General features: G+C 37.0%; 1 protein-coding gene across 1 annotated transcript; it reads right to left on the reverse strand.

Moving 5' to 3' along the window:
• Positions 1-5,278: 5,278 nt before the first annotated feature.
• Positions 5,279-48,245, reverse strand: npffr1l2 (neuropeptide FF receptor 1 like 2). Its single transcript, XM_056456858.1, has 3 exons — positions 47,897-48,245; positions 14,653-14,752; positions 5,279-6,525 (listed from the first exon to the last, which is right to left on the reverse strand). Exons 1-3 carry the CDS (start codon positions 48,243-48,245, stop codon positions 5,520-5,522), a joined length of 1,455 nt encoding a protein of 484 aa, XP_056312833.1. The 3' UTR covers positions 5,279-5,519.
• Positions 48,246-72,089: the final 23,844 nt, after the last annotated feature.

The following is a 72,089-nucleotide window of genomic DNA, read 5'->3' on the forward strand; positions in this document are numbered from 1 at the left end:
AAAGACAACAAGTCTCTTTTTTTTAATTTCCTGATGTTAAAGTAGGATCCAAATCCCTCCCATTTTGAGGCCCACCTCAACGTGACGTAGGAGTGCAGTTTCCGCGTCCACCGGATGGATTGACAGCCTTGTAATAACATGTCTCTGTAGTAATGCATATAACCACATCAACAAGACAGGACGTGCGCAAAGCATTCGGGATTAAAAGATCTGTTCAGCTCTCTGTGATCATCAATCATCATCAAATGTGATCAAGAATGAGTTTTACGAGTTTAAAATGTTTTTAAAACAGTGCATGTTTGTAATAAATTATGGCGATTTGCTTTAGCTTTACTTATCAACACAGCCATATGTCAGTACAAGTATGAAAGAAGATGCTTCAATCCTGGTTTGTGAACGTCAAATCAGGTTTATTTTGTACATTAACATAACAGATATCCATACAGCAGTGTATATTAATGTGTATCCTGTCACATTTGCCATGCAAAAATAGTGCAAAGTTAAACGCGTGCGCTATGTGTGTGTGTCTCTGCTGTGTCTGTGTGCGTGTGTGAACTTTGTAACAACATTGTGTGTGACTCATTGTTGCAACTCCACAACAAATACATCAAACAATCATTGGGAAAGTTCTTACTGTAGTATTTCTTACAAACATTACGTGAGATCTACTTTCCTTTACATCTGTCACTGTGCTGTTTATCTGACGCAGCCTAGGCGGAGATTGAGGACACTTTGACACGCACGTGTGAACGGTGGGCAGGGAGAACAAGCATAAAGGCACAGGCAACAAAAACAGCTAGATTGTGTTCAGAGCTGAAAGGTCTAATAAATAATCTGATGGGTTTTTTTGAGCTGAAGCTTTACAGACACATTCTGGACACACAAAAGACTTACCTTATATCTTGAAAAATGGGTAAAATCGGTTCCCTTTAAAGATTTGAAGGCAACAAGTTTACTCATTGATTTGGAGTAAAGTCAACCAATCACTTTTTACAGTGCTGTTTTTTGAATACTATGAATTCGGACATAGTAGTTTGCTCAAATACTGTTTTTCACATACTATATAATACAGAAATATGTGAGTTTGGACACAGCCAAATAGTTAGAATGCATTTAATCACATGAGGTACAAAAACATTTCCTTGGAAATGGTTAAAAGTGAACAAACTCAAAATATTTGAAACTCCATTTACACCTTTATTTAGCTTTGAGCACTTGAGAGTAACAAAATATGCATTTTACTACCAAGGATATGAGCAGTTGGGTTCGCATTCTCAAAGGGTTGCTTTTAATTATAACTCCTTATTTAGCTTTGTCCACTTGTGATCGGATCAACAAAATAGCCTTTACCTCAAGGGGTTGTTTATAAGAAATCTTTATAGCCATGACATGACACATATCATGGATATGAATGAGATTTTATGCATGCTTGCTTATGGCAACTGTATTTAAGTGTCGTTCACAAAGTTTTGTCATTTTAACTCCAATAACATCTTGACATAGGCAAATACATCACTTTGTCGTGACAACTTGACATTACCAATCATGTTTATGGTACGCTATTCAAGCTGTCATAAATCGGTCATAAACATGATTGTCATGAGGCCATTATAAATGTTTATAACAGCAATATTATTAATATTCTTGACCTCAACTATACTGGTACAATTTGTCATTAAGATGTCATTAAACGTTATTAAATAATAATGATACTGTCTTAAATTAAGTTTAAGTTAAACTTAAGTTTGATATATCATGGCTATAGGGTGACACGGTGGTGCAGTGGGTAGCACGTTCGCCTCACAGCAAAAAGGTTGCTGGTTCGAGCCTCATCTGGGTCAGTTGGCATTTCTGTTAGAGTTTGCATGTTCTCTCGTGGGTTTCCTCTGAGTGCCCCGGTATCCGGTATCTGCTGCGTAAAAAACATGTGCTGGATAAGTTGGCGGTTCATTCCGCTGTGGTGACCCCAGATTAATAAAGGGACTAAGCAGTAAAGAAAAAAAATGCTTGCTTAAGGCAACAAAAATTAAGTGCAATTTACTAAGTTTTGTTATTTTAACTCCAAAGGTGACATTGTTTGTGATGTCTTTGCTATGACAACTACACTGGTACAAATCAAATTTGTCATTAAATATTAATAAATATTAATAATGCTGTTTTAAAATTATTTGACAAAGTATCGACAATTTTCATGAAAAAAAAAATTCTTCTGGAAAAATATTCATGACTTAATTATAATGGCCTCATGAAAATCATGCTTATGACAGATTTATGACAAGTTTTTTTTTGTCTTGGTAATGTCAAGGTGTCATGACAAAGACAGGTTATGATGTATCTGCATATGTCAAGGTGTCATGACAAAGACATCTCAAACAATGGCATCCTCTCATTTTAAATGCCACTTAATGACAGTTGTCATTAGCATCCCTAATGTCATGATTATAAAGGTGTCACAACAGTCTTAGGAACACCCCCGTCAAGTAAAGTGTTTCCAAAACATCTTACAACCAGGTCTAAGAGAAACTGTGTTTGACCATTCTCAAAGAACTGCTTTACATTATGACACCTCAGCCCAAAAACCCGGACAGAAATAATGGCTCTTCATTTCATTTCACTTCACTTCTTAAATAATGCTTTCCTGAAAGAAGAAAAGAGAGGAAACGATACCTCCTTAGAGAGATATTGGAATGAATTGACCATATTCATTCTCATTACAATCCATTTACATTCATCTTGCTTTTACAGCATTAGAATAAGAATAAGACACAGATGCACACCAAAGCAAAAAGCCAGGTCTTACATAAGCCACTTAGAGCCACAGTCAGACCAATTAAGACGCACAGAACACACAGTAAACACTAAAATATAAACATCTGAGTCATAGTCACAGATTGTGCTTTTTTCTCACATCTTTGACGCACTGCTGCTCGCTTAGTGGACTAGAGTAGGTATATCAAATATGACAGCATCTTTCTCCTTTGGTATACCACACCAGTGCTAATTTACAAAATGACTGACACACACAAATACAGTGTACTCAATACAAAAGCTCATTCCAGAAAAGAAAAGCAGAAAAAAATAGACAAAAATAAACACTTCTCATTGATGAATACAGTCTGGATCTGAGAACAGACTAGTATTCAAATAATAAATGTTTAATACAAGATTAAAATCAGTCTTTGAAATGTAGCTGGTCACCTGTTAGCATGCACATTTTTCCACAACCCAGGCTCATTCTGAAAACGTACTGATATATACATTTCTGGAGAGCACCAAATACATTCCAGGAGCTACGTTTTTATTTTTATTTTTTGCAGTTTTTGTTTTTCATGAATCCACCAGAGGCCGCTGTGTACACTTTTTAAGATCTCAAATTTTTCTCGCGAATGCCATTCGCGCCTGCTGTTCTCAAGTAAATCCACCAGAGGCAGCGACTGACTGACTGACTGACTGATCGACTGACCCACCTTCCTCCTTCCTTTAAACCCAACCAAGAGTGTTTTCAAAAGCACAGATTAACCCGCCCACACTTCCCTAAACCCAACCGATAGTGGCCCTCACCTGATTTTTATCTCGTTTTCAGATTTTACCACATTCTCACCCTGTTATTTACTTGTTTATTTTATTTTTTGGCTTCTATTTTTGTCTTACCCGCTTTCTGGAACCGTTCTTCACCAGACTCGAACACCGTACTCGTGGTCAGCTTCTCTCTGTGTCTCAAGTCCACCACTGGACAAACTGGTAACAGTGGAAAAGCCGTCCATATGGAGGTAAGCATGAAAAGGAATCACGTCATGCCACCCCTGTAGCATTTATTTAAAGCCAAAAGGCAGCCATACCTACTTCTGGCTAGGCATGGCTGATGTGAAACTGAAGTTTCGACACAGTGGCGAGATCCTGATGCGCAAGTGTTTAGATACACGGCTCTGAAGCTTGATCCGAAACACTCAGGTCTTGTGACTAAGGTGATCCAAAACACAGAGTGATTCGAAACACCAGGTCATGTGACGAAAGGTGATTCAAAACATCAGGTCACGTGACTAAGATGATTTAAAACACTATGTCAGATGACTAATGTGATTCAAAACACCAAGTTACGTGACTAAGGTGATTCGAAACACCAGGCCACGGGACTAAGGTGATTCGAAAAACTAGACCACATGACTAAGGTGATTTGAAACCCCAGGTCACGTGCCTAAGGTGATTCAAAACACTTGGTCAGGTGACTAAGGTGATTCGAAGCACCAAATTACGGGATTAAGGTGATTCGAAACACCAGGCCACGTGACTAAAGACATATTTAGTCATATTTATTAAAAGACATATTTATTCACAAAGTGTTCATTCCGATGTCAGACCAATATTAAAACAAAACACGTTGCAAAAACAGAGCATTTAAAAACTACATAATGCGCAATCTCCAGAATTGTATATAGGGCTACATTTTAAGAATGAGCCTTTCTTGTTTTTCTGATAGACGTTAAGGCTACATATTTTAATGATATGCCTTTTTTCTGAGCACTTGCTCAAAATGATATTGTTGAAAGACAAAAATGTGCATATAATTGCACTGTATTAATTTCATTCATATATAATGTTAGCCCTAAATTAATTAATATGTTTATAAATAGTGTGCCAGTGCTTTAAATTTAATAGCATTTAAATCCGAAAAATGAATGAAAATTTTTTGTATAAATTTTTTTTAACATTAAACATTTATTATAAATGTCAAACCTAAAACATATAGATATAAATTAGAGGCATGTGTGAATTGCCCTTTTCAAATCTTCACATCTCTTCCAAGGTATACATTAAAACCTTTTAAAGCACATGTAGTTCCAGTGTTTAATTGCCTTTTCATATTGATGCGTTGCTTTCATTGACACACGTGCACATCACCAACAGAGACTGCACTGAGGACACAGAAACTGATCATTTATATAAAAAGGCTTGATACTGAATCGCTAAAATATATTTATATTATATTATATCTTTCTTTCATTATGTGTCTGTGTGTGTTTCATTTGTAAATGCTGGCAAATGAGCATGATATAAGTGGGATCATCCATGACTAGCTGTTCATTAAATGCTTTAAATGCACTCATTTGCCTCCATGTTGCATTAAAATCTACTGACGTCAGACTTAAATATGATAATGTATCCATTTGACATTTTTACCTTGAATTTAAGTAATTAAAATCTTTGCACATTAAATTCTGATGAAAAGCTAATCATTTTAATTAAAATTTATGCGGGCGATATCAGTGGCGCAGAAAAATGTCTGCAAACAAATGATTTAATGTGCCGTATTTTGAATTCATCCCTTTTAGGATTATACTTGTTTGCACTTTCCAGGGAACAAAGCAGAGCTTGTGGCTTTTGAGCCCAAAATGTAGAAAAAGTAGTTCATTCAGATTGTGAAGAGCGAATCGTTCTCTTTTTGTCTGAAAAGCTTAAGACATTTGAACTCGATCTGATTTAAGATTCACAGATTCACAAACGTCTCAACTGTAATCCATCTACTGATCCCAGGCTTGGTTTTTACTTCCTCTGATGGGACTTTTTTTCTCTGCCTCCTCCATCTGAAAGGCTTTTTGGTTTGTGACCCCTTTAATCCCAGATCCCACGCTGGATCCAGTTTCATTGGAGCACACCGAGTTATTACAAAGTCTTCCAGTTCTCCTGTGCTCCAGCTCCATACACGTGCCAGAGTTCTTCAGGTCGCCGTCAGTGTAAACCCTGTTCCTTGCACCGAAATTCAAAGGATTGGAGTTAATGGCAGGATCCCTCGATTCTCCTCTTGATTTCCGTCGCATTCCTCTTCTTGCTGTCATTCCCTCGAAGCAGCACGAATGTGCCCTGCAGACCGCCTGAAAACCCCTCTTGAAGTTCTCGTTGTAGTAACCATAGATGATCGGATTGACGCTGGAATTGGAAAAGGCCAACCAGTGAGCAAACGGGAACACATAGCCGCTCAGCAGTTCCAGCTCATCTTCATTTAGACCTCCATAATCCGTGAGGAGCATCAGAGTCCACAGAGGCAGCCAGGAAAGTGTGAATAACAGGGCCACGATGCTTAGCATCTTAATAACTTTGATCTTCTTCTGAGAAATGAGGGGCCGACCTTCCTGGTGGCCTCCAGGGGCCTGAGGGGACGTGTGCGGCTGTCCTCCATCATGCTGATCATTCCCTGAGATCACAGACGTGGTGTAGAGTTTGATCCCGATTCGCCCATACATTAGCGTGATTAAGGTGAGGGGGATGAGGTAAATGTGTGCAAACAGGACAGTGGTGTAGACCTTCCTCATCTGTGGATTGGCCCAGTTCTCAAAGCAGGAGAAAAGCGGGTACGTGTGGTTGTAGTCTTCGCCGTGGACCATGTAGTGATGCTCCACTCTCTCCACGGTTAACGTCACAGCCGATGGGCACATGATCACCACAGCAAGCACCCAGATCATCACTATGGTCACCTTGGCAACCAGCAGGGTGAGTTTGGGTTGGAACGGGTACACAATGCAACGGAACCTGGAGGAGATTGAACAGAGCTCTTCAGAGCTGAAATAACTCCATCAGCCATCATCTCTAGACCAGTGTGGCATAATCCTCTGCCTTATTCATATTATAATTATGCTCCTTCTCTTACTTCTATTTTTATTTCTCTATCATACAAACATAATCTCTTTGTATTAAAACATACATAGATACAAGCACACACATATATACAAAAAATGTATAATATATTTAATTATTAGGTCTTGTGAAATTTGAACTCGTGAAATATTTGTTGTTTATCAGGTTCTCAACAAATTTTAAACGTTATAGTTTTTATACATCATTTATAACAACTCATTTCTTTTGACCTTGCCATAATATTCTGATGGATCGTACTTGGCTTAAAGGGCATTTTAAAGGGTTATCTATGTTAATGATGTTAGGAACGTTAAATTAATTAGGCAAGTCGCTCGACAATATTGGATTGTTCTGTAGCCAATATAAAAAACTAACATTTCTTAAGGGAGCTAATAATATTGACCTTAAGATTAGCTTTAAAATGTAAAAACTAAATTAAAAGAATAGTTTAAAAGCCAAATAAAAATAGACTTTCTTCAGAAGAAAAAATATCACCCTGTCAAACATCAGTATTTGAAAAGGAATACAAATTTCACAGCAGGGCTAATATTTTTGCCTTCCAAAAAACAAAAAAAAAAACAAAAAAGAATAAAATATTTATTTATTACTTATTGTATGAAACTACTATTGCTTTTATTACTATTACATTAATAATAATAAATAATATCAGAGTGATTTCTGAAGGATCATGTGACTCTGAAGACTGAAATTCAGCTGAAAATTCATCTTTAAAATCATTGGAATAAATTATTAAATTAAATTATAAACTACTTTTGAACAATTCTTTTATAGTGCAATAACACTTCACAATTTAACAATTTGTACTGTATTTTTGATGATATAAATGCAGCCTTGGTGAGTAGGAGAAGTTTATTTTAAAACATTTTTAAAATCTTACTGACCCCAAACTTTTGACCGATAGTGTATATACAACAGTTCTGTCTGGTTCTCGAATCTGATTGGCTGATAGCCGTGAGATATTCTGCAATAACAGCACTCTTACAGCCTCTTCACCCTTGTGTATTACTCCAGCAACATAGAGTGACAGCAGATCAATAGACTCACTACAGTTTGACAAATATTGCAGCTGTTGGGCAACATAATGTACTTTTGAGGCTTTTTTTTTGTCGAGAATGTAGTTGTTTAGATTGCAACTATGCAGTTTATTTATAAGGATAGTGCCTATTTTAAATATTTATAATTTCGAAATTCAGCATGTCATATTGAGCACAGCAAAGACGGTCGATGTTCCACCACAAGATGGCAACAGACAATAAGTTCTTAGGGTATTAAGGACTGTATTTTTTTTTAATTATAAAATAGGCAAATGACATTCTTAGTCGATCTCTCTCTTTTGTATGTTGTAGTGCTGTATTTACACCATAGTAATCTGCTAGTGTTTGTTTTGCTTTGGCTTTTTCGGGGTTATTTATTGTGATCTCCCGATTGCAACAGAGAAATACTGGGAAATCTCTGTAGACTGATGGCATTTCATGCCTTATAATCTCAAAATGTCAGCAAAATCACCTGTTTTGTCATGACATTAGACATTACGCTAGTGAATCATTCAAATACTAGCTCTAAAGTGACTGTTGAATCAGCAACAGATTCTGCTGTTCTGACGGTTAGATTCAGATGTGAATGAATGGCGGAAGAAAGTAGTTCCTCATACAAAAGGATTTTAGGACTCTCTGTGTTGGATTTTCTATTTATATACACGATTATGCCGTCAAACTGTTGTAAAAACACAATATCACACTCGTAGCAGTGCAATATGGCTGTATATCATAACTAGTGGGACACTAAGGCACTCAGCCTAGGGCCTCAAGGCTTATCGCACTCCTACTTGTGTGATCATGCTCATATATATGTGTGTGTCTTGTGTGTTTGTGTGTGGTATGTATCTATGTATGTATGTATATATAATTATTCTGCCAAGCCAATATTCTGATCCTATTTTTCCACAAGCACATTTAACCAATATCAATGAACATCAATCTTTCTAACCATTAATTTGCCATGTAATCATTTATAAATAAGGAACATTGATAATAAACTCCATACTAGCTCATATTCCCAATCATTAGGCAGGTTTCCTTTTATAAGTGAAATGGCCCTAAAAGGCAAAACGTATAGCAAGGCCACAAGAGGAATGCAAGACTATAAAAACCGCCACCTGCGGCTTACTGGAATCTCAAGAAATACAATGTGTCAAGCCTTACAAAGGTAAAGAATCCTGATTTGAAGAATTTATCAGTAAGTCTGGCAGTAATTTAATCCTGTAGTAAGTAAGTCTCCTACCATGAAAGGTCTGTTGTGCTCATTGTGAGTTTCAGCTCACACCATGATTTCTTCCTTTTGTCGAACTTGTGCTGTTACCTCAAGAGTCATTCACACTCTGTTCATAAAACTGTCTATGAAATCAGCCTCTATCTATTTTATGACACTTCGGAGTGTTTTTTATTACGTGGGAGTTAAGTTTTAAGATTCTTAACCTTAAGTCTCTGACATCTTGTACTTATGAGGACTCATAGTCTGCAGTTCTGGAAAATGGTAGATTTTTTTTTCTTAGTATTTTTCCCAATTATTGAATCAATTGGTGCCATCAACCAGCAATTTTAAAAACAACTTCTTTTGTGTTCAACAGAAGAAAGAATCTCACAAAGTTTTATTGTTATTAAAATATTTTCTGTATTTTTGTCTCCCTTCTGCCCTATTAAGCATTTCTGGTCCAGTGGTTACATCTTAATTTTGCAGTTTCTATTATCCTTCTCATTTGCATCATTGACTTTCCAGTCTAATAACTTTTTTTGAGAAATTTTACCTTAAAATGAAAAGCTGCTTGATAATTATCAATATCTGGAAATGATGTTTGCTTAACTTCAATACAGCAATAATGGTTAACAATAAAACATCACTACTCAAAACTGACAGTTCTGTCATCATTTACTTTCTTATATTAAACACAAATAAATATATTTTGGGCAAATCTGTAAATCTCTAACTATTGACTTCTATAGTATTTGTTTTTTCTGAGTAACACCACATATTAATGGTCCATTAGTTAATGCGACACTCAAAAAATAGATTTTTTTGCTTGTTCAAACTACTTAATTACATTATTTAAATTAGTAGATGGATTATTTAATAACTCTTATTTTTTATGTTCAATCCACATAAATTTGTTAAAAGTGTTAAGTTAACTTAATCAATTTGTGTTGGGACAACATGAATAAATTGTGTGGAACCCTGAATTTTTTAGAGTGAAGTTAATGTATTTACTAAGATTTACTAACTAAGTATGAATAATCTTGTAAAGCATTAGTTAATCATACAGTAGTTCAACATTAACCAACGCATTATTAAAATCTAAAGTTGTGCTTGTTAACGTTAGTTAATGCACTGTGAGTTAACATGAACTAAAGTTATTTTAATTAAATAACATTAATGTCAACAAAGCTGAATAAATACCTAATACATGTATTACTAATTGTTTGTTCATGTTAGTAAATACATTGACTAATGGACCATTATATTAAATTGTTACCAAAAGATACTCATAAAGGTTTATTGTAATTAAAATATTTTAGTCTCAACCTGTATTTTTGTCTCCCTGCTGCCCCATTAAGCATTTTTTGTCCAACGGTTACATCTTAATTTTGCAGTTTCTATTATCCTTCTCATAATATCTTTGTAATATCTTTTATTGGAGAAATTTCCCTTAAAATGAAAAGCTGCTTAATAATTATCAATATCTAAAAGGGGTGTTTGCCTAACTTCCAGCCCTCTTTAACAATAATACGTTACCTATTAAAGTGATGGTTCACCCAAAACTGACAGTTCTGTCATCATTTATTCAGCCTGTACTTGTTCCAAACCTGTTTGACTTTCTTTCTTATATTAAACACAAATAAATATATTTTGGAGAAAGCTGTAAATCTCTAACAATTGACTTCCATAGTACTTGTTTTATTTACTTACAATAACTACACTGTAAAAAATTTAAGTCAGTACAACAAAAAACATAATCATTATTTCCTTTCACTTTTTCTTATTCATTCAACTTTTGAAAACATCAGCTGCACTGACCTAAAATAATTTATTTGGCTTAACATAAGAGTATTTATTAGTTTTCTGAGAGGTGAACTACTCTGTAACTTTTTAAGTTGTGCCAACTGAACATTTTTTTTGCTGCAGAACAAAAAAAAAAAACATAATCCTTATTTCCTTTCACTTTTTCTCATGTACTCTCAACATTTTTTATTATTATTTTTTTCACCTTTAATTGATATGACAGTAGAGAGTATAGACAGGAAAGGACGGGAGAGGGGAAGTATCAGCATAGGACCTCAAGGCAGCAATCAAACTCAAGTCGCCGTGAACACTGGAGTGCCGTGTGTCAACACACTAACTACTACACCATTGGCGTCGATGTGTACGATGAAAACATAAGTTGCACTGACCTAAAATGTCTGAAGTTGAGTGACCAAAAACAAAACTCTTGTGGAAAATGGTACTAAGAAATAATTCATTATCAGAACAAACAAGTGTAGTTCAATAAAAAATAAATAAATAAATAAAATAGAGACAAATGTTAACAAAACATTTATTTGACACAGAATTAGAAACAGGATCAAGGATCAAACAGGGAAAATTTTTTCATAATGCTTCACATGTGTTTGTTTTTTTGTTTGTTTTTGTTTTTTCAATTGAACTATGCTTGTTTGTTCTGATAATGTTTTTCTGTAATTATGTTCTTAGTACCAATTTCCACAAGAGCTTTTTGTTCACTCAACTTCAGTCATTTTAGGTCAGTGCAGCTGATGTTTTCAAAAGTTGAGTACACGTTGATGGCAATGGTGCAGTGGTTAGTGTGTCGACACATGGCACTACGGTGTTCACGGAGACCCAAGTTTGATTCCCGCCATGAGGTCCTATGCCAATCCTACCCCTCTCTGCACGCTTTCCTGTCTATACTCTCCTATCAATTAAAGGTGAAAAAACTTTGAGCACATGGGAAAGGAATAAGGATTAGGTTTCTTTTTTTTGTTCACTCAACTTCAGACATTCCAGTTCTGCAGACAAAAAATGTTCAGTTGGCACAACTTAAAAAGTTTTGTTACAGAGTAGTTCACTTATCCAGAAAACTAACAAATAATCTTATGTTAACCCAATGTTTTCCTATTATTGACAAATAATTTTAGGCCAGTGCAGCTGATGTTTTCAAAAGTTGAGTGACCAAGAAAAAAGCAAGAGAAAATAAGGATTATATTGTTGTTGTTGTTGTTGTTGTTGTACTGATGTAAAATATTTACAATGTAAGTATGAATAATCTTGTAAAGCTTTTATTAATCATACCTCAACATAAACTAATGCAGTGTTTGTCAACCATGTTCCTGCACTGCAAATAAAATTTGTTGCCTTAATTTTTTTTAAGCTGAATCAAATTAACCTTTATGAGTCCATTTATTACTTATATCATGTTAAACTGTTTTAAAATGGCTTGCTTAACTTATAAAATTAAGTTAGAACATAATTAATTTATATGACTGTTTTTTTACAGTGTGGAGGACCACCAGCCCTGTAAATTTTCCATGTCTCCTTAAACAAACACACCTGATTCAGATCATCAGCTCATTAGCAGAAACTGGATAACTGAGTGTGATAAGTGTGACATACAAAAAAGATATCCAAAACATGCAGTGTTGGTGGTCCTACAGGAACTAATGCAATATTAAAATCCAAAGCTGTGCTTGTTTACATCCGTTAATGCACTGTGAGTTAACAAGGACTAACATAATTTAATCTAAAAAACGTTAAATAATCTTAAAAAAGTTTATCGTTGTTCATGTTAGTAAATACATGAACTAATAGACCATTATTATATTAAAGTGTTACCTATTTCCTGCTATAGAAGTTCATGATTACAGGTTTCTAACATTCTTCAAAATACTTATTTTGTGTCCAATAGAGAAAAATAAATTAATAAAGGTTGCCATAGTGAGTAAACTTGCAACCCAGGCTCATTCTGAAATTGTACCTCTATATACATTTCTTGAGAGTGCCAAATATGCCCCAGGAGCTGAGGCCACTGTGTATGCTTTTTGACATCTCAAATTTCTCTCGTGGGTGCCATTCGCGCCTGCTCTTTTCATGTAAATCCACCAGAGGGCATTGTCGACTGACTGAATTACTGACTGACTGACCCACCCTCCTCCTTCCCTAAATCCAACCAATAGTGTTTTCAAAAGCACAGATTAACCAGCGCCCACCCACTTCCCTTAACCCAACAGACAGTTTTAAAAAGCAACCCAGAAAAAGAAAAGCCCTCGCCTAATTTTTTACCACATTTTCAAATTTTACCACATTCTCACCCTGTTATTTACTTGTTTATTTTATTTTTTGGCGTTTGTTTTTGTCTTATCAGCTTTCTGGATCCGTTCTTCACAAGACTTGAACCCCATCATCATGATCAACTCCTCTCTACGTCTCAAGTCCGCCGACGTGCATGGTAATCTAACTAGACAAACTGGTAACAGCGGAAAAGCTATCCATACAGAGTTGAGTGGTCAGCTAGTACACTCTCAGAAATAAAGGTACGCGAGCCGTCACTGGGGTGGTACCTTTCCAAAAGGTACACATTTGTACTTAAAGGGTCCATATTGGTACCTCAAAAGTATATATTAGTACCTAAAAATTTAAGAGGAACACTTTTGTACTTTTTAGGTACTAATATGTACCCTTGAGGTATTAATATGGACCTTTTAGGTACAAATTTGTACCTTTTGAAAGGGACCACTCCACACAGGTTATGCATCTTGTTGATATACACTGTGAACATCAGCTACGCTAATTATTTTCTTTATTCTCCATTTCCACCTGGGGATACTCTTCCCGAGGCCCTCAGACTATGCAGAGTCACTGATTCGATCCAAGACCAACGACGAGATGATCCCAAGGTTTCCATATCCTGGACCAGGCCGAATACTGAGCAGCTACTGTGGTGATCATGGAAGAGTGGAGAACATGAGACTGATTCCTGTGACGCTCCAGAGACAGACGAGTCTTCGCTGAGGCCAGCTTCCAGCCTCCGCCACTGAGACTGCAGCTCTGCACAAGACGTTTGGCCAGCGGAGAAATTAAAATGATCGTGCCCAACTGAGCCTGGTTTCTCTCAAGGTTTTTTTTCTTCACTTCCGCCATTAGTGAAGTTTTTTTTCCCTCTCCGCTGTTGCCACTGGCTTGCATGGTTCGGGATCTGTAGAGCTGCGCATTGTTGGATTTGCTCTTCAGTGTTTGGACTCTCAGTAGTGATTATTAAACCACACTGAACTGAGCTAAACTGAACTGAACTTAAACACTACAAACTGAACTACACTGTTCCTATTTACTGTGACCTTTTATTTGAAGCTGCTTTGACACAATCTACATTGTATAAGCGCTATACAAATAAAGGTGAATTGAATTGAATTGAATTGACAGCTCGCGTACCTTTATTTCTGAGTGTAGTGCGAAAAGGAACATCCTCATACCGCCCCTTTGCATTCGTTTTAAAAACTAATTGCAGCTATACATACTCCTGGCTACATAATTTGCGATCTCTAGAAATGTATAAAGGGCTACATTTTCAGAATGAAATGAAATGTTGCAAACTTTCACTTTTGGGTTTATACATAAAAACAGTAGTTAATGTCAGTGCTTGGGGAAAAATATGATCGGTATTTTGACTTTCATCATGATTGTGAATGCATAGTATATTTGCATAGTATACATAGTATATAGCATAGTATACACGCCTGAAACTTGTCTATAGCGCTTGTTCACTGCTGCTCGTATAGTTGTGTAAATTGCTTCCTTGTCCTCATTTGTAAGTCGCTTTGGATAAAAGCGTCTGCTAAATGACTAAATGTAAATGACTAAATGTAAATGTAAATGTAAATATTTGAAACTAATGATAGATTTGTGAATGTAAATGTTCTTAACAGGTTATGTGAGATTCATCTATGTAATGGCACCACTGACCTGTCCACTGCGATGGCCACCAGTGTGAACACAGAGGCAGACACAGACATGCCTTGCACCAGACCACTCATCTTACAGACAATGTTAGTGAACGGCCAGCCTTGGGGAAAAGGGAAAAAACATATAATGACTGACAAGGTAAATTGTGCTCTACACAACCCCCTTAAAACAAACACACATCCACCCCCACACACACGAACAGCTTCTATGTGAGAGACAGCAAGCTATAGAGAAATTCTGAATGCTGTGGATGACAGAGAAAATGAGAGAAGAGAGTTTTCTTGTTTTATCAGCTGGTTGTTAGAACTGAACGCTTTAACTGGATTATACAGGAGGGTAAAAAAAAAAAAAAGATTATATTTTCTCCTTGATATTTTCATAAGATGCCTCCAAAGGGTGCCTGACAGAAAAATGTAGGGCTTTTTTTTTTAACCTCACAGCAGGGTCTTCTCAAGCCCCAAAGAAACGCTTCAGCTTCACCCCTCTTTTTAGAGGCTCTGCTTCACAGCACTGATTTTCCTCTGACATTAAAAGATCTGTTCACTTAGTGCTAATGACTCATCGGACATGACTCATTTCATTCAGCATATTTATACCCTGTAAAACACACTCGAAAGTGAACCATTGTGCTATTTTAAAGGTTCCTATTTTTGTTTTGAAGAATTTCCTTACTATAGCTTTACAGGAATCAAAGGTTAAAAGCATTTTCCTATGAACTGCAGCATCACCTTTTGCGCACAGTGTCTGGAATGGTGGATTAAAGGTAGGGGTGGGCACATTGATAACATGGTATCATAATTAGCTTGTTTAGTGTGGACACTTTGGTTACACTTTACTTGAAGGTGTGTTTATAAACCTTTAAAATCACAGTGTAATACATTTCAGGAATATGAATGAGATTTTATACATGCTTATGACAACTATAATTAAGTGTCATTTGCTCAGTTATGACATTTTATGTCATTTCATGGTGGCGCAGTGGGTAGCACAGTCGCCTCACAGCAAGAAGGTCGCTGGTTCGAGCCCGGGCTGGGTCAGTTGGCATTTCTGTGTGGAAATTCTCTTTGTGTTTGTGTGGGTTTTCTCTGGGTGCTCCGGTTTCCCCCACAGTCCAAAAACATGAGCTATAGGTGAATTGAATAAGCTAAATTGGCCGCAGTGTATGAGTGTGTATGAATGCAAGAGGGTTGCGGCTGGAAGGGCATCCGCTCGGTAAAACATATGCTGGATAAGTTGGTGGTTTACTTCGCTGTGGCAACCCCTGATTAATAAAGGGACTAAGCAGAAGGAGTCTTTATCTTTGACATGACAACTTGATATTACCAAGACAACAAAACCTGCCATAGATGTCATAAACATGATTGTCATGAATATTTTTCTGATCACATTTTCAGTGGAACAAACTGTATTTGTCATTAAAATGTCTACTTAAAAGTGTCAATACTCTGTCAAATCATTTTTAACAGCGGCATTAATATTGATCATTCTTTTAATAACAAATTTAACTTGTACCCTGTACACTACCAGACAAAAGTCTTGTCCAGCATGGACTCACGATTCTCATAAAAATCAGTCAAGTTTGGTGAAGGAAAAATCATGGTTTGGGGTTACATTCAGTACTAAATTATAAATTAGAAGTCAAGTTATTATTTGCTGGTCCTATAACATGGATAGGCGACAAAACAAATACATGAAAATACAATACACCAGAGTTCGCTGTCGACTGACTCACTGAATGATGTACATGTATGTATGCTGATGTACATGGCGAGCTAACTGGACAAACTAGTAACTGTGGGATGATGTCCATACAGAAGTAAGTGGTCAAGTATTAATCGCAAAAAGGAACAGCATCATACCGCCTCGTATCGTTCGTTTCAAAGACGAAATGCAGCCATGCATACTTCTGGCTACATAATTCGCGATCTCCAGAAATGTTTATAGGGCTAGGTTCAGAATGAGCCTATGTTGCATTCATGACAGGTTTAAAAATGAGTCTAATGAACACCTCTTCAAGCAAAGTGTTATTGATACTTTTAAAATGATATCAATATTGCAGTTATATTAAAACATACAGTTTTCTGCATCACATTCAGATGTTTCAGAACTTTTGTTTACTGTCTGTTCTTAAACACCCCTGATATATTTAACAGTACCATGTCACATGAATGTGAGGCATGCAGCTATGTCTTTACTCTTTTAGAATATATCCACCTACTTCAATTGTTTTCACTCAATTTAATGGGCGTTATCAGTGGCCCATACTGTCCCATGTCTTTCAGCTGATATCCACTGATAACGCCCATTCAATCGAGTGATAACGTTTGAATCCGCTGATATTTCCTAAAAGCTGTTTGACTGAGAGATTTTTGAAACACAAATTTAAACATGATAGTTTTGATAACTAAATGCTTAACTAGGCTAAAAATCCAAAATTAAACAAAAAGTGCTTTAGGGGTATTTATGTGTGTTGGTGCTCTTTGGGTAAGGGACTTATAAATATAAACAACTAAATTATAAGTCCAAGGAACCTGAAAAAATAGTTTAAAAAACTTTGAGTAACATGGCTATTGCATAAAACTGCACCAACGCGTTTTGGCAAACACTTGCCTTCATTAGGGTAACTGTTAATTGGGCAACTAGGTTAATTAGGCAAACTAGGTGAGTTCAGTTAATTTGGTAACTCATTGGACAACAATGGTTTGTTTTGTAGCTAATCGAAAAAAAAAATTTCAGCCAAACTAAAATAAACAGCAATGAAAAAAATTATAGAAATACTGTAAAAAATGCCATTGCTCTGTTAAACATCACTTGAGAATCATTTGAAAAAGAATGAACATTTTACAGGAGGGCTAATAGTTTTGTCTTCAACTGTATGTAGCAGAAAATCCATAAAAGATTTACATGTTTAAAAAAAATAAAAACAAATCCACATTAATTTTAGACTGCCATTATCTTTGGTTGATGTCAAACGGTTGCTCTCGTTGAGCTACTGGCAAGATGTGTTGCCATTTTTTTTATCTCTACATCACTTCAAATGCAAAATACTGACATGATGCCAAATTCTGCGGCTTTCTGTGGTACTTTTCAGTTGGTGGGCAACAAGAGAAGCAATGTAGGTCTTCACTACCATCAATTTTCCCCACAAGAAGTCTAAACGCCCCCAGATATCGATTGAAATCTGTGCTGAGAAATAGCAAAGACAGGAAATGCTAAACACTCTGACACTTGTCAAAATCCATCTGGCTTGCTGCATCAGTCATAACTGGGGAGAAAAAGTATACACTGACTGCTGTGAAACTGATGAATTGCCATGACTCCCTGCGAATAACCTTGGACTTTCTCCTTCAATGACATCTTGACAGCACTTAAGAAAAATAATTAGACTTCAAGTTCATTTTATGAAGTAAACCTGAAAGTAATGTTGAAATACACTAGCATCTATGTACTTGAAGTACAGTGCAGATTATCTTCCTAGGACTGGTTTCACTCATGGCTTTTTTGCTGCACTCAGTTTAATCAACTCAAAACCTTCAGGTCACAGTCCTCGCCAGTTACCACAGGCGTTCCCCAGGGCCCTGTCCTTAGGCCCCTTCTTTTCTTAATCTATCTCCATCCACTTAGCAACATTTTTTTATAAATCAAATATCCACTTCCACTGCTATGTGGAAGATATCTAATTCTTCCTCTCTAGCAAACCCAACTCACCCTACTACTCACCTCTTTCACTCTCACTAACTGCCTTTCTGAAATAAAATGCTGGCTCACTTCAAACATCTTAAGACTGCGATATAACACAAATTCTTCCTGTTTTCAGCAAATGATAGGCATAAATTTAACTTAACAATAAATATAAAACTTCTCATGAGAAATTTTTGAAGGGGACACAAAAAATACAGTCAAATTGTACTTATAAAGATATGTCTCCACTAGGGATGTAATGATTCATGATATAATCTCACAATTTACCATTTAGTCACAATTTTTTACCAAAATAATTTTGAAACCAAAACATTTAAGGTGAACAAGAGCCCATTAATTTTTTTCTTAAATGCTGCACATTGTTTTGCTAAATGTAATATATTTTCTGCCATAACTGGATTTATACCTTAAAAACAAATTACAAAACAACAAAATACAAACTAAAGGAGACTCATTCATATAAACAAACTAAAAATGTGACAGTACTGAGATTTAATATGTTTTTTTAAATAAATATCAGCATATCTCTGTTTTCTGGCATAAGCTGAGGTCTTTGCACATTTACAATGTCTGCTGCTGATGAAAAACTCTTTCATTGGGGACTGAGATGGCTGGTGTGGAGAGGAAAGTCTTTCCTAAATCAGAGAGCAGTGTGTACAAAGGTGGTCAACAGGCTCTCTGCTCCAGGGGACTGGCCACTGGCATAAAAAAACTGATTAAAAAATTACTAATTATATAGTAGGAGAGAGACAGGAGTTGAACAGGATTATGAAGGCGAATAAATAATATTACTTGTATAAATAATTAGTATAAGTATCAGTGTAATACACTGAAGAAGAGATAATCTTGAACATTTTTAAATAATAATAAAAATAAAATAATACAAATAATAATAAAAAGTAAATTATTAAAATATGCATAAACTAATTTGAAAAGGAGAGGGTAAAAATAGTCTAATACCTGGTTCTGCAACAGAACAACTTTCTCTTTCAGTCTGAAATACATCATCACACTTTCACTATGAAGACACTGATGCACCGTGTGATCTCTTTAGCACTCGTCTGAGCAAGCGGAGCTGCAAATCATCCAGTCTGCGTGGTTTGGATTATACATATTTTTTATTTATTTATTTTTTTTGCATATAGACGTCTGTGACAGTAGTTTTCAACTTCTTACTTGCGCTGCACCAGTAAACACAGCACCCGCTCTGTTCAAAAAATGTATCGCGATTCATTAAACATATCAACCAGTTTGAATAATAATAATTTGAATAATAACATATTAGAATCAAATTTTAACCGACTCACGGTGAATCGTTACATCCCTAGTCCCCACAGTGAACAACATGGCAGAAAAACAGTAAAGACCAACTCAGCCTCATTCTGAAAGTGTACCGCTAAATACATTTCTGAAGTGCGCCAAATCCCAGGAGCTACGTTTTTTGCTGTTTTTGTATCTCAAATTTCTTTCACGAGTGCCATTTGCGCCTGCTATTCTCATAAAAATCCATCAGAGGTTGCTGTCGACTGACTGACTGACTGAATGTCTGACTGACTGACTGATCGACTGGCCCACACTCCTTCTCTTAACCCAACCGACAGTTTTAAAAAGCAATCCAGAAAAAGAAAAGCCCTCGCATGATTTTTACCACGTTTTCAGATTTTACCACATTCTCACCCTGTTATTTACTTGTTTATTTTATTTATTGGCTTCTGTTTTTGTCTTACCCACTCTCTGGAACCGTTCTTTGCCAGACTCAACCCCCACCGATGTTATCAATTCCTCTCTGCGTCACAAGTTCGACGATGTAAATGGCAAGCTACTTGACAAACTGATAACAGCGGAAAAGTCGTCCATACTGAGGTAAGCGGTCAGCTGGTAAGTGCGGAAAGGAACGGCATCATTCAGCCCCATAGCGTTCATTTTAAAGACGAAATGCAGCCATACATACTTCTAGCAACATAATTTGCGATCTCCAGAAATGTATATAGGGCTACGTTTTCAAAACAATGCAAATGAAATGGCTTTGGTGTGTTAGTTGCAATGCACTATACAACAAGCTATTGTAAACGTTATTATTAATTGCTAACGTTAACTAGATAATATTATCTAGTAATATTATAATCGTAATATAGCAGATTCATGGAAAATTAAATGTTCATTAATCTAAATTAATTTATGAATGAGTCTACATCAATAGCAACACGGTGGCTTAGTGCTTAGCACTGTCATCTCAAAGCAAGAAGGTTTGTTTGAGTCCCGGCTGGGTCAGTAGGCATTTCTGTATGGAGTTTGCATGTTCTCCCCGTGTTCGCATGGGTTTCCCCCAGGTACTCCGGGTTTCCCCCACAGTCCAAAGACTTGTGCTATAGGTGAATTGAATAAACTAAACTGGCCGTAGTGTATGAGTGTGTATGAGTGTTTCTGAGTACTGGGTTGCAGCTGGAAGGGCATCCGCTGTGTAAAACATGTGCTTGATAAGTTGGCGGTTCATTCTGCTGTAACCCCCACTGAAGGAAAATGAATGAATAATTGAATGAAAAAGTCTACAACATCTGCACTCTCAGAAATAAAGGTACGCAAGCTGTCACTGGGGTGGTACCTTTTCAAAAGGTACACATTTGTACCTAAAAGGTCCATAATAATACCTCAACGGTACATACTGTATTAGTACCTAAAAAGTACAAAAGTGTTCCTCTTAAAATTTGAGGGTACTGATATATACTTTTAAGGTACCAATATGTATCCTTTAAGTACAAATGTGAATCTTTTGTAAAGGTACCACCCCAGTGACAGCTTGCGTACCTTTATTTCTGAGAGTGTACATTAAAGAAAACTGCTTTATTTAAAGTTTTTAAAAAACCCTACTTACGGAGTTAAATGAGCCACAGCCCCACACCTGGCTCTTGTGTGTAGAGTAGGTGAGATGCCAAACCGCTGTGAACGGGAGGTGGAATGGTCCACAACTATTTCAGGTACACATACATCTATTTTTTACAATAGAGAGCAATTTTTTTTTTTTTTTTTTTTTTTTTTATAATATAATTTTTTTGGAGGGGGACATGTTCCTCTTGGGATATATAGCTATGCACCATATCTACACTTTCTAAATCTGACACCATTTCTCTTACTATAGATGGCTCTTCAGTGTCCCCCTCCCATTAAGTTAAGAGTTTGGGTGTCATCCTTGACAGCTCACTCTCTTTCCAGTATCATATTAATAACACATCCCAGTCTGCATATTTTCATCTCCATAACATTAATCGTTTCCGCTCCTCTCTCACCACTCACTCCACCTCTATCCTCGTTCACAGCCTTGTCACTTCACGCATAGATTATTGCAACTCTCTCCATTATGCTCTTCCTCAGAAATCTCTCTATAAGCTTCAGCTGCTCGCATCATCACCTAAACTCCTTCTTTTCAACATATTACCCCCCACCTTACAAGATTTGCACTGGCTTCCAATTCCAAACCCAGAGTCGAATATAAAATCCTCCTTCATACATTCAAGTCCATCCTTAACCTCACTCTAGCTTATTTATCTGATCTCCTCCACATGACCGCTCATTCCCGCTCTCTTAGATCCTCCTCCTTCATCCACCTCACTGTCCCCTCTGCCCGTCTCAGCACAATGGGGAGCAGAGCTTTCAGTTCACTCCGGAATGTTCTATCTCCTGACATCCACAACATCAACTCTCTACCTCTGTTCAAAATAACATACTCTTTATAACTGCACTACGCCGTTTCGTATTTTGGTCTTTGGATTTTATTATCTTTTCTATTTTATAATGTTGGTTTATTATTATTTTCTAATTGTATATACAGTTGAAGCCCTCCTGTGATTTTTTTTCTTTTTCGAATATATGATGTTTAACAGAGCAAGGAATTTTTCACAGTATTTCCTATAATATTATTTCTTCTGGAGAAAGTACTATTCATTTTATTTCGACTAAACGCAGTTTTTAATGTAAAAACATCACTTTGAGGTCAATATTATTATTAAATTAGCCCCCTTAAGCAATTTATGCTTTTAGCATACTTCTAGTAGGTTTGGTATTAGTATACTTGCTATTAGTATACTTGCTATTTCACTTGCTACTTGCTATTCTTTAAAAAAAAAATAAATAAATAAATAAATAAATAAGAAGAAATGTAATAAGATAATGTCCTTTTCATTGTACTCTACTTTAGGTAGTTCTCTTAAAGGTACATTATACACTCAGGAATATATTCATATATTTGTATATTTAGGCATATTATGTATATGTGCATTACTTGTTCACTGGCATATACTTAAATGTATAATTACATATTCTAAATACACTTGGTACACTTATATGCCTGTGTAAGTTCATTACATTCTTGAATTGTGATATTAAAGTGTATTGATTTGTGTTACAGGTACTGTGCATCCGGAAAGTTTTCATAGCACTTATTATGTTACAGCCTTATTCCAAAATCTTAATATTTCCTCAAAATTCCGCACACAATAACCCCTTAAAGACAATGTGAAAAAAGATTTTTTGGAAATTTTGCAAATTTGTTAAAAATAAAAAAGCTGAAAAATCACAGACTTTGCCGTGAAGCTTTAAATTGAGCTCAGGTACATTCTGATTTTGATGTACTTACTACATGAATTACACTTGACATATATATAATATATCCTTTTTCCCATTGTCTACAGAACAAACCATCATTATACAAGGATTTGCTTAATTATTCTAACTTGCATTAACCCAATTAAATTTCACTTTAAACTAAACACAAGTATACTTGTACCTACAGTAGGTGACACTTTAAAATGAGCATTATCGCCACGCCATGTACTGCCGCCACTCTAAAGGAGTAAGAACGAGTTTTTAGGTAGGACCGCAGTTTGCGACTTAGCCACCAGGGGGCACAAAGGGACGTAATGCGAACGGACAGAAAAAGCCTATACAGTAGCTGTAAACACTGTGCTACTTGTAAATGAAGATGAAACAATGAAACAAAGCATTACAATTCCTTCATTAATCATTAAAAACTTGTTAACAAGCTTTATTATCATTGTAAACTTGTTAAGTGAACTGAGGATTCATTTTGGAAAGTAAAATTAAAGAAATAAAAGACAACAAAAATGAAAGTACAAACATCCATACAAATAGGGCAGTGTGCTCACATTTAATATTTGAGGTAATAGCATAGCCATGATGGTCAAAGAAAGCGAAATTCGAAATTTTTTCAACATTTTTGCAGCCTAGGGCTAGCTTTTTATCATGTATTGTATCTTTTTTTAAACATACAGTATAGTGTAAAAGAATGTTTACTACTAAGAAATTTTTTTTTGCAGCCTAGGGCTAGCTTCTTATCATGTATTGTATCTTTTTTAAACACACAGTATAGTGTAAAAGCATGTTTATTACTAAGAAAACTAAAACAAACAAACAAAATTATATTTTAATTGAACACCTCACATAAGGTACACATGCACACCATCCTATCTAGTATTGTTAAAAGGCGAAGCTGAAAATCTGTGGTTAAAGCGCCACCCAGCTGTCAAAAGCTGCTGGTGCACCTACTACGTCCGCGGTGGCCGCAAGAACGGCGGCAGATGGAACATACTGAAGTGGTCACATCTGTATACAGGGTGGGCTATTTATATGGATACACCTTAATAAAATGGCAATGGTTGGTGATATAACATCCTGTTTGTGGCACATTAGTATATGTGTGGGGGCTCGTGAAAGATTAAAGTTACATTAAAACCAAGCACACCATTGTTTGTTTTTTTTTTTGTGAAATTCCCAATAAGTTTGATGTGTCACATGACCCTCTTTCTATTGAAAAAACAAAAGTTTGATCCAAGATGGCGACTTCAAAATGGCCACCATGGTCACCACCCATCTTGAAAAGTTTGCCCCCTCACATATACTAATGTGCCACAAACAGAACGTTAATATCACCAACCATTCCCATTTTATTAAGGTGTATCCATATAAATGGCCCACCCTGTACTACTTGTGTCACAGAAGGGGGACAAGACCAGAGCTGTGAGTTTGAATGTTCATGTTTATTTGTATCATGAACAGGAATGATCTGAACAGGTGCTGTCTATTGTAGATTATGATGAGCAGTGGACCAGATGATGTTGAGCACAGGAGTCAAACTCAGTTCCTGGAGGGCCGCAACTCTGCAATTTAGTTCCGACCCTAATTTAACACACCTCATCAAACTTATTGAGTCCTTCAGGCTTGTTTAAACCCTACAGGTTAGAGTGTTGAAGCAGGTTTGGAACTAAACTGTGCAGGGCTGTCTAACACTGTCTAACCCTTGATGGATTCTTAGTTCAGTCCTCATCTTCAGTCAAAAACCTCAGTCTCGCAACCTTCAGTCTCGCAACCTTCAGTCTCACAACCTTCAGTCTTTTCATGGCCAGATTTCAAGCATCTAAAACTGCATTTTTTATTTATTTAAAAAATGTTGCCAAACTTCAACATATGCTGTGGAAAAGCTTATTCATGCTTTCATGACCTCTCGGTTAGATTATTGTGATGTGTTATCAGGCAGTTGCCCTGTTGGTCTAATAAACAAACTTCAGCTAGTTCAAAATGCAGCTGCTAGAGTGCTTTCTAGAACAAAGAAATATGATCATATTACCCCAGTTCTTTCATCACTGCAATGGCTCTCTATTAAATATCCTATAAATGTAAAATTTTATTGACTACCAACAAAGCCCTGATTGGCTTAGCTCCCCAGTATTTGAGGGAGCTCCTGGTGTATTATAGCCCCTCACGTTCACTACGCTCAATTACTTCTGGACAATTGATTATTCCAAGAATATGAAAATCAACTGTAGGTGGTAGATCTTTCCCATATATGGCACCTAAACTCAGCAACAGCCTCCTAGAACAGTTCGGGAAGCAGACACACTCTGTCAGTTTAAAACTAGATTAAAGACACATCTCTTTGCATTAGCATACGCAAAAAACACAAATGCTTTTGAAATCCAAATCCTCCAAAGGATTGTTAGTCTGCATTATTTAGGGTAACTGGAGCCGGGAACACTTCCTAAAAGACATTATTATTTGAATGGCATCTGCGCTTATGTTAGTCTGTTTTTATTATTCATGAGGTTTCCATAATCCTGGACCAGGCCGTATCCTGAGCAGCTGCTGTGGGGGTCAGGGTGAAGTCGAGAGCATGAGACTGATTCCTGTAACACCCCATGACAGACAAGTCTCCACATTGATCATTAAGGGCCAGCCTGTACACCCGCCGGTGACCTACTCACACTTGCAGCTTCTCCACGATGGACATCCAGCGTTCTCCAGCCTCCGACGCCTACAATGCAGCTCTGCACAAGAAGTTTGGCCAGAGGAGAAATAATCGTGCCCAACTGAGTCTGGTTTCTCTCAACTTTTTTCCCCTTCACTTTTGTCAATTGGTGAAGTTTGTGGGACTTTTGGAGCTGCGCATCAATGGATTTGCTCTTCAGTGTTTGGACTTTCAGCAGTGAAAATCAAGCGACACTGAACTGGACTAAACTGAACTTAAACTTTGAGAACTGGACTGACACTGTTTTACTTTACTATAATCTTCTATGCTAAGCTGCTTTGACACAATCTACTTTATAACAGCGCTAAGGAAATAAAGATGAATTGAACTGAATTGAATCGAACCCCATGTAGAGGGACCAGAGGATGATGAAGAAGCAGGAACACAGAGGATTCGGAGAACACACATGCAGCAGGGAAACAGGAGGGAATCACACTGGGAGGAGGGGAGATACAGACACTGGAGATGACAAGGAACAGACAGGTAAGTATAACTATAGACTATATAAGTCTATTTTGGATTCACTGACCGTGAGAGTAGTCCTTCTGACATGCGACGAGGCCGGACACTGAGTGAGGCACGGTGAGGGGTTTTATAGGCTAGGGTGATGTGCAGGTGCGTGACCGACTAGAATGCAGGTGACAGTGATCGGAATGCTTCGGGGGATTGTGAGTGGGGGGATCCTGGCCTGGCTGTGACAACGTGACAACCACTTGGGACTAAATTAGCCCAATTTTTTTTGTATATAAACATATATTTTTAAGTTTACGACAAGTGTAACAGTGGTGTAACTTTAAGTACACAAGTAGTCCACAATTAATTTTATTGTTTGCACTTCACAAGTACCCTTTGTTTGCAAGTACCCTTCACTTTTACTCTTAACTACTAGCTTACTAGTTTTATATGGAAAGCCTCCTTATACGCTTAGTTAAATAGTGTCATACTGCAAGTGTAATTAGCATATTTTTTCACTAGAGGTTTTAAGTTATTAATGTGCCATTAGTTATTTCATTTATAAGTTATTTAAGTTATATTAATCCATAAATGTGCCATGACACGACGCAACTGACTCTTAAAGAGAATGGGAGATGAGAATCTGATTGGTTTAAGTGTAAAATCTGAAATTTCCACTGAGCTTATTTTTACTCTGAAAAAGAACATATATGGTGTGGATTTTGAAGACATTCATACAGTAATTATTCATTTGTAATGTACTAATGTAATACATACAGTATAAAGTAGACTTTGAAATTACTAATCAAGCATGTATTGAATTTGCACAGTCATAGACTTCAAGTCATTTCAATTTAGCATATTATATACTTAATTCACTAAAATATATGCGTTACTATAATTTAATTACAATTAAAATATCAAAAAGTCAAAATAAGCTTCTGCAAAAAAGCACACTTCAAGTTAATTAATCATTAAGTATGACATTTTGCATGGCTGGAATTATACGTCTTTTCCTCCACAAGGCAAATGATTAAAAGTTAAATGAGGGTATTTAAGGTATTAAATTAGCATATTTATTAAGGTATTTATTTATTTCATTATTATACAAAAAGTTTGAGAATCATATTACTGGTTAATCACCTTACTGACAAACTTGGCTTATTTTAAGATTTGTCCGTGCTTTTTATTTTCAGCTAAAAGAGCTCAAAACAAGAAATTTGGTCCGGGACTATCCTCAAGACTTGTCTCTAAATAAAAATAAATAATAGGTCACTCAATCAAAACAGTAAAAAATAAATTAATAAAAGAAACTACAAGCCTCCAACTATAATTTTGAATAAGTAATTTTCAATAAGTATTACTTATTTAATGTTACAAGTACTACACTCAAAAAATAATTTGTTGAATCAACAGGATTTAATCATACCACCCATTGTGCATCTAAACAAATCAGCTTTGAATAAGGTATATGAACACATATAAACTTGTAATTTCAACATGGTTTAAAAAAAAGTTAGGGTAACTCAAACCATTTGAGAAAACCAATTGCAACAAACCATTTAAGTTCAAAAAGTAATCCTAATGAGTGCTGTGAACTTAACCCATTTGAGTAAACAAAGCAATTTGAGCACAGCAAAACCCAATAAATAAAGAGAACTCAAACCAACTGAGTACTGTAAAACCCAAAAAGTTAAAGCAACTCAAACTGTATGAGAAAATCGATTGCTACAAACCATTTGAGTTAAACTAATCTATATAGGTACTGTAAACATACTCTATTTAAATTGAAGTAATGAGGTATTTATTTAACTCATTACCTTCAACACTGAGTTCAAAACTCTTTTCAAATGAGTAGAATTAACATTCAGTAAATTTTGAGTTAACTACACTCATTTCATTTGATAAAGTTGACAGTTGGGTTTTACTGTGTAGGTCTGTAAACTTCTTTGCAGCTAATTGAATTAGAATGTTTGTGCTGTGTTTATCTGATTGAATTTATTCATATATACTTAATGTCAGTAAAGCACTTCAACTCAACAAGATTCGTCCTTGTTACATCAACAAGTTTCGGTCTTGTCCATGAATGGTCATTATGGCCCAATCCCAATTCTACCCCTTAGCTCTTCCCTTTACCCCTACCCCTTATTTTGCGCTTTCACATCAAGGGGTAGAGGTGTCCCAATTCTTTTTAGCTTGAAGGCGTAGGGCTAAGGGGAAGGGGTGAAAACCCCTTCGAACGAAGATTTTTCACGACCACACTCGAAACCAAGGGGTAAGAAAATTTCTCAGAATACACCAGCCACAACGGCAGTATTGCTGAACCCGGAAGTAAGGAGATCCACAAATTAGTATTTTTGTCATTATTACAAATTTTTACAACAAACAAGCATATGTTTTAATATATTCATAATGGTGTTCGTGTTTTACCGCCATGCTTAAAAAAAATGCTAAAATAAAAACCGCTAAGTTTCTCTATCTATAATCCATAACTCCTGTATAGCAGTCCCACAATATTCTGTCACTCGATGACACTGGAATACCCTGTCAGAAAAGTCTAGTGCCTGTCAATGGGCTTTTTACAGTGTCTGTTATAATGTTAATGTTTTTGTGTGTATACATAGATGAATATGGCCACTGTGTTAAATGCACAGTATTACGATTTTATTGCCACATTAGATGGTTATGATAACTTAATATATGCATTCAGTGATTTCCTGAAGATAAATACCAAAAAATAAAGCAGCGGGTCGCCATCGTCTGATCTCATATGAAGCAAGAGATCGCGATGACAAATGTTGATGTGTGCAGGTGCTGTAGTGCCGTCCCAGTTCTCAGGGGTAAAATTTGAAGCTCTTCCCCTTCACACTTGGTTTTAAGGCAAGGGGGAAGGGGTAGGGGTACAAAAATAGAATTGGGATTGGGCCTAAAATCTATTTTGTTGCTTCAATGAGATTTGTCTTAGTTGGCAGCATTGAAGTTCTTAACTTGCAGCCAGATAACCAATACAAATAACCAATATAATAACTAATAATAATAATTCCTTACATTTATATAGCCCTTTTTTTTAGACACTCAAAGCCCTTTATACATTAGGGGGAATCTCCTCATCCACCACCAGCGTGCAGCACCCACCTGGATGATGCAATGGCAGCCATATTGCGCCAGACCACACACACAGCTGATTGGTAGAGAGGAGACAGAGTGATGAAGCCAATTATGATTTGGGGATGGTTAGGAGGCCATCATGAACAGAGGCCAGTGGGCACATTTGCCCAGGATGCCAGGGTTACACGCCAACTCTTTTTCAAAGGACATCCTGGGATTTTTAACGACCACAGAGAGTCAGGTTCTCGGTTTAGCATCTCAACCGAAAGACGGATAGCTATATTATACTGTGTATTATACTGTATATTAGACATCACGAAATAACAGCATTCAAAAGCGTGGATGCATATCTACATTATTATCTGTTTATTTTTGTAAGCGGGGAAAGAAGTCTTCCACAATAATAAATGTCTAGTTTTGTCGCAAGGATTGCTTTTCTTTTTTGTTCTGTCGATGAGCTTAACATCAACAAACATTCACTGCTACTGCTCATCTCGATGTTCATATTACGGTTGTTTCAATAGTTCGCCCTTGCCGATGATTGATTATAAAGCGTGTTTGACATGCTGTCCCGGGAGAGATCTCTGAGCTCGTGAGATCCTCGAGCTCGGGATCCTTCCCGTTGCAGGGCGAGAGAAGAGTCTGAGCTTAGGTAGGTCTCAAGAACTCCCCTGCTTGATTATGAATTGGCTATGAAGATTGTATGCTGAATTCATTGCTTGCCTAAAATGATAATTTAATTTGTCAATTTATTTATGTTACATGTTTTGGTCTGTGGAAGGAAACCGAAGTGCCTGGGGAAAACCCTAGCAAACACGGGGAGAACATGCAAACTCTGCACAGAAACGCCGACCTGGCCAGGTAAGGTCTGAGCCAGTGACGTTCTTGCTGTGAGGCAATGATGGCTACCATTGGCCTCCGTGCTGCCCTGATAAGGAGAAGGGGAGGAGTAGGGGTGGAAATGGGGATTCTTCAAGACGAAGATGGCTGAGGTAAGATGCTTTGGTTATTTATAGTGATTTAGGAATCGTCTGATTGGTGGATCGTGCGCTAGCTAACGAGGAACAGCTGCTATCAATCATAAGCGCATGCTCCTCATGAAATTAGTTTATAAATAAACTTCACTTATTCCACCAAAACACCAGTAAAGACTTGGATTATTGTACAACAAGACTGAGATTTCATTGCAGCGATTATATGGCTATACTATATGCAATTTTAAGTGTTTTTCTGAGAAATGTGCTCCAGGACTATCCTCAAGACTTGTCTCTGAAAAAATAATAATAGTAATAATAGGCTAGTCATAGGCTAGTCATTAAAAATAAAGTAAAAAAAAATTAATAAAATACATATCAAGTATGCTTTTCGTAATTGAAACTTGTTTATACCTTGCCAGGATAGCATCTAAACTTTCTTGTCTCTGTTGTTTCTCAGTTCATATTTCACTCAATAGCTGAAGCCTTTAGACTCTTTGTGTAGAAAAAAAATGGTTTGGTGTTTAGTTAAAGTGTATGCTAATATCCAGTGTCACCTGTAAGCTCTTTCAGTAGTTGTGGTCTACTAAAAGCCTTAAAGGCATCAGGGTTAAAGTGGAGAGAACAAAGATGCAGGTCTTTTCTCTTTTACCTTTTAGGAAAGCAGCATCACTTCTCGTGTTGCTTTTTGATCTGGAATCTTATCCAGTAAGTTTTTCATATTCTGAGTTGTGATAAAAATAGCAACAGTCAGTGCCAGTAGCTCACTGAGTGCAACCGTCTGACGTCATGCACTGCGCATCTAAAATGTGTGTACTGTTGCAAACCTTGTGGGGACTTTTTTTTTTTGGTTCCCCTGAAGAATACAGCTCAAAAAATCACACAAAATTAAGTATTCTGAATATAATATAAAAATAAAAATATAGAATCATATTTTCTATGGGAAGTCCCCATCAAGATAGCTGTACAAGTGTGTCTGTGTGTCTCTGCAAAGATTAGAAAATCTCAACGAACAATCAAAGTGATGTAAATATAGTGATAATTTCAATTAAAACACATTTTCTGTTCCTACTTTAGTTTCATTTAGTCATATTTATGTTATTAGAAATTAATTTATTGATCATTAATTAATTCCTTTTTCAATATTCATGCAATACACTTTATTCATTCATTCATTTTCTTTTCGGCTTAGTTCCTTTATTAATCTGGGGTTGCCACAGCGTAATGAACTGCCAACTTATCCAGCATATGTTTGGATGCCCTTCCAGCCACAAACCAACACTGGGATACACCCATACACCCCTGCATTCACACACATACAGTACACTACAGCCAATTTAGTTTATTCAATTCACCTGTACTGCATGTCTTTGGACGGTGGGGGAAACCTGGAGCTTCTGGAGGAAACCCACACCAACACGGGGAGAAAATGAAATCTCCACACAGAAATGCCAACTGACCCAGCTGGGGCATGAACCGGCGACCTTCTTGCTGTGAGATGATTATGCTACCCACTGCGCCACCGTGACGTCCTTAACTCAATATTAATCAATATCAAATTTTTACAATAAGCCAATGAAAACCATAGGTTTGCATTATGCAAATTTGTTCAAGATCTGCACTGCATCTTATACACAGGTATTATTGAAAGACACTTAGTGCTTTAATCTTGGAGCGCATTTACAGTCTGAGGCACTACTAATGTACCTCCACAATATCCAGGCCACTAATTGTGCCTGGGATTTGTGAGCATTTTTGACCTTTGTGTTTGCTGACTATTTTATTTATATCCAAGGAAAGAAATGATCTGTAATGCAATAAGAGATGGTGCAGGCGGGCTTATTGCACTGGACACTTTGTTCAGTCTTGGACAAAGATGCAGCTTTTAGTTCTGTAGAGGAGAATTTTTATATATGAATCTTTATAGGAGGAAATATAAAGGCCTGCCATTACAAAACTCAAACCAGACATGGGTAATTGGAGTAAATAGAGTAAAGCTCAGCAGAAATATTTGAGATTTCACTTTCTCATTTATTCTCTAGAAACCACTCTTTTTAGTAATTTATTCCTGTCATGGCAAAGCTTCATTTTCAGCAGCCACTACTCCAGTCTCTGGTGACAAATAATCCTTCAGAAATCATTCTGATATGATGATTATAAAGAAAAATGTTTTGAAAGGTGCAGTTGATTTATATAGTTGGTGCCTGTTTAAAAAATGTATTTTAACGATTTCAAAGATTTGAGCTTCAGGATATCAGCATGAACATAAATTAAATGCAAGATCAATGTTTTCCTGAGAAGTCTGTCAGGGTGTGTTTATTTATTCTGGCCATTGTATACTAGGGGTGTGATGTACTCACAGTTTGGTACAGTATGTACCTTGTTCTTAGGGTCAAAGTAAGCCACAAGGCCCCAGGGCTTGCTTGTTTCTGTTTATTTTGAACAAGCCAAAGTGTTTTGTCTCAATCAGCTACAGAACTAAACAGCTTATTGCTCAATTAAATAATAGTAATGAAAAATAAGGGCTCTATTTTAACGATCTAGGCGCAAAGTATAAAGCACATGGCGCAAGAGCATAGAGGGCATGTCTGGATCCTCTTTTGCTATTTTAAGGATGGAAAAATGTGCTTTGCGCCGCAGCACATGGTCTAACAGGGTTGTGCTTATTCTCCTAATGAGTTATGGGTGTTTTTTAAGCAATACCGTGCATTAAACCAATCAGAGACTCATCTCACATTCTCTTTAAGAGTCAGTTGCATCATGCCATGGTGCATTCACTATTTACAATGGCAGACTTTATAAGTGGAAAAACTGAACGCTTCACTAGCGAGAAAACAGTTAAACAGACCATCTGCAGCGCGAGGATAACGAATGAGGCTCCTCCATACTTTACTTTTACTCTTTACTTTACTCCTTTACTTTCAAGGATAAGAAAACGGTGGAAACTCACTCCACTCAAAACATCCATTAGCCTACATATTTAATTTAGTTTCAGTTCTAATTTCCAGCAGAGGAATAAATGAACTATAATAACGAAGTGTGGTCAAAAAACTGAGTTATCCAAACACACTTCCTTGTCTTATCCTCATGAAGTGATGCAAACCTTTCCAAAACCCGACAGGTGGACAAATCTAAACTTGTTTTTATTAAAACAAATATAAATATGCATATAATAAATAATACTGCTAATAATAATAGCATTATACAAATGCAAATTTTCATAAAAGAACTGAAAAAAGCCCCCCGAAATGAGGCATGGAGGCAGTGGTTTTTTTTTCTATGTATTTTTTGTAACATTTTAATCCTTAAATTTTTTTCATATGTGAAGATATTTGTGTATTGCTGTACATCCTGTGAGTATTAAGCAATGTGCATTTGGACTTGCATAGGCGCATAACTAACGCGCTCTGCACTGGACTTTACACCAGCTTTTAATTGGTCAATGGCACGGCCTATTTCAGTTCCTTAAAATTGCAACGCTCCAACAATGCGCCTTAACACACCTCGTTTTTAGACCCGCACACCCATAAGTCCACAAACTGGCACAAATGGATTTGCTAAACAACGTGGCAGAAAACGTGAAAATAGCAGCAAATCGCGCCAAACACGTCTTGCACCTTATTGCGCCGGGTGTATAATAAGGCCCTAAATTTTTAAAATCAGGAGACCCTCTTGACCCTCAAAGAGTTTTGCTGCTTGTTCTACTTATTTTAAATGATAATGTGGCAGGATGGCAACGTTACTTCTTAGTAGTCTTCTTACAAAGTATTTTACAGTATTTTAAAATACAAAAATGCAAGACACTAAAGTATTTTGATACAAAATACTAACCCAATTTCAGACACCCCATAAAATACAAATAACTATTTTATATTTAAAATACGTGTTTTAAATACATGTATCACAAATACTGCCCATCCCTGCCCATAAACAAGATAATAAAGTAGTGACTGCAGGTTGAAGGAAAATAGTGGAGGAAAAATATCGATACAGCACTAAAAATGAACTCAAGGGAAAGTAAAAGTGCACATTTTAAACTCTAAAAACTACAATTTCTGCAAAAAATTACTCAATTACAGCAGTTTGAGTATTTAGTGGCATTTTTCACAGTGTAAAACAACAGAAAAACAATCATTGTGCAAAGGTTAAAGGTAAGATTCAGTAAGCTTCAAAACTGAAATCTCTTTTTATGAAAATGCTATAGCACTGCAGGTCTATCCATCTGTTAATAATGCACAGTGGCTGCAGTGGAAACTGCTTGTGGCGCAATCACGGCTCTTCTGCGCGTGTCTATGTAAATGTACTTGATGGAGGTGCGTGACCATTATACACTCGCGTGCAGTGCCTCTGCCTGAGCGTTGCGTTTTAAAAGAGAGAACAGTTCCAAATTGTATATTGTTCTCTCTTCTGACTGCCAGAGAAATACCAGTTACCAATGAGCACTTCAGCTCTGTGATCTCCCAGAGGAGCATCAGTAGCTCATGATCATTTCAATTTCATATCCAGAAGAAGTGACCATCTTTAAAGCAAGTGCTGGCAATGGACACTTTGGTGAGTCACATACAAAATATACAGCTCTTAATTCTCTATGAGAGCGCATACATTAGGGTATTTTGAGTATTCCTCAAGAGGGAACTAATGCAAGAAACATAAAAGGCAATGTGTACTCAGCTAAGACAAGAGTAATCGTGATTTGGTATTATTCTGAAACATTCTGCGATAATAATTGTCTGGGTGGTGCTTTACAATAACAATAAGTCATTGAGAAAATCAACAATAATGAGGGGACAGATGAAAGTAGCAGGCTTCATAACATATAAAAGGAATTACCAAGGCAAAGGGCTTTATTTTAACAATCTAAAGCCCCAGTCAGATCACACGATTTTTATTGTTGGTTACGAAAGTAACTATGTCAGATTATGCTATTTTTTTCTTGATAAAATCTTAACTTGTCGTGGGTAACAATTGTGCCAGAATGCATGTTCCTTCATGATCAGTCATGCAGTGACCTCTACGACAAGCATTGTTCCCCAAAGCAGTCACAAGTGTCACCATAATGATATTTCTTATCTTAATTTAAATTTTTTTATCTTATTTCAATCTCAAAAAAACACTGATGCTTGCAGACAACTAATAACTACATTATCGTTATGACACTGATACGATCAAATTTATGATTTCTTTTTAATATTAAGATATTTTCTTTGAAATTTAAATGTATATTTTTCTGCCATTTTCTGCCACTATTAAACATTCCCTCGTCTGAAATTTCCGCGAGTGAGACGGAGAAAAAGAAAGCACATCAGCAGCAGCAAGGAAAAATTAGATGCTCAAGACATAGTCTTTAAAATTATGATATATTAAAAAAAATTTGCAAATATATGACAGAGGTTTGTGATACAACAATCACAGTGAACCATTTATTAAATCTTTATTTTCCTCAGAACAAAACAAATCATCCACCTTTTTAGTTGAATAGTGGAGGGGCACAAACAAAAATATAATTCATAATTTAAAAAATTTAATCCGTTTGAAATAATTTCTCTGTTTGGTATAATTTTTATCTTAATTTTAATGTATCTTTTGTTGGTCAGTTAACTATAAACAAGAATAATGAATAACATTTGAGGTAATAGGCTTCAAAACAAGTCTGCTATATGTGGCAAAACACAAATTGCCTTGAGTTTGTCTTGGTTTGTTAAATAAATTAATAATCTAACCTAAATAAAATTTAAGTGAAATATTCAGATTCAGAAAAGCCTATATTAAACTGTTTCACTATTAATGACAAATCTGAATAACCAGGACATGCTTTTACAATGTGTTCGCAGCACTGAACATGCTCCTAGATTACCTTGGAAGAACAAACTCTGTTGGAAGAATGAGAGAACTCAGAAACTCGTTGTGAGAATGGAGAGTCTGCATATTTGTGTCAGTTTGTCAGATATAATTGCTTAAAACATCTTAATATTTTAGAAAAGTTAGTTAAAGATCGCATAACAAACGATTGATCTTATCCACCTGTGACCCACCCATAAGTAAATATGCAGCCTATTTTTTGATTTCCTGACCGGCGCATTAATGGCAGCACCTGCTAAAATAACCAAGAAATTGTATACTCCTATTGCACAGTGTCACCCACGCGACAAAACTCGTCATGAAGAACGAGAAAAAAGCATGCTAGACTTTCTGTGGTGGTGTTGTGAGGCGTCGCAGATATTGTATTGGTTGTCGAGAACTAAACCACATTACACAAGAAGAAACCATTCAATCTTGTGTCATGACGCCAATTTGTCATTTACAAATCTCCACGACATCCTGCTCCAAGGAAATCATGCTGAAATCGTGACAAATTTGAGTGATCGGGGCTTTTGTTTCGGAACCTGGTGCATTTGCCCCCTTAGTTCGGTTCATTCGGGTATATGTGAAATCCGAAATCACTCTATGATCCACGCCAAAACAATCAGTCCTAAAGGTGGCCTCGGCTGAATTGAAACGAACTCTAGAGCGAGAGAAAGCAATAAGATCCAACAAACTAACAAACCAGGCTATATCACACTGTATTATGGATATATAATAGACATATATATGGCTATTAGAAAAGATAATGAGGAGTAGAGATATCATTTCTACCGGTAAAAGTGTGTTTTACGTCAAATACAAAAGTGAAAGCATGCTGTCTAGCTGAACTATTAGATAAATATATAGTACTATTAACTTTTTGGTTAACTCGACTTCTGATATACAATCAGTATATATTTTACATATCCTTGACAACTGAAATGAGGCTATGTATGAGAAATTGTTACCTCCGATTTACATTTGGTGATGACTATGTCTGTGGGTGTCACCATTCAAAATTACTGTATAAAATAAATTTTTGTTATGTCTCATTTCTCATCATCATAAATTAAAATAATGACGTATGACAGCTGAGCGGAATCCTGAAAAATAAACCAAGCTCTAGCCAATGTGAGGAGAGTTTACTCTCATGTGACTTGATTGAACTATTTTGGTGTGTTTAGAAACTTTGACGTGTGAAAGCGAACCGCTCCAAGAACCGCTCTGTCATTGTAACAGTTTTAATCCCTGTTTTAGAACAAAACAATCAATACATAGGTGTGATGTCTCAATCGAATGCCGCAGATGCACATAGGACATACATCCGAATACACTTTTTTATTTTAAGAACAGGAAAAGCAGTCATTGCACTCAATGCACGATCTAAAAGTGTTCATGGGTTATGGGAATGTTTTGGGTGTAGCATGCATTAACCTGTCAGAGTTCCATCTCCCATTCCTTTTAAGAGCAAGTAGGGATCACACTACGGTGCTATTGCTATTCATATGGCGGACTATGTAAGCAAAACAAACTGAAAGCTAGATTAGCGAGGAAACAGATCACACGAGCAGACCATCTACAGCATGAGGTGAATTCCACCGAAGCCCCCTGAGGTGAAGCAGGCGTGAAATAGTGATTCTCAACGTGAGGCTGCACAGACACTGCAGGGGTGGTGCGCCCCATCAGCAAAAAAGAAAAGAAGGAAAAAATGTAAACAGTCAACAGACGTAGGGTGTAGATTTGTCCACTTTTGACCACTTTCAATAACTCTGATGAGGAAGGGGTTGTGGGAGGGTATATTGATATTTCAATATAACACTGCGAAAGCTACATTTTTATGATTTACAAAAAACAATAATTAAATGCTTTATGAATACGCTACATTATGCATAATAGAATTATAGATCATTTATTTGTTTTATTTCCAATCAACTCCTCTATATTATTTTTAACATGTACACTCAATGGCCTATTTATTAGTTACATCTGTCTAACTGCTCATTAGCACAAATTTCTAATCTGCTAATCACATGGCAGCAACTCAATGTATTTAGGCATGTAGACATGGTCAAGACGATCTGCTGCAATTCAAACCGAGCATCAGAATGGGGAAGAAAGATTATTTAAGTGACTTTGAACGTGGCATGGTTGTTGGTGCCAGACAGGCTGGTCTGAGTATTTCATAAACTGCTGATCTACTGGGATTTTCACGCACAACCATCTCTAGGGTTTCCAGAGAATGGTCTAAAAAAGAGAAAATATCCAGTGAGCAGCAATTCTGTGTGTGCAAATGCCTTGTTGATGCCAGAAGAGAATGGCCAGACTGGTTCCAGCTGATAGAAAGGCAACAGTAACTCAAATAACGTTACAATCGAGGTATGCAGAAGAGCATCTCTGAACACACAACACACCAAACTATGAGGTGGATGGGCTACAGCAGCAGAAGACCACACCGGGTGCCACTCCTGTCAGCTCAGAACAGGAAACTGAGGCTACAATTCGCACAGAGTCAAAATTGGACAATAGAAGATAGGAAAAATGTTGCCTGATGAGTCTCGATTTCTGCTGAAAACTAAATGCAGAATAAGAAACAAGGTCGCATACCGACCAATCTCAACTAGTGTCAGTTTCGGCTAGTGAACCAATGATGATGTTGAAGCCTGCACGTGATTTAAATGAAACTTGAATTGCATCTTGGAAACGCAAGTGCACAATGAAGGAACGAGTGACCAGAGTTTCTTACTTCAGTTATCTTCGCCTCCACCTTTCCTTTATAGGGCGGCATGGTAGCCTCACAGCAAGAAAGTCACTAGTTCAAACCTTTACCAGGCCAATTGTTGTTTCTGTGCAGATTTTATATGTTCTCCCCGTGCTCGTGTGGGTTTCCTCCGGGTTTTCCAGTTTCCTCCCACAGTTCAAAAACATGCATCATAAGTGAATTGATCAATCTAAATTAGCACTAACAGGGTCACCTTATTGAACTCATTTATTTTGGATAAATATATATATATATATATATTATAGGTGAAATGACTAGTACATTTTATGTTACATCAATTAAATGTAAATGAATATATTTTTTAAAATAGATATATTTAAATAAAGGTAACAGTATTTACTTGTGTCACATCTAAGAAGGGCTTGAATCATTTTTTTGAGTGTAGTCGAACTCTTAACCAGCAGTATATCTCTATATAGCAATTTATAATCTGTCATCAGCCCTAAATAAGAGGGGAGTTCTACCTGAGTTCAATCTCCCCTCTCGCCCTGCAAACGGGAGGGAGCCCCAGGCTCGAGGATCTTATGAGCTCAGGGCTCTCGCCATGGGACAGCATGCCAAACTCGCTCAATAGAGTATATAATCAATTATCAGCTAAGTGGGAAGTATTTAATTATTTTTCTGCATCTGCATCCTCGATACTTTAGGTGAGAATTTAATCCCATAGTTTTTAAATTCATTTTTATTCAGATGATCATGAATTGATGATACAAAAAGACCGTCAGTTTCATCAATGATATACAATATCATCAATGAGTTCCAAAGTATTTTTGCTTTGAATAGGATAGAATACGATGATTAACAACAGTTTATACGCATGAAATACAACATTCACAAAGCTGTATCTTATATTAAAAAAAAACACCAATTCGCTGTGTAAAATAGGGCCCAAGGTAGCAAAAAGCAGAAAAGAATCAGATGCAGAACTTGTAACCTTCAGAAAATGCGTTTTGAGGAGAGAATCGAATTCAGAAATATTATTAATACCACAGAGTGAGTGTGGGGGAGAGGGTTCTAGGGCTTAGATGCAACAACATTGAATGATCTGCCACCCATAGAGGAGAGGCAAAGGAAGCCAGTGAAGGCTGTGTAAAATTGGGGTGATATGAGCAGAGCGCTTGCTATGAGTAGGAATTCCAGCAGCGGAGTTTTGAATATATTGTAATATGGAAATAGAGCTGGCAGGTAAACCAGGGGAGAGGGTATTACAGTAATAAAGTCAGGATGTAAGGAATTCATGAATAACAGTTTCTGTGTCTTTAATATTAATGAAAGGACAAAGCTGGGTGATGCGACGTACATGAAAGAATTGATGGAATTTATATAGGCCTGAAAGCTAACTAGACTACTTGACAAAAGTCTTGTCGTTGATCTGAGTTGTAAGATCATCAAATAATAACTTGACTTTTAGTTGATCATTTGGAAAAGTGGCAGAAGGTAGGTTTTTCCTATGAATCATCTGTTGAACTGCATCCCAATCATCACAAATACTGCAGAAGACCTATTGGAACCCGCATGGACCCAAAGATTCTCATAGAAATCAGACAAGTTTGGTGAAGGAAAAATCATGGTTTGGGGTTACGTTTAGAATGGGGGCATACGAGAGATCTGCAGAGTGGATGGCAACATCAACAGCCTGAGGTATCAAGACATTTGTGCTGCCCATTACATTACAAACCACAGGAGAGGGCAAATTCTCCAGCAGGATAGCGCTCCTTCTCATACTTCAGCCTCCACATCAAAATTATTGAAAGCAAATAAGGTCAAGGTGCTCCAGGATTGGCTAGCCCAGTCACCAGACATAAACATTATTGAGCATGTCTGGGGTAAGATGAAGAAAGAAGCATTGAAGACGAATCCAAAGAATCTTGATTAACTGCTTAAACGCTTTCTTTGCCATTCCAGACGACTTTATTAAGAAGTTATTTGAGTCATTGCAAAGATGTATGGATGCAGTCATCCAAGCTCATGGGAGTCATACACCATATTCATTCTTTTCCCACTGCAGCATGACTTTATATGGTATTCTATACGGTATATTATTTCTGTTAAATGACCAGACTGTTGTTTAAGCAAAGTCAGAGCTTACTGTCCTAATTAAATAATTACAAATCAAAGCATGATCATATTTTATTTTGGTAAAACAAACTTAATCTAGAGGCCTTTGCCTTTCATATAAGCCACTTCTGATACTAAATGATCAACTAGAAGTCAAGATATTATTTATTGTTTCTAAAACTTGGATAGGCGACATGACTTTTGTCAGGTAATGTACATTAAGTTTGTATCAGTATTTGATAGTTTGATGTAGGAGCCAGCAATTTCACAGGAGAAATTAGTGGGAATATTGCTGATGAGTGATGATGTACAAATAAAAAATGATCTCGGTTTTGTCCATGTTGAGTTTCAGAAAAAGTCAGTTAAGCAAGTGTTTTCTTTAATTCACTCAAGCAGATACTTAGTCAATTTGGGTGAGTAGAGCAGGTGTACAGATATAGAATATAGGTGGATAACATCAGCATAAAGTTATAGTTTAAAGCATGACGGTGTATCTGACTCAAGAGGTAATACATTAATTATAAAGAATAATGGCCTGAGAATAGATCCCAAGGGACACCTCGCTTAAGGGGGACAGTAGGTGATTGAAAAATCCCACTGAAAATGGTAATTTAACGAACATAATTAGATATACAGTTGAAGTCAGAATTATTACCTCCCCCCCCCTCCCTAGCCCCACCCCCACCCGCCCCCCTTTGAATTTTATTTTTCATTTATAAATATATGCCAAATGATGTTTAACAGAGCAAGGAAATTTTCACAGTATGTGTGATAATATTTTTTCTTCTGGAGAAAGTCTTATTTGTTTTATTTCGGCTGGAACAAAAGCAGCTTTTTAGCTCCTTTAAGCTTTATTTTTACTTTATTTATTAATAAACTTTATTTATTTTTTAAGCTTTAAGTTTAATTTATTTTATTATCAACTATGTGGAAATATTTCATATTTTAAGATTTTCAGTAATAAACACATCTTTTGGCATGAAAAAAAACAAACATCTGTCACGGTTTATTATTAATGCCAAGTGGAAAATAAGCAATGCCTTATTGCATATGCATTAGTTTCTCTCTTAGATGTAAAATGAATGGAAGGAGAGTGTTTAAATGAATCATGCAGAGATTTGCGGTAGTCAGTTTGTTGGCATTTGTGCTATTATTTAATATCAGAATAGTCCGTCTTAATGCATTTTGCACTTTACATGTAGCGATGGTTGCTGTTATAGAGCAGGGATTTATATTAATTTATGAGGGAAGCCAGAGGCAGATGTTATCTCGACATAATGATTAACTGCATTGTTTTTAATTTGTGCTGCTCTTGGTTGATTGGGGGTGGTCATTATGGAAGTGAGCTGTTGTGCTGGTGTTCTTTCATTAGCACACTGTCAGGAGATCACCTGATGAACTTTACACTCACATTGTCGATTTGTAGATGTTAATTTGACCAATTATATCATGTTTTTCACTGCTGAAGTGTGAAATGACCGCTCAATAGCAGCTGTGTTCCAGAGAGTGTGTATTAAATTTAATTCAAATTATATAAATAAAAACAGCGAGAGGGAGAAACTGCTGTTTTTATGATTGTACTGCAGCCAAACAAGCAAAGATGACAGTGGAAATAAAACAGAGAAATTAACACTAAATATGGTTGGCAGGCTAAATCAAGTCATTTCATCAGGAAGACATGCTGGTGCACATTTACAATTGTAAACAGTTGGCACTGTCGCCTCACAGCAAGAAAGTCGCTGGTTCGAGTCGGCTGGGCCAGTTGGCCTTTCTGTGTGGAGTTTGCATGTTCTCCCCGTGTTGGCATGGGTTTCCGACGGGTACTCCGGTTTCCCCCACAGTCCAAAGACATACGACTTAGGTGAATTGGGTAAACAAAATTGGCTGTAGTGTATGTGTGTGTATTCAAGAGTGTATGGGTGTTTCTCAGTATTTGGCTTGCAGCTGGAAGGGCATCTGCTGTGTAAAACATATGCCGAAATAGTTGGTGGTTTATTCCGCTGTAATGACCTCTGAAATATAGACTGAGCTGAAGGAAAATAAATGAATGAACGTGAAATCACATGGTAAAAACAGAATATGAGAAACACGTGTGAAGCATGTGATTCTGGAACATTTTCATGTGTTCGACGTGCTCCTCATATTTCAAATGTGATTTTTAACACGTGATTGCACTTGAAGAGAGAAATCTATTATGTTTTCTCTATACTTGAACTATTTTAAAATTGCTTTATATACAAACACTGCAAGTACAGAAAATGCCTTTTTAAATTAAAGGAAAAAAAGACAAGCCTGGCCTGCAGTACATAGTGCTTCACATCAAGTTTCACCAACTTGATAAGAAGCATCACCACATAAAGGTTTATATTGTGTTCATATTGTTTGTTTATTTGTTTTCATATTTGCACATTTATACTGTATTATTTTGCATTATTGTATTGCTGAGCACTGTTGAGTTCTATGTTTGGTTAAAGTACAGTAATAGCAAGAAAATGTATTTATATGTATTTCATTCATTCATTTTCTTGTCAGCTTAGTCCCTTTATTAAACTTTACATGGCAAGTGGAAAAACACTTCCCTAGCGAGAAAAAAGTTAAACAGACCATATGCAGTGCAAGAATAACGAGCGAGCCTACTACATTCGGCCTCATTACTTTCTTTTTACTTTACTTTTACTCCTTTACTTTTGTGGAAAAGGAAACGTGAAGACCACTGTCCACTGAAGACATCCATTAGCCTACATATTTAATTTAGTTTGTTAAGCGCAAATATTTGTTTCAAAACTATTTCTAAATTCAGTAATTAGGGTCGCCACAGCGGAATAACAACTTATCCAGCATGTTTTTACGCAGCGGATGCCCTTCCAGCCGCAACCCATCACTGGGAAACATCCACACTCACTCATTCACACTCATACACTATGGACAATTTAGCTCACCCAATCCAGCTATACCACATGTCTTTGGACTTGTGGGGGAAACCGGAGCAGCCGGAGGAAACCCACGCGAACGCAGGGAGAACTTGCAAACTCCTCACAGAAACGCCAACTGACCCAGCCAAGGCTCGAACCAGCGACCTTCTTGCTGTGAGGAGACAGAACTATCTACTGCGCCACTGCGTCCATCTATATGTATTTGTATTTTAAAAATGTTTTATTACTGTTTCATTAAAAATGTTTAGAATAAGGTATTTTTAAATGTTTGTATCTGTTATATCTGTTACGTCCTCAAAAATAAAAAAGGTCTTCTCCATTAAAATCATAGATATTTTCATTGGATGTTGCCTATGCTATTGTTGTCTATTAGAAGGAATGCGTCAATAGTTCAGTACAGGGTAGCGCTCCTTTGAAATGAATGTGAGACCAATGTGCAGTAGAGGACTGTCCATCCAGAGCCAGAGATATATACACATATATACATATATCTATGATCGGAAATTTCCCGGTAGTCAGTGTGCAAATACTTTTTAAATTATGAAAATTATAATTTCACATCACTTTATTATATCGATGGATAAGTGAGCGCACGGGCATTACAGAGCGTGTGCTTGTGTGCATGGAAGTGTATCATCCTCCCTCCCTGTTAAATTTGATCTAATCCGTGTCCTGAAACACACCCCCTCTCCTGCTTTCACTTCTCATTCTAACGGAGGGAGTGATTCGTTTGGGATTGAATCTCCGTTATGAACGACTCGTTCACTTTGCTGACAATAATACAAGTTTCTGGCACCGCAGCATCTTATTGTCATATTTCATGTACATTGTTTGCTTATTTTATTCAACAAAACTAGCACAGTCTAGTATTTAGTGCAAGTTGGTGCTACTTTGCCTTGTGATCAGTGCAGTAAGAGACTGTATTATCATTAATACTTGTTTAGCACAAAAGTTCGTACCATACAGAAATGTGAAAAAATAAATCTTACCTATGAAATGTTCTGCCTTTATGCTTTGTTTTCTTTGTTTGCTACACCTGTACACAGCGCAAAAGTCCAGCATATTCACATTGGCTTTAGTCTTGACTAGTGTGGTTGAATGACATTTGTCCTGGAAGCACTGTACAAATCTGGCGGCACTATTAACGCATGCTCAGGGTCCGTATGCAACATCTAGTGCAGGTTTTTTTTTAACTGTGGGGCACAAGCACCTATTAGGGGGCCGCGAGACATTGAGGCGTGCACTAGAGTAAATTATAATGACGATTTTTATGTGCTCACTAGAGTGAATCTGATTAATGTTAGCTCCAAACTTGGGGGGGCATGTGTCCTAAAAGTTTGAAAACCCCTGATCTGGTGTATGTATCTATGCATTAAAATGTGCTAATGCAGCAGTGATATGTTATTTTGTCAATGCAATGTACGATCTTGGGCTCTATTTTAACAATGTAGGCGTAAAGTCTAAAGTGCATGGTGCAAAAGCATTAAGGGCTTGTCTGAATCCACTTTTGCTATTTTAAGGACTGAAAAATATGCTTTGCGCCCTGGCGCATGGTGCAACAGGGTTGTGCTTATTCTCTTAATGAGTTATGTGTGTTTTGAGCATAGCATGCAATAAACCAATCAGAATCTCATCTCCCATTTCCTTGAAGAGTCAGTTGCGTCACTCCCAGGGGCGTAGCAACCGGGGGGGATGGGGGGATATGTCCCCCTCACTTTTAGAGACAGACTATTTAGAAACAGGTAATTAAGAATGTACATTTTTGGATTTCATACAGCTGTCCCCCCCACTTTTAAAATGTCCACTACGCCCCTGGTCACTCCATAGCGCATTTGCTATTTACATGGCAAGTGGAAAAAACGCTTCACTAGCGAGAGAACAGTTAAACAGACCATATGCAGTGCAAGAATAGAGCGAGCCTACTACATTCGGCCTCATTACTTTCTTTTTACTTTAATTTTACTTTACTTTTACTCCTTTACTTTTGTGGAAAAGGAAACGTGAAGACCACTGTCCACTGAGGACATCCATTAGCCTACATATTTAATTTAGTTTGTTAAGCGCAAAGATTTGTTTCAAAACTATTTCTAAATTCAGTTCTTATTTACAGCAAACCAATAAATGAACAATAATAACGAAGTGTGGTCAAAAAACTGAGTTATATTCAAACACACGTCCTGTTCTCATGCCCCATATGGTGATGCACACGTCTCCAAAACCCGACAGGTGGACAAATCTAAACTTGTTTTCATTAAAACAAATATGCATAATGAATAATAATACTACTAATAATAACATTATACAAATGCAAATTGTCATGAATAAACTTTAAAAAAACCTCGAGATGAGGCATGGAGGCAGTGGTTTTTATATTTATGTAGAAAATAATATTTTTGTAACATTTTAATCCTTTAATTTTCTTTCATATGTAAAGATATTTGTGTATTGCTGTACATCCTCTTAGTATTAAGCAATGTGTAAGCGTTGGGACCAGCATAGGCGCATAACTAATGTGCTCTGCGCTGGATTTTAGGCCGGCTTATAGTTGGCCAATGACACAGTTTCTGTAATTCCTAGAAATTTGCTGACATTTTTACTATAAAAAAAATTAAATAAAAAATAAATAAATTAATAATAATAATTATATATATATATATATATATATATATATATATATATATATATATATATATATATATATATATATATATATATATATTTTTTTTTTTTTTTTTTTTTTTTTTATTATTATTATTATTTTTATTTTTTTTTTAATAGCAAAAATGTCAGCAAATTTCTGGGAATGACAGCCACAAAATCATTATTATCGCAAAAAATCACACACAAAAAAAAAAAAAAAAAAACTAGGTGGTCTGCAGAATATACACTGATACACATATGTCTTCTTTCTAATATCCTTATGTTCACTTATTGCATAAACCACTATTTATTTGAAAGTCTGGCCAGGAAATGTATTTTCACTGTTTTGTGAGTTGTGGGGTGAAATGACGGGAGTTTTCCGGGAGAAATAACAAAACGGGAGGGTTGAGGGAGATTGATCTGAAATATGGGAGACTCCCGGGAAAAACGTGAGTGTTGGCAGGTATGCTTACCAGTTCAATAATGATTTGATCAGCTGTAGTTAGAAATTAGGCTGTTTTAATCTTCTAAGGGCTTATTATGCGGTCCTGTCACCATCTTATTGATAGACAATGTCAACCGTCTTTGGTAAGCTCAGTATGGAAGGCTAATGGCTGCCGATGCGCTGCCTCTCAGAAATTATAAATATTTTGGAAACAGGCACTATCCTTTTTTTATAGCAAAAATGTCAGCAAATTTCTGGGAATTACTGCCACAAAATCATTATTATCGCAATAAATCACACAAAAAAAAATCACAAAAAACTAGGTGGTCTGCAATATATACACTGATACACATATGTCTTCTTTCTAATATCCTTATGTTCACTTGTTGCATAAACCACTATTTGTTTGAAAGTCTGGCCAGGAAATGTATTTTCACTGTTTTGTGAGTTTATCATGAAAGAGAGCATCTACAGTCAATGCACAGGCAGTTTTTCTTTAAAGCAAAGTGCTTGAAACATGTTTTTGTTTATGTTTATGTCTTTCATCCAAAGAAAAGTTAATCGTGTAGCTCAGAACAACCAAGGACGCACAGCTGCTGGAGAAAGAAGCATTGAGTGGAAAGTTGAAATAGCATGAGCAGTTCTGAGCCGGATCCATTATTTACATTTGCTCTACAGAGCCAAAGTCCAATAGCGAGAGCAAACATGAGAACTGACATATTTGCTTCAGCCAGTGAATGTCAGAATAGGTCACTCTTGAGCATTAGGTGTAGACCTGGAACGGTGCTATTGAGGTGCAAGCCTCAGTAATGCAAAGGATAAGAACATGCTGGCCCTTAGGTTTCATTACTGTCTGGAGAGTTGCTCTAAAGGTGTGCTTTTTACATTTAGCCATAATTGTGGAGGTGTTCAACTCAAGCAAATGGTCAAGGTAAAAGACAGGGTTAAGATGTTTTTTTTTCCTTCAGATGTTTGTGTTATTGTAGAGATGTGTACCTGTGATGAGGTTGTCCACCAGGGTTGTTGGGATGCAAAAAACGCCCACTAAAAGGTCGCTCACGGCCAGGTTAAGTATGAAGAGGTTCGTGACTGTTCTCATCCGCCGGTTCTCCAACACAATCAGACATACCAAGCCATTTCCCACCATGCACAGCAGAAAGATGAAGAGGTAGGCTAAAGTCAGAGCGGCCGCCACAGGCAGAGAGTGTTGGTAGTAGGGGTAGTAGGTGATACTGCTGTGGTTGGTAGCGTTACTGTTGTTCGTGTAGGCATTTGACAGGCTGCTGTTCATATCAAGTGTTGTGAGCTCCTGCGATGTCTCCATCTCTCCTGGCTCACCCGCCATGCTGTCCTGGAGCTGCACACGGCACCTGCGGGTGAGAAAATTGCATACAGTACACGTCACAGCAGAGCTGAATCAAATCAATAATGTCAAAACAGAGACAAAGATGGCTTTTCTGTGTAAAATGCGTTTGTGTGAAGAATTGGAGCACCAGAGTGCATCAGGGCTAATGGAAATGTGCAGTCAGTTTCAGCAGCCGGACACGTCTGATACATGCTTTATAAATGCTTTCCGGCATCTTCAGATTGCTGTGTAGCAACAGCCCCAGCACTAATAGACTGTCAGTGCTACTTTTCTGTTCTTTTATTGGCAGAGAGTTTAACTGATGCGTGCAGAGAACATGCTGTGCTACAGACAATAGAAAATACGCAGAAAACAGTTCAAACGTGTAAAAATGCATTAAAATGTGTAACTCATTAATAATAGATTTCTTTAATATGGAGAATAACCATTATTGACGTATAGCACTGGGGTGCTCAAAGCAACCTGGATTTGATTCCCAGTTTGAAATCCTATCAAACCCCCTAAAAATGAAAACCCCCTAAAACATAATTACATTAAGTTTATGATAAACTACCATATTATATTTCATAATATTTGATATTTATATGACATTTTCTCATTTAATACTACTGATATATATATATATATATATATATATATATATATATATATATATATATATATGATCATGTATATAAAAAAAGAAAATCAAACACGGAGAGTCTAAAAACCCTTTTGTACTAGGAATTACTTTCTTCCACCATTGATTCACATCTGCAGCTGACGTCAAAACAGCAGAATCTGTTGCGAATTCAACAACATCCCTTTAGAGCTAGTATTTCAATGATTCTCTAGCACAATGTTTAAAATGTTGACAAAACAGGTGATTTTGGTGACATTTTAAAATTATAAGGCTGAACTTGACATGAAATGTCATCCGTCTACAGAGATATCTTCTTACAATGTTACAGTCTACAGTTGTTATATCACAATAATTAACCCCGAAAAAAGCAACGCAATCACTACCAGATTACGGTTGTGTTTGCGATTAGGAAAAACGCTAAACACAAACGGGCATTTCTTTTTTCTTTCTGCCAACAAAACACACATTCCTGATATGTGAGAAAATCGGTATAAATACAGCACTAAAAAATACAAAAGAGAGAGATCGACTTAGAAAATCACTTACCAAGATCCCAGCCAACATTTGTCATTTGGGGGAGAGTGAGGTCTCTGTTGAGAACCGGGATGGGAAAGTAACTGTACTGTGGTGTACAGACGCCAACTGCAGATACTGTACCAAAGTTGGCGACCTGGGGGTGTTACAGACTGTACCAAAAAAAAAAAAAGGGGGGGGGGGGGTGAAATGACAGGAGTTTTCTGGGAGAAATAACAAAACGGGAGGGTTGAGGGAGATTGATCTGAAATTTGGGAGACTCCTGGGAAAAACGTGAGTGTTGGCAGGTATGCTTACCAGGTCAATAATGATTTGATCAGCTGTAGTTAGAAATTAGGCTGTTTTAATCTTCTAAGGGCTTATTATGCAATCCTGTCACCATCTTATTGCTAGACAATGTCAACCGTCTTTGGTAAGCTCAGTATGGCAGGCTAATGGCTGCCGATGCGCTGCCTCTCAGAAATTATAAATATTTTGGAAACAGGCACTATCCTTATAAATAAACTGCATAGTTGCAATCTACACAGCTACATTCTGATCTCTGTTGAGTTTATTTATAAGGATAGTGCCTATTTTAAATATTTAAAATTTCAAATATACAGCACGTCAGCATCCATCAATTTTACAGTTCCTGCTCCTCACATGCACCCCCGCTCTTCACTTTCTACGACTCCCCAATCCTCTTCATCTGTGACCCCTAAGCACTCCCCTATGACACCGACTCATCTCCACCTCCCAGCTCTACACTTACGTCCATGACAACCTCCCCCAACACCACCACCACCTCCTTTGTCTCTGTAGACTGAAGGCATATCATACCATTCAACCTTAAAATGTCAGCAAAATCACCTGTTTTGTCATCACTTTAGACATTATGTTAGAGAATCATTCAAGTACTACCTCTAAAGTGACGTGTGTGAAGTAGCAGCTGCAGATGTGAATGAATGACGGAAGAAAGTAGTTCCTCATACAAAAGGATTTTTAGACACTACGTGTTTGATTTTCTTTTTATGTACACAATTATGCCATCTAACTGTTGTATAAACGCAATATCGCACTCGTAGCAGTGCGATATGGCTGTATATCATCACTGGTGGGATACTAACTCAACCTTCTGCCTTGTGCCAATGCACGCATCCCACCAATGCCGATATACAGCCATATCGCACTGCTACTCATGTGATATTGCTCATATATCATGGTTTTAAGGCTATATATTATACAGTAATTTAGTGTAAAATTAGGAATGTCTACACCGCATAGATGATAGGAGAATCCTCTACGGAGAACTCTCATCCGGGAAGAGAACCACAGGGCGCCCAATTCTATTCAATTCAATTCAATTCAATTCACCTTTATTTGTATAGCGCTTATACAATGTAGATTGTGTCAAAGCAGCTTCACATAAAAGGTTATAGTAAATTCTGCGATTTAAAGATGCCGTGAAGAGAGACATGAAAGCCCTCGACATAAACACACAGTCCTGGGAAGACCTCACAGCAGACCGCCCAAAGTGCAGGTGCACCCTGACCAAACAGCTCAAGTCAGGTGAAAAGAACATGATGTGTGCAGCGGAGGACAAGCGAGTTCACCGAAAGGTGCGGAACAACGACAGCCAGAGAGCCACCTATCGAGGTGACTTCTGTGGCAAAGAATGCTTCTCCCGTATTGGCCTCATCAGCCACCAACGACTCTGCCTCAGACAATCAGTCATGCCTCAAGATAAGAATTAGGATACGTCATCCATGGTCAACACTGACCGACGGAGGCCTACTATCATGGTTTTATGGCTATATACAGTAATTTACTGTAAAATTTAGAAATGTCTATCTACTGTAGGTTTTTCTATTGTGTGATTAACAGTGCATATCTTGCAACCACAGCTGCATTAGTGTATGCAATAGTACCAGTAATAATAAAATAACTATTTTATTACTAAAATAGTTCAGGACAAGGCTGTAAAACAAACCTAGAATGTCGTCTTTATTATATAAAAGTCTTCAATATTGATCAGAGTTAAAGCATTCATGTATTAGAGAGAAATGTATCCTTTGTTGTCCTTGGACCAGTCTATCTTTTTTACAGGAATAAAAACATGCCGATAGTAATATAGATGTAAAACAAAGAAAAGTATTTGGAGTCAGCTGAATTAAAAAAAAAAAAACCTGCGACCTTGCAGCAGAAATTGTTGTGTGATTGTTTCCATTGTTTTGAGACTGATGTTTTAATGAGAGTGCTAAATCAACGTTTCACACAAGCTTGGGGCAGAGATCAAAACAATTAGACATTACAGCAACGTAGCTATTAAACCACTGAACTGTTATTAATAATGACCAACTTGAAATTTAGAGTTCAACGAAATGTAAAGTTTTGTATGTTCACGTAATTAAACTTTAGAGTTCTATCTGTGAATAGGAGATCTATGATACCACCCACGTGGTCTCAGTTTCTCCTGTTCGGAATGACAACAGCCTGATGGAGCTGGAGTTGTATCCTGCGGTGCAAAGCTGTTGAGTTTGTGCAAGCAATAAAACAATTGAGCAGACACGCTGAGAAGTGAGGAAGTAAAAAAAAAAAAACCTTAGTATTCTGCATCAATCTCTGCCTCAGCGAGAGCTGAAGATACATCTGTGTGATTAAGGACTCGATGCACATAACGCCACCAGTATTTTGTTCTACCTCAGAGTCAGAACAAATCAATTAATAATCATCACAGCGTGCATTGAATATGCTCTATTAATTAGAGACAATCAGGACTTAATAGGATAATTGAATTGATCTGTTTTATTTAACAGAGCAAGACATGCCATCAAAAAACAATATTGAAATTCAGATTCATTTGCGATTCAGTTGACTCTTTCCATCACGCTTTCCCCAATGAGCTTTGATATATATTTTTTCTACTCGTGACCTTTTTTTTTTATGTGAGCAATCGTAAAGCGCTCTGAGTCACTGGGTTTAAAAGCCTCACTGACAACGAGGGGAAAATGTGATCCATAGACATTATCCTTGGTTGATTTTAAATACGGAAGTATGACTAGATTTGCATGTCTCATTTTTCAATGAACAATTAAATAGATTTCAGACAACATTCATTATTTTTTTCCCTCTTTAAGTGTAGCAATAAACATCAGAATCCTGTTTGAGAGTTTGATTTACATATTTCTATTTTTATTCACTCATTCGTTCATTTTCCTTCGGCTTACGCCCATATTTATCAGGGGTAGCCACAGCGGAATGAACCACCATCTATTCCAGCATATGTTTTAAGGCAGCGTTTGCCATTCCTGCCACAACCCAGTACTAGGAAACACCCATACACACTCATTCACACACACTCATACACTAAGGCCAATTTAGTTTATTCAACTCACCAATAGTGAATGTCTTTGGACACACCAACATATAGAGAATATGCAAACTCCACACTAAAATGCCAACTGCCCCAGCCAGGACTTAAACCAGCTACCTTTCTTCCAGACATTGTGTTTATTCACTAAACTCCTTTCATTTTATCTCAGTTTAAGCCTTCTAAATAATATCTGGCGAGACAGAAAGTAATTCATTTGTTAGTTGTGGTCTGTAATGGACTTTCAGTTTGAGTATGATGCTTTCGTGTTGCACTGCTTTAATGACAATCATACTGCCTACACTGTAAACCCTAATAAGTTTAGACCAGAGGTGGGTAGTAATGAGTTACATTTACTTTGTTACATTTACTTGAGTAAAATTGTTGGGTAACGTGTACTTTTTGAGTACATTTAAAAATGTGTACTTTTACTCTTACTCAAATAAATTATTAGAGAAAAATTATTATTCCTCCGTTCCTTCGTTAATGTCAAATGATAGTAAATATGATTCTTCAGCAAGATAGAGCTCCTTCTCATACTTCAGCCTCCACATCAAAGTTCCTGAAAGCAAAGAAGGTCAAGGTCCTCCAGGATTGGCCAGCCCAGTCACCAGACATGAACACTTTAAGCATGTCTGGGGTAAGATGAAGAAGGAGGCACTGAAGATGAATCCAAAGAATCTTGATGAACTCTGAGAGTCCTGCAAGAACACTTTATTTGCCATTCCAGATGACTTTATTATAAGTTATTTGAGTCATTTTAGAGATGTATGGATGCAGTCCTCTAAGCTCATGGGGGTCATACACAACATTAATTCTTTTCCCACTGCACCATGACTTTTGTATTCAATACTATACATTAATTCTGTTAAGGGACAAGACTTTTGTCTCACCAAAGTCGGACCTTACTGTCCTAATTAAATAATTAAAAATCAAGGCATGATCATATTTTATTTTGGTAAAATATGCGTAATCTAAAGGCCTTTGCCTTTCATAAAAGCCACTTTTGATACCAAATGATCAACTAGAAGTCAAGTTATTCGTTGCTGTTCCTAAAACTTCAATGGGCAACATGACTTTTATCAGGTAATGTATATACATTTGAAACATTCTTGTTTCTTTTCAGTATAATTGCAACTTTTTGTTAATTTTAAGTCTGCTAGACAGGTTGAAAATGTCTTTGGCAGTCAACTGCACAGTTATGCCATTGATTTTGCCATATAAATTGGACCCCAATTCTGATGATGACATGTGACGAAATAGCTGTTCAACAAATCAATCAATCATTCACGTATTAGCCGAACTTATGAACACAATGGTCAATCAAATGCATTTAGACTAGTTACCACTAAAAATACCAGAGTGCAGATACGCATGTTAAAGATTCGTTTGGCAGTTTCAGTATGAAGTGTTCCACTAAAATAAATGTCTTATCATCATGTTGAAAAACCCAAACCAGCTGTGTTTGAGAGTCTAAGCAGACGTTGTTTGAAGACCATCGGCTGGCATTATGCAAATTTGTTATGAATCTAAATAGATCAGTTATGGAAGTGACACTAGAAATGCTAATGACTTATCTTGGCAGTTCAGAATCAATTCTTTCTTTCAGTTTTTTGTTGTGTACTTGATTTTCTAAAACTTTCCCAAACTACATGTGCATTAAAGATAGTATTGGGAAAAGCATAATAGGGGCACTTTGGAAAGCGGATAATCATCACTTTGATATTCTAGAAACATGAAAAACTATCACAGAGTTCTTTGAACTGTTTCCTCCTTTTCTCAAATAAGAATTGTCATATCAATAGCCAATTTACATAAGTTAATCTGCTCTAAAGCGACTGCAGCTTTTCCACACAATCAGCCTGTGTGATGATGCATTTACAGATACGCCCAAAGTGAAATTTCTCACCGTAACAGATACACACTTCCATCACTGAGGTTGGGAAAAGAACAGAATAAAATGTCTTTTCAGAGGCAAATTAGACAAGTGGAACTCACTTCTACAATGTCTCCCGAAACATCTCCCATTTTCAAATACCTGCTAAAACTCACTTCTCGTTTTGCCCATAATCAGTTCAGTGCAATTTGCTTGGTAACTGAATGAACACTGATTGTTAAGGGACCTTGTTGTCTTGATATCCCTCTACACAGTTTCTATTGTGTCTAATGACCCCCTAATTTGCACGAGAAGATGTATTATTATAATTATGAACAAAAAAGCAGGTCACTTAATTGCCTTGCAGAAGTTCAATAGAAAGGCCAGAACTGGCTGTATAAATATGTGACCCACTCTGTGAAACCACAGCTAAAGCTGCAGAATCTATTTCTGAGAAAAAGAACGTCAAAGTTGTATAGCTATAACCATTACAAAAACATGCCTTGTATGTTCATTGCAGTAAATGATAGATTTAATATCAAGGTGTTGATATACAGCAATCCAAGTACTTGGCAGTTCATTTCCGCTGTGACTAACTCGAAGGATAGTGAGTGAAATACAGCACAAAATTTACATTTTAAAACTGTGCACATAAATACACATAAAATAACAGTTTTATCAACACTATTTCGAGCACAAAACAAATATTGGAAGCTTGCTAACAGGCCTGGATTCGCTAATCGGGAGGACCGGGAGACTTCCCAGTGGGCTGGTCCATTTTTTGGCCGGTGTCCCTAGCTACCTGCACTCTCAGCAGGCCACTTTTTATTTATTCATTCATTTTCTTTTCGGCTTAGTCGCTTTATTAATCCGGGGTCACCACAGCGGAATGAACCGCCAACTTATCCAGCATATGTTTTATGCAGCGGATGCCCTTCCAGCTGCAACCTATCATTGGGAAACATCCATACTCATTCACACACATACACCATGGACAATTTAGCTTACCCAATTCACCTATATCACATGTTTTTGGACTTGTGGGGGAAACCGGAGCACCTGGGGGAAACCCACATGAACACTGGGAGAACATGCAAACTCCACACAGAAATGCCAACTGGCCCAGCCGGGGCTTGAACCAGTGACCTTCTTGCTGTGAGGCGATTGTGCTACCCACTGCGCCACCGTGCCCAATTTTTATTTAGTCATTTATTTATTGTTATTATTTATTCATTATTTTACCACAGCTTCACTCTTTTTATTTATTTTCTCACAGCCCATGAGCAGATTGCAGCCTGCAGATTAATGATAACGTAATTATCATTCGACTCCAACAGCGGTACCTTGCTTTTCAGCAAAATCATTTAAGAGATACGCGAGAGATGAAAAACTGATAATAAAAAAACAAAGGTGGTGCTGAAAAGGCCACGAAAAAATATAGTACATTTTTCATTAAAACCAGCGGCAGGAAGAGTACAACAACACATGAAGGTGATGAAACGACCAGTAAGTTAACGTTAAGCTAGTTAGGAGCAGTGCAAAACAATGTCTGCAAACCACCGTTTATGTACTAAACCTTTTCCTTGTGCTGTAGCCCTTCAGCAGCAGCAGCCTCTAGTCCAGTTTGCTGCTAACAGTGAAGAGCCATAATGTTACCAAGGACTAGTTGTGAGCCCAACACAATAGAATAGGCAGGTAGGATTGTTATTGAGTGAATATAAGAATTTGAATAATTAATATCATGGAATATTACACCCTGAAAAATGCCCTGAGACAATTAATGAAATCAGATGATTCACTACATTAATAAATCTGATTTAACTTGATCAGAAAGCTAAAAAAAAGAGGAAAAAAGATGAAGCCATCATTAGAAAGTAATACTATGGTTAAAAAAGTATTGCAGATAACAATACCTGTTTTATTGTTTAAGGACTGGATATCTGTAAAAATTTTGCACAGAATATATATTCAGATATTGCAGAAAGGGACATTGTGATGTTTTAAAGAATAGTGTTGGAGAATTACTGAATGTATGAAAAATATTTGAAAGTATAAAGCAGCTGTTTCCTTGAAAAAGACATGATAATGTCATTAGAAAATTCAATACATTTATTCAATACCTTTTTTCATATATATATATATATAGCTATATATTTTTTTTTAATTTCTTTGATATTTTTTCATTTCAAGGTTTGGATATCTACTCTTACACAAAATAGATTCTAATACTGTTAAACATTACATTGTGTTAACTGTTCAAATAAATCTTCACTGTGAAGTACTGAATTGGAAAGACGTTATTTTTATATTTTCAGTCGTGAACTGAAGTGGGCATAAAATGGATTTTTTGGGGGGATGTTGAGCACGACTCGATTAAGCTATAGGAATTTAAAAGACAAATGTTTATTATTAACTTTTTATGCTAAATGTAGTTCTGTGTAAACAGACAATAAAGCTAATGTAAAAATAGTAGTAATAATATACTAATAGTAATAAAGGGTCTATTTAGTCTACAACTCTTTGGTAATAAATGCTATAACATGCTGTAACTATCATGAACTTTCATGTTATAGTCATATTTCATAACTCAGAAAGAGGTCGATATTTTATATTTATATTTAACGTATTTAGCAATTTATGTAATAACATTTATTAACTAATGTTGTTCACTTAGTCCTGTTTTTCGTCAGGGGTCACCACAGCGGAATGAACCACCAACTTATCCAGCATATATTTCATGCAGCGGATACCCTTCCAACTGCAACCCAGTACTGGGAAACACCCATACACTCTCACATTCACACTTATACACTACAGCCAATTTAGTTTTTCAATTCACCTAAAGCGCATGTCTTTGGACTCTGGGGGAAACCAGAGCCCCCGGAAGAAACCCACGCCAACACGGGGAGAACATGCAAAATATACACAGAAATGCCAACTGGCCCAGCCCAGACTCAAACCAGTGACCTTCTTGCTGTGAGGCAACAGTGCTAACCATCATCAAAAGTACAAATCTGATCCATTAAGGTACCACCACAGTTACAAGACACTTTGTATCTCAACAGTGTTAAAATTGCTTACCAAACATTTATTTAAACTCTGGTCCGTGACGTCATCGACTTTCCCTTTAGGATTTAAAGGGCTAGCATTGCACCAGACCCCCTTAAGTGGTTTCGTTTGAAAGTGTAAAAGCTATATTTTATGCACATATGCATCACTTTGGTTTTTTTTTCAATTGTACAAAAGTTATTTACACTTAAATACACAGTATTTTTTTAATACCCGAGCTGGGTATTGAACATTGGTTCATTTTCATATTTTTTATATGGTTCATACATGACACGTACAAGTTATAGCTCAAATGAAAGCTCTTGCCGGTGCTCACGTGGTTCTAGCATTCTCTTTACTGAATTATATTCACATATCAAACAGTTGTCGAATGAATCGCAGTGTTTCCATGGCGCAGAAGTGAAAACAATACATTTATGATCAATAAGCAGCCCCAGACAGAAAGCTGTCATTTCTTGCCTTATGCTGTGTTCTTCAAAACGCGCCATTTCTCCTCTGTTTTTGAGGTTATGCGCACAAATAATCCTTTTATATGTCTGACATGGTTCAAACACAGTGAATTATGTTTGATCAAACAAAAGAATAGTGAAATATGAAAACAATGATCGATCCCTGTGGCTTGTATAGCACCTCTCATCAGTTGGAATACAATAACTTTTGCATAGATTATGGCAGAGACATTTATCTTTTTTCCTATGATTACAGACATGTGCAGGAACCACCAAAATTAATTACAGCAACCTAGACCACACAGAACCTAAAACGTACAGTTCAAATTTGAGTTTATTAAAAAAAAAATACAAAAAGCGCCTCTTTTTTAAGGTGTTGATTATAACACAGACAACATATACAGTTATTTTAAAACACTTTCAATAGTGTTTTATGAAAATTCAAAGGGATTTCTTTAAAATGATACCAAATCTTTGCATTTACACCTCTTCATGTGGATTTGGGAAGCTTTTAAATTTGGGTAGGCAAAATCCAGGCGGAAATCCCAAAATAGCATTTGGGTTTAAGAAAATTCCCTAAATGGTTAGTTTACAATACCTATCGTTTTATGTTTTTCCAGTTGTTTTGTATTATAGAACTTAATATTTGATGTTTATGAGTTTAATATGGACATTTCCAGTCATATTTATTTTCATGGAAAGATTGCCCAACACTTTTGTACCTTTTCTATGAGAATAATTGTGTACCTTCATTTCAATTGTACCATAAAAGGTACAGATAAGAGGTTGTACCATAAGAGGACTTTTCTGTACCATAAGGTACAACTTTTGCAAAGGTACAAAACTGTTTCTTAAGAAACATTATTTATACCACTATGTGCCCTTTTTTCTGAGAGTGTATATTATGGTAAAGTGCTCACTCTTTGTCCATTTCCCTACCAAAAACTATTTTCTATGGCTAAATGAAATGTTACTACTTCAAACACATGTGTACTATTTCAAGTACAGATTGATTGTTATTTTTATGTTTAATCAATCATCTTAGCGAGTGGCAAAACTGCCTTGTGGCCTCTCGTCCATATTGCTTTGTGATTCATAGGAAATGCTTCAGACTTACTGGAGTTAAAGTCCAGCCAGCATATAATAAACAGCAAGAAGTCCAGAATTAATAATGCTGCACTCTGGGGTATCAACAACAAAAAAATATCCAGATTTATCAAAGAATGCACAGCAAGACACATCACAGCTTTTTGGGATTCAACCTTCTGAAATACTGACTCTCTTATTTTAGCAGACATCAGACCTACAGGATAAAATGTCACATCCTGATTTCAGCTTCTGATAGGACTGTCAGGGGGCCACTTTGAAAAGAAAGCTGCAGGACTAGACTCTAGGTTCCAAGAGACACGCCGCTGTTTTGTCACGGCTCCCTTGGAGATCTTAGAGAAACCATTTACAGAAGCCATCTTGAAAATTACACAAACACGGGGCCAGGCATTGCTATACACAACAAGTGATTGCCTAGGGTGTAAAATGACAAGAGGGCACTGCTCAAGACATTTGTTTGTATGTTTGTTCACGGTTGATTGTTTGCCTGCTAGACAAGTGTTCCTTTTAAGCGCAAATGATTTAGTCACAGTTGTTTTTTTGTTTTTTTTTGGCCCTGTTTTGTTACAAAGCAAAAAAAGTAAAGCTATAAATACAGCATACCATTAGATTAAACCAACTAGACTCATCTTCAGAACAAATGTCCAAATATTTTCATTAAATCTGAGAGAAACAGATTTTTCAACCCAGGCCCATTCACAATTTTTTCAACCCATTCTGAAAACGTAGTCCCATGGACAGCGAAATATGTCCCAGGAGGTACGTTTTTTAGCAGTTTTTGTTTTCGCGAATCCACGAGAGGCTGCTGTGTGCGCTTTTTCAGATCTCAAATTTCTCTCGAGGGTGTCGTTCGCGCCCACTGTTCTCGCGTAAACCCACAAGAGGCCGCTGTCAACCCAACCAATGATTTACAAAAACCGTCCAGAAAAAGAAAAGCTCTCGTCTGATTTTTACCACGTTTTCGGATTTTACCACATTCTCACCCTGTTATTCACTTGTTTATTTTATTTTTTTGGATTCTGTTTTTGTCTTATCTGATTTCTGGAATCGCTCTTCTCCGGACTCAAACCCTGTCGTCGTGGTCAACTCCTCTCTGCATCTCAAATCCTCTGACATACACCACAAGCTAATTGGACAAACTGCCTGCAGCGGGATAGCCCTCCACATGGAGGTAAGCAGTCAGCTCGAAAAGGAACGTTGTCATACCGGCCCGTAGCATTCATTTAAAAAATGAAATGCAGCAATACATACACCCGGCTACATAATTCGCAGTCTCCAGAAACGTTTATGGGACTACGTTTTCAGAATGAACCTGTGTTGTTGCTTTTTTTTTCTTGGAAATTATGCAGATTTATATATCACATGAAAGCTTAGTCAATAAACTACATTGATGTATGGTTTATTAAGATGTAAGCATGGCTTAATCTCTCCATAATATCAGACCCCAAGAAATGAAAGCTTTAGCGATAGTTCTGCCAGGAAGACTGATATGTCACGTCAATCAAAATAATTATCTCGTCAGCCTATAACAACCAAGCACGCTACATATATGCCCATCTAAACAATCTGTTTCGCTGTTCTCTGGTGACATTGCGGAAGTTTCCTTCCATCCTCACCACCACCAGGTCGGCCTCATCTCCACTCAGGGGGTTGGCTTCACCCTGCCTTCATCTTCAGGCAGTATCTGCCAGCTAATCCAGAGCTCTGCACCATAGACAGGGCTTACGCCAAAGGACTTTATGAAAGAACAGTAACGAACTTACATTATCCAAACAATTCACAATAAATGTTAAAATGTTTATCTGCCTCCTAAAAAGTCTTTCTGGTAGAACTGCTATTCCAGGAGAATTGTTGTGCAATAAAACAATAAACTTTCTAATCTAAGAAGAAGATCAGCTAGGAAACCAGTTGTTCAACTGTCTCGATCATGCAGCTTGAGCCGCCTTCTCTGCCCTCGACTTTACCTTCTCTATCACAGCAGCTCACTCACATTCCACACAGAATGTCTTAAGTTTCAATATGGTGTATCTTGTGGATCTATATTCATGTTTGGTATCATTTTAGATGTCTCTGTGTGATTGCTAAAGTGGTATAAATCTCACAGTAATATTTCATAATTTCACTTGTATATGTTGATCTGGGTTTCGCCTTTGATAACATCTTTGCTCCACTCCAGGTAAAATGGTCTTCATATCAACTTATGACCAGACAATGGTCTTTGTGAAGCTTTTATTGTCTTGAATTTATGATGGTTTGTTGTGTGTGCATCTCTGCATCAAGACTTATATTCTGCAACGTACTTCTACACAGTCAGGTATTATTCTTAAACATATCTTTGGGTAATTGATGTTGTAGAATGTTTAATTATGTGAATTAGCATGGAAAATATTTGCCTGACAAATAAATGTAAAATACTTGTTTAACTCTAATATCTCCTGAAATTCTTGTAAATCTAGTAGATTGTTTAGGCTGATGTTTCCGCAACCTACGACCAGGATTGCTCATACATTTAGGCTCAATGGATGGAACACAGGCACAGCATTAGAGACTGTTGATTTCTGACAATCACTGACTTAGTATGATATAATCTAGTGGCTAAATCAAACTTTATGTATGAGCAAGCATGGGGCGGCCAAATATTACTTAAAGGAAATTAGTTTCTAGTTATATCCTCTTTCTAAGAACCAGAACTGATGAGGTTGTGTTCGTGAGCAGATGTAAATGGCCAGAATCCTGACTCTAAGCAACTTTGAGTAAATGATGAAAATAAAGAATTATTAGGTTATTCAATCTAAATTAGACCAAATCACAACCTGTAAGGTGATCATCTTGAATTAGATTAATCTAAATTTAAATTATAATAAATTGGAGTCATCTGTTTACAGCTGCGCAAGAGAAGGCTTACACATATTTAACCTTCACTCTGTTAGTTCTGTCATAGGACTGATAGATGGACCTTTACAAAGATATTTGGCAGAGATACAACTATTTTAACATCTTTAATCTGAGGGTTCAAATTATATCTAAATATTGAGAAAATCACCTTTAAAGTTGACCAAATTCCATTCTTAACAATGCATATTACTAATAAACATAAATTTTGATCAATTTACAGAACAATATTGACCAAATGTCGTATTGAAAGTTCTCTCATTAAATATTTTGAATCATACAATGTATTTGGCTATTCCCAAAAATATTCCAAAAAATATCAATGCAGGATAAGCGTAATTTTTTTGGTTTAGGATCATATAAATCAAGCATGACATGATTGGTTTATATGATCATCAAATTTAATTGCAAATAAATATTGTTCAGAAAACAAATAGAAGCTTAATCATATTTACCTGAAACTTGCTTTTTACCTTTTAGTTTAGTTAAGTGCTAAGTTTAGTTATTATTTAAGAAAAGTTGTGCTTTATATACTTAACATATTTTGCTTCATATTTTTCAACTTAACCGTTGATTATGCTTAGTTTTCTCTGTGCAAAAGATAAACAAGATTTTGTGAAAGTGACACTCTCTTAGATTCAGCATTGCCTTACATGATAAAACGCATCTTGCTTTTCTGAGTTCACTAACAGGTTTTAACGCGGTCGCCTTCATGCTTAGATTTCAATGTTTTCTTTTGATCTCTTTTTCAGCCAGCTGAATAAAAGTTAAGAGCATTTCTGTCCTTAGGTTGACTTGAGTTTGTTAAATGTATGATTTTTTACTGAGTCATTTGAGATCAGCATTTCATTCTTCATAAAAATGAAGCAGGTTTTGCTTAAAGGCTTTGGGTGTGCTCTTTTATATGACCCTTACATTGACCCTTACATTATGTGCACAATAAACATGTTTGAACAGATCCTAGTTTAGCTTTAGATATTGAAATGGAATTTTTTTTAAACCAAACACTTAAGTCATTGTTTTTTATTGTAAAGATGCCATAAAATGAAAAGAGTGTATACCTAGGCATAGTCGAATAATAAGAGATCAGTAAGCGGAAATGGCCATACTGTGAGCCTCAGACACCATTGTTTTACCGTTCTCAAGTAAATTTGTGCAAATCAAGTGTAAAACCCGGTGGACAAAAGTCCAATCAGAATACAAAGCAGACTGTTGCGTGACTCGTGGGGCACACTTCAGCATTTGCATGTACTTTAAATCAGGTTCTGTGTCATCTGGACCTGACAAGCAGCTGCATCATCAGATCACTGGCAAGTATCATGCTGTGTTTGATAAGCCATGTTTCCTAGAGAGACCTCAATGATCATTTTCCTTCCTTAGTTATTTTCAAGTTTACATATGTCACTACATATGTGTGACTTTTATTTTGAAAACGGGAGATGCAGATTGTTTACTACGTGTTACTGAACAACGATTGATCGAGACATCAAACTCAAACTCGCTTCAGGACACAAAATGTAGGAATTACAGATTATATATCTATTCAGCTCCACTCCAAAGAGGCATAAGGTATGTTTCACCACCATGGATTATGCCACAAATTGAGGTAATCTTTACTGTAGGGAAATAAGGTTGAAAAGGCATGGTAAGGGGAATGGAAGTAAGAGAATAATGAACGAGTAGGTAGGTTGACTGGGCATCCTACCACAATGCTCAGAGAATCAAAGTGGGGGTACCAATTCAACCTAGGAGGGAAGAGATGGTTATGAGGATTGTTAATGGGAAACAAGTAAATAGAGGAAGGGAGGGTGGGTTCAAGAAAATGAGATGAACAGTGCTATAGGGGTGATCTGCCTTAAATAAATTTAGGAGGTAGGTGATTGAATGAGGCAAAGTGAAGTGTGGTCCCACCCCTGAACTTAAGTTAACAAGTTAATTTGATACGTATGTTTCAACAGACACATGTAGAATGCTGATTCACTTCAATCACTCAGCTCAACTTTCTTTTATTCATGCAGATATTGGTATTAATCCCTAGCTTTGTTTTATTTGACATTATAACTTAAAAGTACAACACAAAACATCTCTATCAGTCTCATTTGTAGAGTTTAATTTAGCCTTTGTTTACAACAGATCTCATGAGCAAAACAAGTTAACCTTACCCTGAAGGGTTTATATTAGATGGTTTACCCTCTCCATGTAGGTAAGATAAACCTCCACACATTAAGATAAAAATATTTAACTAGGCATCTACTTTGTTTGTTAAAATAGTTTGTAATAAATTAAGTATTATTTTATTGCGGATTGCAAAAGAAATTACTTGCAGCATATATCATGTTGTGTGTGTATCTGTGAGAGCTGCATGTCAGAACACAGCTCGTTAATATTCATAACCAATCCAAATATGGTCAATTATGGACCTTCTAATTGTATGGGGTATTTTGTGTAGTAATAAATGAGCATATAAAACTATTTCAGGAGATTTTTTGAACTTACCATATAGCTATATAGTAAAGAATAATTTAACTTACTTTAACTTATTAAACTATTGCAGTAAATGGTGACTTCAGGTATGTAAATTTCAAAGTGTTTTGCAATTTGGTTGAGAAGGACTGGCTGTTTTTTACTCTGAAGTTACCTATGGTCAAAGGTGGCAAGCTGTTTTGGGCTAGGAGTTTGTCCCAGTGATTGAGAGGGTCGACTACCTTCGGATTAGGCATGAGTCTCTCAGTGTAGTTTGTGCCAGGCTGTGGAAGTTGCACAGCTGCCCTGTCTGGTGGGGATGACAATCACCACCTTCAAGTTCAAGGCCACGCTTCTCGACTGGAAAAGAGTGGCTTGCCATCTCCATGTTGGAGAAGAGTCATAGGTAGAGAAGTTAAGTGTTGTTCATTGTTATATTTAGTTACATAGCAGATGCATTTTATCCAAAGCGACATGTTACGAATGAGGATAATAGAAGCTCTTCACTTGAGCACTTGAGCGAAGGACTGAACATGAGATTGAAAGAAGAATTGGTGCAGCGGCAGCAGAAATGTGGTCAGTATACCAGCCTGTTGAGCCACAAGGCAAAGCTCTTGATTTATCGCTCAATCAACATTCTGACTCTTACCTATATGGTCATAACTCATACAACTGGCCTAAATAAACTTCCTTCAAAGGGTGGCAGGATGTACCCTTAGAAATAGGGTGAGGAGCTCTGTCACATGGGAAGGGCTTGGAGTAAAGCCACTGCTGGAGTTCCACATCAAAAAAAGCCAATTGAGGAGGCACAGGCATCTGTTTCTACCTAGGGAGGTGTTCAAGGATTGTCCAGCTGGAGGACCTAGGAGACGCTGGAGGGGCTATGGGAGCTCCTCAATTCTAATTTGTGCATCCTCGTTTCCTGTCCTTGCTTCTTTTCTTTGCGTTTCAGTTCCACCACTTCAGGGTTCAAGGGAAGAATGCAAGGAAAAGATGCGAGAACAGAATTAAATGAAATGATATCTTCTCGATTTCTTTAGCATCACTTTAATGCATCATCATTAAATAAATACTGTACATCACTGATTTTGCATGCATGTACTGATTTTTGAATATTACAGATAATCATTTACATTGTAATAATTTCAACCGCCACAAATAACTACATTTGTCTGTATTATTTTATTTTACTTGTGATCATGAATTATTCCGTGTTATTAACTGCTTTTTAATTGTGATTAAAAGTAGGGATTTCCCGATCAGGTTTTTTTGCCCTCAAGTCCGAATCTGAGTCATTTGATTTTGAGTATATGCCAATACCGAAACCCGATCCGATACTTCAATAATACATAAAAAAGAATAAAGAAGAGCGAATAAACAGATCCAGGATGTTCCTTATTTTTTATTTAATTCACCTTAATTTAACAGTCAACCACTCTGTTAACAAACAGAGCACTTCTGTAAGGTAGCTTGAACAATCAAGTAATAAATAACATCAATTCTTCACTTTTAGACTTTAGTCCAGCAGTAAATATAAAAAAATATAATATAAAAACAAATTGAACGTCAACTTAAAATACCCGGAAGGCAATCCCAAGTTTACATATCTCACAGTTTGCTATGCCAATGTTGTTGTCATCAACTTTATAATACCTTCAGACCGCAGACATACTCAAGCTTTCCGCGTCAAGCTGCTTCCGTTTTGTACTTTGCCGGCATTTAACCCCCATTAACAATAAATTTATGCTTAATATTGCTTGATTTTTCAACTTTAGTAAGTGATTATTAGTGGGTATGTGGAGGAGGAGAATTTACATACGAGTCACATTTAGTCAATCAAACACTTCCGCAAAGGATCCACTGGTGTTTCCTTGCTAATGCCTCAGGAAGCTTCCTCTCTCCTCGATCCTCGCCTCCTGATGGTGCAATAAGAAGATTGAAATGTCCTACAAGTTCGATCGGTTTTCGGGTCATAGGATGGAGGGGTGAGGAATATTGAAAAGCGCTCTATGTCACTCAGCTTGGAAATCAGCCTGGGAATGCCTTGGGATCCCCCCCGGTGGAGCTGGAGGAAGTGTCTAATGAAAGGGAAGTCAACAATGGATGGACAGATGGTTGACTGTCCTTGTGTTGCCATAGTGCTTTTTCCTATTTCTAGAAGCTTAAAAGCGCCAATTACCATTTTATTGTAATTGCATGACAGAGTGACAAGAATATTTTTCAAAGCATCTTTTGTGCTCCACAAAATAAATAACAACCAGAGGGTAAATAAATGTTCACTATTGAAAAAAAAAAAGCTTTAAAATTTAACAAAATTGCTTAGTGAGGAAATGTATCCTCGCTAATATGCATCTCTTGACCTTAGTTCAAAGAAATGCCAACAATACAACTAAATAAAAATGAAATTTATGGGTTGACCCAAGCCACCTCTCATCCTCTCATGGTCAGAGCCTTTTGTGGACAACAAATTACTTGCAAATTCAATTCATTGTTTAATTTTTTTTTCAATATTATATTTGATTCACTTACTGCAACGGAGTCACAAAAATGTCAGCACAGCTAAAAGGCATGGTGCTAAAGTAACATATTTCTTTTGTTATAAATCTGTTGTTTCAAAAGATTATACGTTATTTAAAATAATTTTGACAGTCTGAGAGATTCAACACATAAAAAACAACATAAATTTAAACAAAGATTTTATTTTATATAGATTACACTGCCTCCAGAGCATTAGCCTGCCCTGCTGGCATCTATTTAATTTGTTGTTGGGTTGTGTTGTGGAGTCAAATGCATGTTGACATGATCTAATACCACACATTTAAACTCTTTTGGCACTGATCTGGTTCCATAAACAACTGCTTGTAACAGTGTTGAGCGTGGGGTTGTGTCAAAACAAACAGAAGTGATTATGATGACTGACGCTTTCTATAGTGGATGGCATAGATGCACAATCAATTTTTGATGTTGTCCACATTCTCAAGTGAATGCTATATTCTTAGACTGCAATGAAGTATTGTGCGTGTACATACACACACACACACAAACACACAGGACTCGACATTTACTCTCGTCTGCTTGACACCAATAGCTTAGTGGTCAGTAGGCTGTCAAAGTGCAACTGCACTGCGGGTATCCTGACTTCATGTCCCAACTTGCAGACCTTTCCTGATCCCATCCCCAACTCTCATTTTCTTAAACCCACCATCCATCCCTTTCTTCAACTTTGCTTCCTGCCAACCACTGCTGTCCTGTCATAATAAAAGCAAAACTGCCAAAAATAGATTTTACGTAAAGAAGAAATATAGCATCTGAACAATCCCAGCAGACACAGTACGTCAACATGACGTTAGATTGACGTTGTCTCCCAATGTCGTAGGGATGTTGTATTTTGTTTGGAAAAAAAAATTGGGTTGATGTCAGAACCCTAACATCAAGCCGACGTCAATGTCCAGTGTTCAACCTAAAATCAACCATATATCAACATCTAATGATGTTACAGCTTGATGTTGTGTAGATGTTACCGCTATCAGACGTTGGATTTTGGTTGCAATACTTGACGAATAAATGTCACTATATGACGTCAATATAACGCTGGTTTAAAGAGCGTCTATTATGGGTTTTTAAAATTACCTTCCATGCAATATGCAACACAACTCTAAGTGAATGAAAACATGCAGCTGATGTTTAAATCTGAAAGTGCACCTTGTTAAAAAATCTTTTTTTTAATAAAAGATTCGACTCAGAGTCGTTTAAATGATTTGTCGTTCATCCGGATCTTTTGACGTCTTTCGTTCGTATCGACGTCAACACGAAACAATACCCATTATGAAGTGCTGAGTAAACCATGAATGCGCCTTTCCCTTCAAACGCTAGTATGTATGGGACTGATAATGACTGAAGATGAGTGAATATTACAAGGAAGGATTAGAGAAAAGACTGTTGATGTATGGGACTTTGTCAGAGCTTGACAGGAATGTTTATCAGTACACCGTTCATGGATCAGTTTCTTCCTACAGTTCACAGGTGTAAGTAATGCTGAGTTCAGACGGAATGAATTTCAAAGTAGTCGTGTCACAGATGTTTTCACACTGCATGACCATCTGGAGTAGTGTTTTGTTGCAGCTTTGTTTACACTGCAAGATGGATTGGCGACAGAGGGTTTTACACCACATGACTTTAAAATAAGAATCGCAGACAACTATGTCTCACAACACACGCGAGAAGTTACATGTGTGGTTGTGATATTGCTCTGATGACTTGTCAAACTGACACAGTTGCTGCTGCCAAATTTACTCTAGTTTTTTCTCCATTTCTTGGGTCCAAATAGACTGAAAATTTGCAATTTTAACCTCTGCCCCAACCTCCCGCTGGCCTGCAGATACCCACACTAGCAGATGCTGCTCTCTCATTGGCTGTAGGGGATTGCTGATCACCTACAAAGACGTCAAATACTGACAGGGGATGTCAATCAGAACACATTTTACTCGGCATGATTTGAATTGCCGACAGCTCCAGATACTTAATGCCAAATATCTTATGGGCGTCGACGACTCATCGGTGATTCTCTCAGATCGTGTCTTTGATAGTTCACACTGTGTTTAATTAGTGCAATTAAAATGGTTGCCTCCTTGTTTTCTCTAGCTTTTTTTATTTAATTGGGCTTTGTTACATGTAATCGCTCCATGCAGCTTGTACTGTATCAGGCTAACTCTTTATATTCTCATATCAAGTCTAAAACCATGTTGAAAATGCAACAAAGGCTGCTTTCTTTACAGATTTAAATGCTTTTGGGAGCTCGCGGTCCTCTGCCGTTTGTTGTTGCTTATGGCCACCATCAGCTGTTCCTTTACACGTGCGGTGGTCAAGGTTCAAACAAGTTCAGCTTTTGCCACTGTGTGGGTTAATGAGTGTTACTGTTTTTACTTATGGTTAAGAATAGAGCAATATGCTGGTGTTTAACTGCATTGCTTTAATGCCCCCCCCGGCATTGGGCTCACACATATACTCTGCTTGCACTCTGGCTCCATCATACTGCACGTGGTCGACCAATCGCAACAGACTGGGTCATCGAGCCAATCAGCGCAGATTAGCAGATTCACCCTATTGAGGGGATCGGGAACAACTGAATCCCTAAACAAATCATATGGGAGTCATTAAGAGAATTGGGTAAAAATAAGTGAAGTTTATTTATAAACTAATTTCGAGAGGATCACACGCTTATGATTGCATTATCCAATTCTCAATGCACCAATCAGACGACTCTTAAGCCACTACAAATACCCTGGGTTACGTACCACCGCTATCTTCGTTTTGAAGAATCCCCCCTTCCACCCCTACTCCTCCTTCTTCCTAGATTGGTGGCACGGTGCTTAGCATTGTTGCCTCACTGCAACAACGTCTATGGTTCCAGGCTTTACCAAACCAGAAGACGTTTCTGTGCGGAGTTTGCACTTTCTCCCCTTGTTCACGTGGGTTTCCCCCGGGTTCCCCGGTTTCATCCCACCGTCCAAAAACATGCAACTTAAGTTAATTGACTAATCCAAATTGGCACTATAGACATGCTCCTAGTAAGTAGTTATCTCTTAAGAGCAATCACTATCTATTCATTAGCTACTACAGCAGGGGAGTTCTCGAGATATACCTGAGCTCAAACTCCCCTCTCGCCTTGCAATGGGAGGGAGCCCCGGGCTCGAGGATCTTATGAGCTCAGGGCTCTCTCCCGGGACAGCATGCCAAAGTAGCTTATAATTATTCATCAGCTAAGTGTGAACTCTTAAAATGCATATTATAAGACAATGAAACTGTTATTTGACTTTGCATGCATATCAGCCTGTTGTTGGAGACCCCAAAAACCAAAATATGACCTTTTTAATGCATAATAGGGGCACTTTAAGATCGACGTTGAATTTTGGTCACTTTCCAACACAACCTAAAATCAACCAAATCAACAATCGTTATTGGATGTGAAAATAACGTTGTCCTTAGACACTGGCTAGACATTGAATTTTGGTCACCTTATGTCACGAGTCATGACACGAGTCACGAAATAATTCACAGCATAGGTAAATATCAATTATTCATTACATACACATACACATATTGGAATATTCATTCATTCTCTTTTCGGCTTAGTCCCTTTATTAATCCGGCATCGCCACAGCGGAATGAACCGCCAACTTATCCAGCACATGTTTTACATAACAGATGCCCTTCCAGCCGGAACCCATCTCTGGGAAACATCCATCCACACTCACTCACACTCATACACTACAGACAATTTAGCCTACCCAATTCACCTGTACCACATGTCTTTGGACTGTGGGGGAAACCAGAGCACCCGAAGGAAACCTGCGTGAATGCAGTTCCACATAGAAACGTCAACTGACCCAGCCGAGGCATGAACCAACGACCTTCTTGCTGTAAGGCAACCGCACTACTTACTGCACCACTGCGTCACCCACATATAGGAATATATAGTGTCTAATATTGTGAACTCATATTAAAATGATACACAAAATAATTCGCAACATGATTACTTTAAGCAAGATTAAGTGAACAATATTACAGGGATATTGTATTTGAATGAAAGACTAAATTAAATCTGATCATATCTTTTCAGCATACTTTGATTAGTCCAATTTGTCTTTAGATCTCTTTATGAATCATCAAGAGTTTTGATTAAAGCAAATTTCAGTGGAGAGATTACATTTTCAATTGAATTTTAAATTGGGTTCCAAAGTAGAACACATTTTGGAATGAAGTTGAGGAAAGGATGACATAATGACTTCTCATTCTGTAATAATCTTATTCTTTACAATTGTTTACTGCACGCCTAGCCGTGGACTGTCTCTTACATACATCTTTGGCAACAAAAAAAGTCATATTCAACACAAATGACTAAGTGCTGTTCACAACCTGCAGTCTCATTACCTTGACTCTGCAAATAGCAGAGGCATTTTTCGGTAGTAATTCTATGCAAATATATAGCAGTAACTTTTCAAGCCAGAAGCCCACTGGGAATTAAATTCGAAATGCTTGCAAGTGAAGAGGAGCGTAATAGATTTCAGCTGCCTCTGGATGTCTTTAAAGATTTTCAATGACCCATTTCATTCTCCGAATAATTTGAAGTGATAGCTAAAATTATTTAATCTTTTTATTTTTATTTTTTTAGGTAAGGAGGTGGTAAGAAGCTTGGAATTGAGGAGGTAAGAATAATGACTGGCCATATGGCTTGTGTCATCACCAGAGAAGGTGATGAGCTGCATTCTCACCTACTTGTCTGTCTCTCTCTGTGCGTGTGCGTGTTTGTGTGTGTGTGTGTGTGTGTGTGTGTGTGTGTGTGAGAGAGAGAGAGAGAGAGAGAGAGAGAGAGAGAGAGAGAGAGAGAGCGATGACCACATTTCATTCAGGTCAGTGAATAAAAAAGAAAATGCCTTCTCGCGTGCACTGTAAATCCCTAAAC

This window comes from Danio aesculapii, chromosome 5 (genome assembly GCF_903798145.1).
Source record: "Danio aesculapii chromosome 5, fDanAes4.1, whole genome shotgun sequence".
Lineage (NCBI taxonomy): Eukaryota > Metazoa > Chordata > Actinopteri > Cypriniformes > Danionidae > Danio > Danio aesculapii.

Bases quoted from the DNA above. Each gene is read 5' to 3' on its own strand.
- npffr1l2 (XM_056456858.1), bottom strand. From the start codon at position 48,245: ATGGCGGGTGAGCCAGGAGAGATGGAGACATCGCAGGAGCTCACAACA. The intron at 14,753-47,896 runs GTACACATCTCT...CTTTTCCCCAAG, and splicing joins GGTGGACAACCTCATCACAG to GCTGGCCGTTCACTAACATT. The intron at 6,526-14,652 runs GTCAGTGGTGCC...AATCTCCTCCAG, and splicing joins GTGGCCATCGCAGTGGACAG to GTTCCGTTGCATTGTGTACC.